The sequence below is a fragment of the Adiantum capillus-veneris genome, chromosome 14 (genome assembly GCF_014529385.1).
Source record: "Adiantum capillus-veneris isolate H3 chromosome 14, ASM1452938v2, whole genome shotgun sequence".
NCBI classification, from domain to species: domain Eukaryota; kingdom Viridiplantae; phylum Streptophyta; class Polypodiopsida; order Polypodiales; family Pteridaceae; genus Adiantum; species Adiantum capillus-veneris.
In genome coordinates this window covers 29,841,370-29,913,458 of record NC_140944.1, presented here as the reverse complement: position 1 = coordinate 29,913,458, position 72,089 = coordinate 29,841,370, and the positions used below count along the sequence as shown (strand labels likewise).

The window sequence follows — 72,089 nt, the reverse complement described above, 5'->3', positions numbered from 1 at the left end:
AGAAACTTTAGCAAGACCCGATCATTTTTCTTAAAGGCTAAGGCTCTTCTCTGCTTATTAGCAGCAACCATTTTTGCCTTTGCTGTGAGATGGATATAACATTTTTAATCTTTGGAAAAGATTCTTGTAAGTCTCGGCTATATTTATTAGCAGCAAAGATCTTCCTATATACTTTAAGTAGTAAGGGACTTTTGGATCTTTCCTCTTTAGCCTCGAAAGGTACTTTCCCCATAGAAGTAGTACAATGTCATTGTACGTATACTCTATAAGAGGTAGGTACTTCTCTCATTATTGAGAACGTTGATCTACTTTTATGACATAGACTTTTAGTAGATCAAGAATTATTAGATTAGTTATTTCACTTTGGCCATCCGTTTGTGGATAGGCCAAAAGAGAAATTTAATCTATGTTGGAATTAGGGTTGCAGAGAAACACACACAGCTTGGAGAAGACGAAGGAAGCTCAAGGCACACAATAGAGAGTGTGTTACTTAGTGTGCAATGGAAAAATTGATAGCCCTAGAGTGATGGGCGTATATACAATGCACGGGGGAAAAAACCTCCTACAGAGGGAAAAAATGCCCCGGCGGTCCTAGTGTGTTCACACACATCACTACCACATGTATATGGTAACAAATCCCCCCTGGAGTGATGCGGTGAACGAGAGCTGGCACATGAGTAAAGGGAAGTGCCATGCCCTGAGGACAGGATCAGTCCACAAAGGGGAGTAAGCCCAAAGCTTTGCGGAAAGCTTCAAGCTTCTCACGAGACAATGCCTTTGTGAAAAGATCTGCAAGGTTGTCCTGTGTTGGCACATAAGCCAAGCTGATCTCTCCTGCCGAGAGCCTCTCCCTGACATAGTGGTAATGCACCTCAATGTGCTTTGTGCGAGCATGAAAAACTGGGTTCCTTGCAACTGCCAATGCGCTCTGACTGTCAGCGTAGATAGTGTTGGCAGTGTCCTGTCCAACACCCAAATCAGCCATAAGGCGTTTGAGCGATACACACTCAACCGTAGCTGTGAAGACTGCCCTGTACTCAGCCTCACAACTCGAAGTGGCCATAGTAGGTTGCTTCTTGCTCAACCATGATATACATGAACTGCCAAGCATGAAACAAAAACCACTTGTGGACACTCGTGTGTCAAAACAAACAGCCAAATCTGAGTCTGAAAAAGCATGTAAGTCTGGCGGCAATGATCCCCCCTTGGGATAAAACAAGCCAAGATGTAAAGTGCCACTAAGGTAGCGGAAAATCCTCTTGACAGCCTGCCAATGCTTAGACCTTGGGCTATGCATAAATCTACTGACCTGCGAGACTGCAAACTGAATATCTGGCCTCGTGTTGCATACATAAATGAGGCAACCAACAGCAGTTTGGTAAAGAGTGACATCAGCAGGATCGCCAGCATCATGTAGACTCAACTTCAAACCTGTTTCCATGGGAGTGGCAATAGGTTTGCAATCCTCAAGTCCAAACTTACATAGCAATGTCTCTATGTAACTTTTCTGACACAAGGCAATACCACCATCACACTGCTTAAACTGTATACCCAAGTAATGATGCAACAGCCCCAAATCTTTCATCTTGAAAGTAGCATTCAAATCAGCCTTAAATTCAGCAATATGTCTCTCATTTGGTCCAGTGATCAGCAAATCATCAACATAAAGAACCACAATGAGAAATACATCATCCTCACGCTTTACATACAATGTGCTTTCTGTTGGACTATTACGAAAGCCTTGTTTAACCAAATGAGTGTCAGCTTTCTCATACCAAGCACGAGGAGATTGCTTCAACCCATACAAAGCCTTCTTACATCTGCACACTTTGTCCTCTTGTCCTTTTATGACAAAACCGCGAGGCTGCGTTACATAAACTTCCTCAAATATGTCACCATTCAAGAAAGCAGTAACAATGTTTGATTGATGTACATCCCAACCAAAATGAGCTGCCAATGCACATAGAAAACGCACAGTAGTCATACGACAAGTGGGAGCAAAAGTCTCTTCATAATCTATGCCTTTTTGTTGTGCATAACCCTTTGCAACAAGTCGAGCCTTATGGCGATCGATCTCACCATCCGGCTTGCGTTTCAACTTGTAAACCCACTTCGTACTAATGGCCTTTTTGCCAGGAGGCAAATCACATAAAGTCCATGTGTCATTCTCTATAAGTGCATCATATTCTGATTGCATGGCAGCCATCCAATTTTCTGAATTTTGTGCTTCATCAAAAGACAGAGGCTCCTCAACATCATGTAAACTAGACACAGCCAAAGCATAACAATCTGATGCATAAGATGCATAGCGAGAGCCTGAACGAGTACAACTAGACAAAGGTGCATCCAATTTACTATCACGCAAAGTGTGCACCAGCCATTTTGGCATACCTCTAGCCTGCTCATTTTCAGCCCTTTCCTCATCAAGTACATCATGTACATCTGCATCAGTAATAGGCTGTTCTAAAACATTTTCAGAAACCCCCATAGGCTGTACATTTGCCTCATTGGAACTTACATTCGTAATTCCACCACTGAAAAGAGGCAACAAAGTGTCATAAATGTCCTGTGAGCTTACATTACTGTCTCTAGTACATGACAGCAAGGGCTGAACAGAATCTTCCACAAACACTACATCCCGTGAAACCAGAATACGTTTTGTTTGCGGATGATACAACCTGTAACCTTTGCTTTCAGCACTATAACCAACAAAAATACATTTGACAGCCTTATCATCCAATTTTCTGCGCTGCACTTGTGGCACCAAAGCATATGCCAAACAGCCAAAAACACGCATGTGCTCAATAGAAGGCTTTCTATCATGCCATACTTCATATGGAGTAATAGACTGCAAAGCTTTCGTAGGACACCTGTTAAGTACATAAGTGGCACACATGATGGCCTCAAGCCAAAAAGAATGCGGCAAAGCTTGACTTTTGACCATACATTGTGCCATTTCCGTTAGTGACCTGTTTTTCCTCTCAGCAACACCATTTTGATGAGGTGTATAAGGCACTGTACATTGGTGTTTTATCCCACGACTAGCCAGAAATGCATTAAATTCATGAGACATATACTCCCCCCCTCGATCGGAACGGAGGGTGCCCATAGTACATTTTGAGACATTTTCAGCCATAGCCAAAAATTGTTTGAAGCACATAAAAACTTCGGACTTCGCTTTAAGCGGAAATACCCATGCATGCCTGGAGTAATCATCAATGAAAGTCACGAAGTACAGGTAATTGCCCAAGGACGGAGTTTGCATGGGCCCACAAACATTACTATGCACAAGCTGCAACCTGCATGTGGCCCTAACTGAACCATCCTTTGGAAACTTAGAATGCTGCATTTTACCCAGAATACAGCCTTCACAAACATGTTTGACAGGTGCTTCAAGAGGCGGCAAAGAAGCAACCATATCAGATTTCTGCAAACGCAGCAAACTGGCAAAATTCAGATGACCAAAACGTGCATGCCAAAGTTTTGCATCTAAAATAGCCCTTGAATCTGCAACAGCATTTGCAAAATTTTGTCCACACTTGTCATACAAAGTGAGCTTATACAGCCCACGGCACAAAAGGCCAGATGCAACAATTTCATCACCAAAACTGAGATCATGAACTGTACATCTGTCATCCACAAATTTGACTACAAGTCCCAAGTCTAGCAAGTGCGGATACAGACAAGAGATTCTTCTTGATCCCAGGTACATAAAGTGCATCAACAAGTGTGAAGGAACTGCCATTAGCAGCAGTGAGCACAATCTTTCCAACTCCCTGAACTGGATAAGAGGCGTTGTTGGCACAAGTGACTGAATTCCCATGAGGGACACACTCGAGAGAGGTAAACAATTCACGATGTGAGGTAATGTGCTTTGTAGCACCACTGTCGAAATACCACACATGTGAATCTGCAGCAACTGACAAGCATGCATCATGGACAGCACGATTGTAAGTGCACTCTGCGCTAAAAGCCCATTCTGCATCAACATCAGTATCACAATCTCCTTTTACAGAAGACTCAACAATGGCTGCATTTGTAGTGGAACCAGCATTTGCAGTGGAACCACCCTCTTTCTTCTTAGCCTCTTTGGCCTTCAACTTAGGACACGACTTGATCAAGTGATCATTGGCTTTACAATAATGGCAACGCATCTTCTTTTTGCCCTTATCACCAAAATTGCCAGACGAAGTGCTGCCACCAGAAGCATTAGGAACATAATTTTTGCCACTCGCAGCAGAACCATAAGAAGTGGCTGCATTACTGTTACCACCCTTTCTTTGAGAAGCAATAAAAGCCTGTTCAACTGCACGCTGCCTAGTCCTGTTTTTTCTAGAAAGTGACTCTTGCAACAGCAATGTGCATAATGCATCAAACTTGACAACTTCAGGATTTCCTTGGGTCATCAGTCTCCAAGTACTAGCAAAAGTCTGGTAGGAATCTGGTAAGGCATCAAGAACAGTCTGCACAAGGGAACTGTATGAAATGACTTCACCTGCAGAAATAAGTTGCTCATTGATATCCTTGACACTAGCAAGGAAAGTGTCCATATCATCTTCCTCATGCATAATCTTCGACTCCAGCTCTTTACGTAGCAAAGCAATTTTAGCCTCATTGTGGCTTGCATAAAGACCTGCTAGAATATCCCAAGCCTGTTTTGCAGATTTTGCTGAACGGATGTGAGGAATAATGGTGCGCTTCACAGACAACACAATCAATGCATGAGCGTGCGCATCCTTAACATCCCAACGAGCTTGTTCTGCCGTAGGCAAAACAACTCTAACAGCTGCAATCCTTGCAGCAAGACCTGCAACATCCTCAACATCGCCTACATCCTCAGAACCAGGACGTACATCAATGCCCTGCACAATGTTCCAGACACCTTTTGACACAATAACATGTTGCATCATATAAGCCCACATAGGGTAGTTGTCCCCATCCAGCCTGTCCTCAACAGCAAACATCTTGAACACATCTGTGTTGTTGTTGTCAGCCATGGTAAATGCTGCACCTGATGTGAAAACTGCCCGAAAATAGGAGAAATGGAGCGGGAACAATTTGTGCTACATAGAACAAACGGTAGAAGACTATAAGGCACCTGTTATGCAGAAAACGGCACTGATAGAAAATCTGCACAAAATGACGAAATAGCCTGTGCAGTACTACCTGTAGTGGAAACGGAGGCTGAAATGAGCCCAAATCAAAATGAGCCGAAACAGAGGCCTGTGCAGTACTGCCTATAGACTGAAATCGGAGGAAGTGAGCAGGCGTGTGCTGGAGCAGCTGGCGACTAAGCCCGAGAGGACGTGACCTGCTCTGATACCAATTGTTGGAATTAGGGTTGCAGAGAAACACACACAGCTTGGAGAAGACGAATGAAGCTCAAGGCACACAATAGAGAGTGTGTTACTTAGTGTGCAATGGAAAAATTGATAGCCCTAGAGTGATGGGCGTATATACAATGCACGGGGGAAAAAACCTCCTAAAGAGGGAAAAAATGCCCCGACGGTCCTAGTGTGTTCACACACATCACTACCACATGTATATGGTAACAATCTAATTCCTAGATTGTCAAAGAGACCCTTCCAGAAATTATTGGTCATTCTAGGATCTTTGTCCGACACTATGGATGTTGGAAGCTATGATACTTGAAAATTTGAGATATGAAGAGGGTTGCCGTTTGATATGCCTTAATAGTCTTTTTGACAAACCTAGAGTGTGTTTTCTTGCTGAGCCTGTCGATTGAAACAATCCAAGTTTCTTTTCTCGGTTAAATTTTGATTTTTGGCATACCATGCATTTTGAAACATACTCTTCATGGTATGTTTACTTTTCATGGTAGGCATATCCTCCAAGGTGAATGGTTCTTTTTTTGCTTCCCTAATGCAAAGGCTTAGTTACATACTTAAGTCTCAGACAGTAGCACACTCATCTATAATAAAAGATAGATCATTGTGAGTTGCTATAGACACCACATTTACCCTTGGTCGTCTCGTGAAAGTTCATCGATCACTTGATTGTGCTTGCCAGCAATGTAAGCAATATGAAATTTAAATTGCGAAAGAAAATTTGCCCACCTCATTTGTTTGTCGGAGAGCATGGTTTGCATCATAAAGTTCTTGAGGCTTTTGATCCATTCTTCATAGGATGAATGGAGCCCCCAAGAGATAGTGTTTCCATGTGTCTAGGGCATGTAGAACAGCTAAAAGCTCTTTTTTGTATATGCCCAAGACCCATTCATCGGCATTAAGCCTCGGCTCTCATATGCTATGGCATGCCCTTCTTGAAGCAAAACTGCTCCAAGGCAAGCGCCATTCACAAGCATCACATTGGACCTCAAATGGCTTTGAGAGATCTGGAAGCGTAGGGACTGTTTGAGGGATAAGCTTCTTTTTGAGCTTGTCAAAAACATTTTGTTCTTTAGTAGTCCATGAGTACTTAATGTTCTTCTTTGTTAAGTCATGCAATGGTCCTACTATTTGAGAGGATTTTGCTATGAAGCACCTATAGTATGCACACATACCAATAAAGCTTCTTAGCTCATGTAGCTTCCTTGGATTAGGCCATGCTTTTATTACCTCCAACTTTGATGGATCCATATGAGATACCATCTTGAGAGATAATGTGACCTAAATATTGAATCTCTTGTAGAAAAAAAACACTTTTCTTTTGATTAATGCAAAGCTTTTATTCTCTCACAATTTGAAAGATTACTTGGAGATGTCACTTGTACTCCTTAATAGAATTTGAGTGGCCTGAAAATTTTTGTCCATCGTGAGTTCAAATGCGGCTAGAGCATTTGTCATGCCAAAACTTGTAACTTATCAAATAGATCTTCTACCCGCGGCATGGGAAATCATTTTTTTAATAGTGATCCTATTTAGTGCTCTATAGTCAACACACATGTGATATGTGTCATCTTTCTTTTTCACTAAAAGTAACGGCGAATAGAATGGAGAGGAGCTCGGCCTCACCATCCCTTTTTCCACCAATTCATGCACTTGCCTCATGATCTCCTCTTGTTGAACTTGTGAAACTCAATAAGGAGGTTTATTAGGCGGTGAGCTTCCTAGTAGAAGCTCTATTGCATGGTCATCATCCCCTCATTTTGGAGGTAGCTCACTAGGGATGTCATCAATGAAAACATCTTGGAATCCATTTAGAAAATTAGACAACTCTAATTTCTCTTGATTCCTTTTATTGCTACTTGTGAAAACATTAGAATCATTTACAGATTCTCTAACAAAAATTATAAACGCAAAAATAGAGCTTTCATTGACTTATCAAAAGCAAACCTATTTACTAGGGATATGGTGCTACAAACGGATGCGCGATGGCCCTGCAAAATACTCATGATAACACAATACAGACCATAAAAACGATAAATCAACATACCTGAATCGTCACATACGCACATGATCGATCTCAACACGAACATAGAGAGATAGAGAATAGAATTGAGCGAGGGAGAACGTGCAAGCGCACCTCCGAGAGCGGAGTGCTACGCTGACACGGCGAGAGAGAAGAGAGAAGAAGGGAGAAGAACGACACAAACACTAGGTGCAATCTCCCTCCGTGCAAGAGTGACCATTTCCCTCTTGCACGTATTTGTTATATAGATTTCTTGAATGGTCAAATTGGTTACAAACTGGCCGGCCGGTCATAAATGGCCAAAGCTCATAAAAGAGCACTTGAATAATAAAATGTACATGATATACATATCCATTCGCATAGGCCAAGCTGGGTCTAGTCTTTTCCACCTGTCAGCTGCAATAAATAATGAAATATCAATTCTATAACATACCTCTCCGTTGGAAAGCAATTGTCCTCAGTTGCGAAGATAAAAATCTGCAAACAATACTTGTAAAAAACAATGATTAGTATGTTGTGTCAAAAACATCACATAATAAAAGAAAATTTTATGAAACTAAGCAACATTAGCTTATGCCTGTCGTCATCCACATACTACCTATTCTAGTGTCCCATACCATTAGAATAAGCAGTATATGTCATACCTTGATGAATCAGGATATCATTGGTCACACTCATCATTGTATAAATCAATTCTCATCAATCTCAAGTTCACTTCCATAAATATTGTGGCGACAGAAAATCATTATATGCCAATTCCAAATCCAGTTTCAAATCCAAATCCAAAATATCTTTCATTTGCTATACCCGGGTAAAAAAATCATACCAGTTACAGTGGTGGCCAGCCACTGCAGCATGATTTTGTGATTGGTGTTGCCTAAATCGGCGAATCTACACCAATATGACGTGCTGCCTAGATCGGCGAATCTGCATTTACCATTGTGACTTTGCAAATTGTCAGTGTGCTACCTAAATCGGTGAATCTGCACAGATAACTGGTGTTGCCTAAATTGGCGAATCTACACCAAGACGAGCATTTATACACTACCTAAATCGGCGGATCTGTGTGTATGTGACCAACAGACTAGGCAGGGCATAAAAACATTAAAAAAATGTGCTACCTGTTTCACATAAGATTGAGTAACAAAATACTGACAAATTTGTATTTAACTGAAAGCACCGCAACTCACGTGAGTAGCTGCATATCTCAATGTGAAATGATCGCAATAGCAATTTCGTTTAATACAAGTATTGGCACAATGTTAGAGAATGCAGGTAATGAAAAGAGCCATGCCTTCTTTCAAGAAATAAATTGTAATCAAGCTGATAAGTAAGCCAGATGTGTTGAATTTATGTAACGTTGTTGTTCTCTGTGGAATGGTATTAAGAACTATGTGTAGCACTATGAGAATCTGAGAGAGTGTTATCAGTGTATAATTACTTGTGTTTCTGAGAAGATTTTTCAAAACCCAAAAAGAAATTGCGGAGAGAACTTACCTGGTTGCTCTCTATAAATCATTAGACTCTAGATGATGTACTGCGTCTGAAATATGTACTAGTTTGTGCATGGGGAGAGAGGTACAAGTAGGAGACAACTGCAACCAGCAAACTTAGACCAAAGTATAGGTAACATATCCAAAATGTGATAGGGTGGGGTTAATGATTAGTCACGAACTTGACAACTACAAAGGGGATTAGTATACAACGGAGACAAATGTGAGACAACTGGGGGGGAAAGCAATTTTCTACCGTGTTAACTTAATAGCATAGATAAAGTAGTCACAATCGAAAAAATGTATGAACGACATTTGATTTGAGTTTAGAGATTAATGTAAGAGATAAGATTTCAGTACACGAATTACTTACAGACATCTACTAAATGAAGCAGCCCTCATGATATTGCAAATTGTTGTGTCTAAAATGCGTAAGAAAAATTTATTATTATTTTTAATTATTTAAAATACATTGACTTAATGTGTCATCATCATGTACAGACCATACTATAAATAGTAAGGAAAACTGTGCAAAATTAATTCTGTTGTAGTGGTTCTTTCCTAGAAGTCCCCTTTTACAACATGCAATTCTAGTTAGACACTCGCGATAGGTGTGTGTGTGTGTGTGTGTGTGTGTGTGTGTGTGTGTGTGTGTGTGTGTGTGTATGCGTATAGCACTCAAAGTCACAAATGAGTGTGTGTGTGGGTGCCAAGAAGTCATCGACTTGGGAGGGTGTGGATAATCAAATATAAAGATTGGGGCCGTAGTTTGGTTTGAGCATTGGATATGGACCATCATCCAAAAGAGAAGGGGGAGAGGGAGGGGAAAGAGAGAGAGAAATGAAATGAAATGTTATATTAACAGTCTCCAAAATGTAATTTAATTAAGTGTGAGAATAACTGATACAATCCTTGTGTATCTATTTCGATGGTTGAGTACAAATAAAAACAAAACGAAGTACAATTGAAAGCATAAAACGTAGAGGCTAATATCGTGATAAAAATTAGTATCATCATCGTCAATGCGTGAGAATGGTCGGCAACGGGCGTATGTCGGATAAAATATTGCAGCAAGCACGGAAGAGCGTCGTTAATGTCCACCTCTATAGGTAAGCATATTGGGAAAAGAGAGCAAAATGAAATGGGATGTTAAATTACTTGTCTTCAAAAAAAGCCTAAGAGACCATATTGATACAATCTTTAATGATCTAATTCTACACCTAGGTATGCCCTCTACACATGGAGCAAAGCGCAACCAGGCTTTATTTTGAATGACGAGGTCTTCGTTTGTAGCCGTTCGAAACTACATCAGTGCTCAAAAATGGCAAGCGACGGAGGAGTTGTACGATGAGGTTGTGTAACATGGTATAACTCTTCAGAGTGCTACCTTTGTCAAGGTCATGAAAGAGCTTACCAAGGGTCACAGGTGTGATCTTGTGGAGAGATGGTTCAACAGAATGGCCAAGGGTACCGATGATGAGGATTCTACTACTAGGGTCAATGGTCTAATGCTAGCCTACTACAAAGAGAAACTTTATGATGAGGGCATGAACATATACAGCAAGATGAAAGCAGACCTTGTAATATTTTATGCTGCATTTGAGTATTGGGCCAAAAGACCTGAAATTATCGGAGTTGCAAAAACCTTGGTGAAGCTGCCTGCACTCAAGTGAGTCAACATGACCCGCGCATGTCACATTAAAGAAGCCCTAAGGAAGCTCGTAGCGAACTGCATGTGTACCTCTTCAGACAGTCGGTCAAGGATGAAATGCTGCAACAGAGACATACCAAGGCCTTTGAATTTGCTGCCACCGTGGAGGAAGACTCTCCTGCTTTAAACTTGAGTTGTAGCTCTCCCACCATCGACTTTAAACAGCAAGAAGAGGTGAGCATCCTTGAAAGCTTCACCAAATGCTCGTCGACAAAGCTTGTGGGAAAAGGTGTCCGAGAGAAGTGCCCTACCCGCATTATGGTTTCGTTACTCGAGTTTCAGCCAACAGATCATATACGATATTGTGGGGGTTATGCATCCTTGCCCGCTCAGTAGAAGCAGAGAGCGCCATGTCTAGTTGTGTGTGTGTGTGTGTGTGTGTGTGTGTGTGTGTGTGTGCTGTGTTTGCCAGTGGACTGCTACATGTGATGCTTGTCCTGAAGGATAAGTGGAGGGACCTTGTCGAAGATAGCAGAACTGGCAACTTGAATGAGACACAACGTCGTCAAAGTCCGCTTCAGTAATAGTCGGCTTGGGGGGGGGGGGAGGGCGCCATAGTTGTGGGGGCGGCAGAGGTAGTAGACGAGGGGAGAGAGAGAGAGACAAGAGTGGGTAGCCGCTATACAAACTGGAGTCGAGAGAGAAAGAGACTGAAACTCTTATGGTTGGCAGCTACGAAGCAGCTGCAGCCGCAAAACTGGGAGGCCGGCCTCATGCGAGTGAGACTTGATCAATGGCTAGCTGCCGTGGGCATGCGAGAGTGGAGAGAGAGAGATGTCAGGCAGTGGAATTGGCGGCTGCAAAGAGTGTTTGCATGGCGGCTTTTTAATGTTCAATAAAGAGAGTGTGAGAGAGAGAGAAGAATTCTGTGGTTGGTGGCTTCTGCTTGAGCCACTGGTACTGGTCGAAGGCTGAGGGCAGTCTATAGGAAGGGGAGCAAACTGTAGATTAAAAAAAAAAGGGACCCGCCGCCATGTAAAGAGGAACTGTTGTGCACTACCATGCATACATGGGTTGATGAGTGGGGGCAAAAGTGCCGTGGATGGCAGTTGCATGCCGAAGGCCAGACAACTGGGGGCTGGTGGTTGAAAGGAAGAGCTGGGCAGCAGCTGGAGTAAGGGCGAATGAGAACGACAGTTGTGAAGAGAGAGAGAGAGAGAGAGAGAGAGAGAGAGAGAGAGAGAGAGAGAGAGAGAGAGAGAGAGAGAGAGAGAGAGAGAGAGAGAGAGAGAGAGAGACGGCTGCATGGGGAAAGTCGCGAGGGAGGGAGGGAGAGGAGAGAGAGAGAGAGAGAGAGAGAGAGAGAGAGAGAGAGAGAGAGAGAGAGAGAGAGAGAGAGAGAGAGAGAGAGAGAGAGAAACGGCTGCATGGGGAAAGTCGCGAGGGAGGGAGAGAGAGAGAGAGAGAGAGAGAGAGAGAGAGGAGAGAGAGAGAGAGAGAGAGAGAGAGGAGAGAAACGGCTGCATGGGGAAAGTCGCGAGGGAGGGAGAGAGAGAGAGAGAGAGAGAGAGAGAGAGAGAGAGAGAGAGAGAGAGAGAGAGAGAGAGAGAGAGAGAGAGAGAGAGAGAGAGAAATGGCTGCAGAGAGAGAGAGAGAGGAGGAGGAGAGAGAGAGAGAGAGAGAGAGAGAGAGATGATGAGAGAGAGAGAGAGAGAGAGAGAGAGAAAGAGATGAGGATTGGGAGGAAAGAAAGAGCGGCCTCCACACGTCGATTGTGTGCTTTTGTGTAGTGAACTACCGTTTCAGCTTCAACGCTATGGCAGCCAGAGAGAGAGAGAGTTGGGTGGCTACGGACTGGAGAGAGAGAGAGAAAGGTTTCAGTGGGTGGGCGCATGCACAGATCATCACCGCAGGAGAGAGAGAGAGAGAGAGAGAGAGAGAGAGAGAGAGAGAAAGTGAGATTGAGAGAGAGAGAGAGAAGGAGTTGAAACTGCCTGGCTCTATCCGCCATGCTGCACGCGAGCTCGGTCTACCCTGCTGCTCGCGATGTCATGCATCTGCTGGTCACAATCGTTCTCCTACGCTTTTCTTTTCTTTCTTTTTTCTAAATGTCCTTGTTAATTATAAATTTCGGGCTTAACTTGGGACAGGTTTCCATGAGAAATTGTGAATATGATGTTACTTTTAATTCCCTCTGACAGAACACCTCCAATCCTTCTCTTACTACTCTACTTCTATCAGATCTCTCCTTGATCTTATAGCTTTAGCACCGTACCAAACTTCCTGTGTACCCAATACTCACAAGATTATTCATGCGGATGATATTGTAAATGAAATGTACTGCTAATTAATTATGTATGAATTCTAGTATAGCTAGCTTCGGCTATCATAAACAATTAATTTGTTCGTGATGCAATTCAAGCAATGATGCATTAATGTAATCATTAAAACGAAAACATTCATTTTGAAAACATCATGATCAAACTTATCTTCGATATTTGGAAGTGAAGACGATAGCCATAAGTTGGTTGCTATGACTTCATTTGTTGTTCTCCACAACATATAGGAGCGTTTCCTTGTGCTCTGATACCACTGCTACAAACGGATGCGCGATGGCCCTGCAAAATACTCATGATAACACAATACAGACCATACAAATGATAAATCAACATACCTGAATCGTCGCATACGCACATGATCAATCTCAACACGAACATAGAGAGATAGAGAACAGAATAGAGCGAGGGAGAACGTGCAAGCGCACCTCTGAGAGCGGAGTGCTACGTTGACACGGCGAGAGAAAAGAGAGGAGAAGGGAGAAGAAAGACACAAACATTGGGTGCAATCTCCCCCCGTGCAAGAGTGACCATTTCCCTCTTGCACGTATTTGTTATATAGATTTCTTGAATGGTCAAATTGGTTACAAACTGGCCGGCCGGTCATAAATGGCCAAAGCTCATAAAAGAGCACTTGAATAATAAAATGTACATGATATACATATCCATTCGCATAGGCCAAGCTGGGTCTAGTCTTTTCCACCCGTCAGCTGCAATAAATAATTAAATATCAATTCTATAACATATGGTGTTTCCCAACTCATTAGCATCTATGTTGGCAGCCATGCGGTTGAACCATGGTGCCCCTAGGATAACATCCTCATGTTGGAGAGGAGAGATAAAAAAGTCTTCTTTGTCGACATAGATTTGGACATGAAGCCTCAACTTCCCAATCAAGGGAGTAACGGAGGCTTGCTATCCCTTGAAAGCTCCATCAGTAGTTACGGTATTTCCGATCTCGAAAGCTTGAATGCACAACTTAGTGGCCAAATCCATTGATATAAAGTTATGAGTAGAGCCAGGGTCAAGCAAGATGAAGGCATCATGCTCCCTTACTTTTTCCCAAGCAGAGGAGAGGGATGAGCCTTTGCAATGAATATCCTCTTTTGGAGCTTCAATCATGGAAGCTCTAGGAGTGTCATTGAGTACATTTCTTTTAGGGCAAGAATGATAACCATGTCCTTGCTCCCCACACTTAAAGCATTTATGGTCTTTACAAAAGGCCTCTAATTCTTTGGGAGAGAGCTTATTTTTACCTTTGTAAGATCCTTTCTCCTTGGCCTTGTTGTTGTTGGCGCTGCCTTGGAAAGAGTTTTGAGCATTGCTCTTCCCTTTAGCTTCATTTCGATCCTTGTTTTCCACGGGCTTGAAATTTCTTCTCGCCACTTGTTGGAAATTGATCCTTGAAGCAACCATAGTGTGGTGGATGACTTCAGTGATAGTGCTAGGCCGTTGTGAGTTGACATACTTGGCCATTTCCTCAGGTAATCTTGTACAAAATTGTTGCTTTTGTTTGGCAAAGTCTATCCTTTGAAAGAATGTAGCTTTGAGATGTAAATCCCAAAACTTGTCTACATTTTTGTGGATAGACTCATTGAAGAGCAGCTTCAAGCTTCGCCATCTGCATCGTTGCAAGGAATTGCTTCATTATGGAAACTCGTAGAGTTTTCCATGTCTTTGCGGCTTCGTCATTTCCACGAAGGCTAGCCCACCATTGACGAGCAGATTTTTGAAAGTGCCTAACTACATGGCATAGATTGGAGGACTCCGTGAAGCCCTCGTCTCCAAAGGCAGCATCAGATTGCTAGATGAAGGCCAATACTTTGTTGGTGGCACCAAAGGTGCCATCATAGGTGAGAAAAGAGATACTCTTTCCTCCCTCTTTGAATTTCTTGAGCTTTTGGGACCTTCGCCATGCAGGGTATGTTTTGTGATGTCCTCCCCTCTTGTATTCTCTAGGAGAATAGCCATAGCTTTCGTTGGAAGAGGAGGAAGGTGAAGAAGAAGGAGAAGAGGGTGACGTCTTTCTTGACATTTTCTTGCTTTGTTTCCTCTCTTCCCTTTCGGAGTGACGAGGAGAAGGACTATGTGTTGACCGTTTCCTTTTGAGAGGAGTTGGCAATCTTTAGATCGTCGTCTTCATGGAGCCACACCTTCAGAGGAACTTAGGGATTCATTACTTTCTTGTTCTTTGGATTCCTCCTCTCGTATGGGAGAGAGTCTTCTTTTGGGGGTCTCATCTAGAGGCCTCTTAAGCTCTCTCTCCTCTTTGAGAGGAAGGGAAATCCCATAAGAACGAAGTTATTAACTTTGGCTTGCAAAGCAGGGTTGCCCATAGCTTGATGCAACCTAGTAACAAGATAATTGATAAAAATGGGGGCATCATCATTAACAACTTCATGTGCAAAATCAAAGTTATCAATGTTCATTCTACTCTCTTGGTTATTGTCACCCATGCTAATTATACTTATGTGTTCACTTAGTGTATTCTTTGGCAATTCAAAACCTTAGTTTCTACTCCTCTTAGCCTTTGAAAATCAACACTTAATTATCTACACCCACGGCTCAAATTGGTTAGAGTAGTGGAGTGGGTCTAACATAGCAGAATTATCAAGGGATAGCTCCTTTCAGACTTCTTATGGCTCAATAATGGTAAAGCTGTAGGCAAATCTAAAATGACCCCATTATTAAGACCAAAGCTTCCGAGGTGTGCACCATATCCCACATAGTGGGCTCAACAAAACCGATAATAGATCCCAATCCCACTTACTCTAATATAATTAACAAAATCAACCATTGATATGCTACTTTAAGGACCTCTCTTCTTAAGCAAGAAAAGAGAAACCAAACGCTCTGATACGAATGTAATGGAAATGGCCTATGAACTTTGAGAATAGCGGAATTAAAGGAATTAGAGTGAGCATTTTTGTGAGATCACTTTGAGAACATAGAGGGTGAACTTAATTGATGGTAGCAATAGTACTTAAGTACTTGGCATGAACAATACTTTTGCAAGATAGAGAGTATTAGAGAACGTGACAACAGTTGAGGACCGGATTTACTTGGAGCCGGTCCCCCCTCCAAAGGGCGTTTGTATTATAGATTCTCCCATCAAGAGAGACTTGATACAATTCAATCTTTGTGTTCCTTGTGACCTAAGTGATGCAATGAAGATGAAAATCTTCATGCATCACAAGAATATCATAAAATTTGCAAAAAGCATTAACTATCCCAAGCCTCAATCCCAAGGCCTCAAACACCTTCAAAGGTGGAGAGAGCTAGCGGGGAATGAGGGTAGGGAAGAGGAAGAAGAATCATTCGTAGGAGAAAGAAGTAGTTCCTCATTTATCATCACTCTTCTTGCTTAGCATAGCATAATAATAGCATAGTAATGAAGATGAAGAGGATGGTAAGCTCAAGCATTGAAGCGTGGCTCTTGGTTGGATTTGCATTCCATAGCCAAGAGTGTTGGTGTAGGCTCTCAGCTTCTCAACAAGCTTGGAGAAGATGGAGCTCTTGCACTTTGCACTTCACACAATGAGAGAGAGAGAGAGTGCATGTGTGTGGGATAGGATGCCCCCCACCCCCCCCCCCCCCCCCCCCCCCCCCCCCCCCCCCCCCCCCCCCCCCCCCCTCTCTCTCTCTCTTTCTCTCTCTTTTGTATTATTTAATTATATCATTTGGACACGTGTCCTCTTTTTCCTTTTTGAGAGAAAGAACTTAATTATTTATTTTTATGCATCTAAATTCTCATTGGACCAATTTAAAGCCTATCCAATAGGATTCAAGCACATCATGAGGGCCAAATGGGGAGGATCTTGACATGTTCCTTTTATGCTTCTTAAGATATCATGTTTGAATTGAACACTTCAAGCACCTTAGTCATTTATGCATGAAAATCGTTTATGCCTTGAGAGCTCATGTTTGAATTGAACACTTCAAGAACCTTAGTCATTTAAGCATGCGAAGAGAGAGAGAGAGAGAGAGAGAGAGAGAGAGAGAGAGAGAGTACAATCATTTTTTGATGATAAGAATCTTGCCACATCGGAGAGAGTGTAGGTCACAAGACCCTCTGTGAACTAGAGCCCTACATTTCATTGCTCAGTTTCTTAGAACAACGAATGTCACACATGGTTGCAAATTTGTGATGTCCTCTCTCTCTCTCTCTCTCTCATTTTGTGTGCGCTCTTGCATTTAGGCGACACCTTTAGGCTTCAAATGACATCTACTAGATGCTAGAAGTTGGTGATTCGCACTTGAATTTTAGGTACCACAAAACATACGATGTGATGTCAATTGTTCTCTATACATGTAGGACCTATGTAGATAGTGTTGACATGCCGAAGCACCACCGCATGCCTTACCGTTGTACCATTGGTAAGAGCGAGCGAGACCCGTGATAGGTAAGTCGCACAATATTATAAAAAGGGGAGGGATTTCGACCCCCCCAACATGTAGCATGATTTCCTTGCTCATGCCAGTGTCAGCAGCAATGCATGCAATGGGGAGAGAGAGAGAGAGAGAGAGAGAGAGAGAGAGAGAGAGAGATTGTGCGAAGTTGCATTCACACACACACACACAAAGCAAATCAATCTGCTATTTAGACTCAAGCATGCGAACATCGAGAAAGAGAGAAAATTTGCCGTTGGCCACTGTCCAGGCCTGCAAGAGGGCGGCAAAGTCGAGATGGCTAGGCGCATGGGGTCGGGACAATTGCTCGGCTGCTGGGGGCAACCGTGGGTAGTGCTCATTAAGAGAGAGACCGACGCTCACACAGAAGCGGTGCTCGAAAAAAATCTATTTCAGAAACATAGAAAATTCCCTCTAAGATTCAAAGAGAAAATTCTCCAAAATACTTGGCATCTTTTACAATTTAACTCTATTTTGGTAAATTTTCCAATCGGATTTTTTCCTTCTCACCCTCTATTCAATTTGCTAATTTGATTTTCTAACCAGCTCAAGGCTACGCTAAGGCGCACTTTTCTCGAGCACTGCACATAAGTGAAGAGGATGATACAAATAACTCGGGGGGGGGGGGGGGGGGGGGGGGGAGAGAGAGAGAGAGAGAGAGGAGAGAGAGAGAGAGAGAGAGAGAGAGAGAGAAAGAGAGTTAGAGGGCCCTCACGCCAAGGGCTCAACACGTGTGTGTGTGTGTGTGTGACACACACACACATAGAGAGAGAGAGAGAGAGAGAGAGAGAGAGAGAGAGAGAGAGAGAGATTAAGTATGACAAGTACGTGGATACACAAGGGTTCGATCATGCAGCGAAATGTATAGGGGTTCAACGTCTCAATCATGGAGTAATACAAAGAGGCACAAGGCTGGGCATTGGCAAATAGAAAGAAGAGGAGGCAAAAGCACAAAACTAACAGAGTTGGGCATTGAGCAACGTAGAAAGAAGAGGAGGCAAAGCACAAACATGTATAGGACTGGCCACCGGGTAGCATAGAAAGGGGAGATGAAGGGAGGAGGCAAAAGACAAGGTGTTGACGAGTGAGCAACAGAGTTAGAAGAAATCATTTTCACAACCAAACATGAGTCCTTTTTATGGAATTTCCATATGGCTCAAGGCTACGCTGAGGCACACTTTTCTCGAACACTACATAGAAGTGAAGAGGACGATACAAAGAACAAGAAAAGAAAGAAAGAAAGAGAGAGAGAGAGAGAGAGAGAGAGAGAGAGAGAGAGATGGATGCTAAATAAGAGCAAGAGGTTTGAGGGTAAGAGAGACCATGCCGCCGCCAGAGGCCACACCGTTTTACTAGTTAAGGTAAAGGGGCCAATAGGTGGACGGCCCCCAAAGGGAGGCTCTGTCCACCCCGAATATAAAGATAAACTTTGCCCAATATAACAAACGACCTCACCCAACACAGAGACAAAAAAGTGGAGGTCTAATAGTTACATCATTTGAAATAAAATGATGCTATTAGTCAGCACTTCGTTTCAATCCTTGTTGGCTCCTTTTTTTCTCATTTGGCCCCCTTTTTTTTGTTACACACGATTGATAAATCATATTATCTTTTAGCACACACATTTGAAATAAAATACAAAATTTATATCCTCTTAAAGCCCTCGACATTGCGGATCTGATGAGCTTTCCATCGCTGAAAATTGAGCTTGGAGGAGAAAGCTACAGGTGACTCTTACTACTGGCCCCTTTACCCTGCCTACAACTTTGAAATTACCACACACACCCAACCCCCTCGGTGGAGGCAGCACGACGTCTTCCCGAGCCGACCGCTATAATGCAGGGTTTTTTTTAACCCTTGTGGACTTCACTCACTTGGCAGTCGGTCAAGGGGAGTTCCACTAGCTGTGAGCAGCCATTGGATCTCTAGCCATGGCGCGTCTGCAGCAGCCGCATCGCAACGGCCAGCAACACGTGCAGAAAAAAAGTAAGAACTTCCACAAGAAGACTCTCAAGAAAGAGGCGAGTTCAAAGAGAAGAGGACCTCGCCTGCCCTTCAGCTTGCGCAAAGAGCTTCACGTGGAAAATCGACGTCGCCCTCATGGAGATGGTGAAGGCAACGAGGAAGAGGAAGAAGAAGTCTCTCAATTACCCACCTCTGCCTTGCCCTCAGATGTTTATGAGTATGAAGAGAACCAGGCTCCTGAAGACTCGCACAAGAACCGTCGCTTTGATGATGTTGATCGCTTTGAATATGAGCTGCCTTCCGACTTTGAGGTTTTCCTCTACCTCTCTGATATATGCACATACACATTTGCTGCACGTCCCTAATACACATACAAATACATCACATGGTTCATATGTGCATTGGACCACATAACAACTATTAATGCTAGTGCATGTGCAGAATCATCCCTAAGCACTAATTATGCTAGTGCATGGGCAGTCTCACCGTTAGGGAAGCAAGGGTGCCAATTTTGTTGTCACTTTTGCTTGACCAAATGTCCAATTTTCCGTTTCGCAGACAACCTTACTATGGGTTAAAATGCATGTGTACAAGGGGTAGCTGCAGACTACTACCAGTTATTGTTGTGCTCTGTTCACATAAAACCTGCTGGGTTTTGGTTTTTACTAGTGAAATCAAAACTTGTACTTTGGAAAATTGTAAATTATTTCATAGTGTAGTTATCTTTTTCCAAGAAAACCTGTCAAGTCTTGGAATAACCTGCTGGTACTGCACTGCTTTTCTTCAAGTTGTTGAGTTAATTAAAGATTTTCTGGTATAATATTCTGGGCACAAAGGTTTTTATTCTCATGGTGCAGGATGAGGAGATAGATGAAGGTGCTGCAGATGGAGAAGACCCTGGAAGTCGGGGCAAGGGACCCAAGGGGAGAGCATTGCAAATTGACGAAGATGATAGCGATGGGGACATTAGTAGTGTTAGTGATGACCTAGACATGCTTGAGCATGGAGATCGTGATGAGGGGAATGAGGAAGTTAGTAGTGAGATTGATGGTTTGGACACCTTCAAGCATGGACTCCCTGACAAGACTACTAATGATGAAAATGATGAGGATTCTAGTGACAATGAAAGGGAGCAGCTACAAGATGAAGATGGTACCGAGGCAGAGGATGCTAGTGATACTGATGCAAATGATGGGGAGGGGGGAGATGAGAGGCATCAGAAAATGATTGAGGCTGTTTGCATGCCTCGAAAAAGAGAGCCAAAAGGTATATCTTCATTTTTCATTCAAGATATCTCACTAGGACACCTCCTTGGATACAAGTACCTTTAGGCCAGCATGTCCATGTAGCCAAGATTACAGCGATGTATGCTGCACGCCAATGCTCACAATATTGTGTTTTGTGCATGCTGATGCAACAGTAACATTCATGCTAAAATTAATTCAGCCTCTTTTTATGCAGAAAGAAGACCAAAACGTATTGAATTATTGTCAGAAGCATATCCTGAGTCAGAGTTTAACATAAACCCTGCAGCTGATGCTTATAACTTGCAACAGATTACTGTTGAGGATTTGATGGCTCCATTACAAAGCACAACTGGTTTTGGATCGCTTCGCAAGCGGATGCAGCAGTTGGAGAAGAAGGGGGTTCCTGTGGATGCGCCTTTGCCCAAGCCGGTGCAGCAGAGGCTGAGCCGAAAGGCAGGCTATGAGAAAACCAGTGAAGAAATCTCCAAGTGGCAGGATATTGTGAAGAAAAACAGGGAGGCAGCTTCTCTTGTTTTCACTCAGAGACCTGATCTGACAGCCACATCAACTGCTGAGCTTGTATCCAAGTTCGAACCTGTCACTAATCTGGAAAAAGAAGTTGCCTCGCTTCTTCAAGAAAATGGACTTGTAGAAGACACCTCTGAGACAGCCACTACCCTTGGCTTCAACAAGGTTTGGACCATCTTATAATCCTTTGGCTAGATATTTCTGTTTAGCAGTCAATGGGGATTGTAATACTGTGTGTTTTTTTAGCTCACTATGGATGAAGTCAAAGAGCGCCAAGAGAGGTTAGCTAAGATGCGCACTATGCTTTCTTACCATGAAGCAAAATCTAAGAGAATGAAGAAGATAAAGTCAAAGACGTACCATCGCTTGCTTCAAAAGGATCGCAAAGGCAAGGCTGTCCAGGAGGACGAACTTGATCCAGAATCTTTGAAGGAAGCTGCTGTGAAGGCCGAGTTCAAAAGAGTGCAGGTATTTAGTGACAAATAATTTTGAGATAGGTACAGGAACGCCAATTTACAATCCCTAGTTTGTTTTTCCACATGAGAGATTGTTTTGATTATTATTCAATTTTTTTTCATAAGCATATTTATCGAGCAGTGTCCTTGTTTAAATGTTAAATGGTTTCTTTGGGTGTTTGAAATGAACTTTATGCATTGAAGGCTTAGAGGTCCATGCTGTAATTTAATGGGCCCTTGCTGACAGGGATGGCTCATAGGCATTTTTTTTTGGCCTGCCCAAAGGGCAAAGGCTATAGAGATGCCTTCTCTTTTTGTTGACTAAAATAGAAAAAAGTTGAGTTGTATTTTTAAGCATTTTTTGATAGGTTGAAATAAGATAGTGGCACTCATTAAAATGAAGAGTGTGTAATTCTAATGTAGGACATGTCTTGAGTTTTGAAATATGAAATGAATGCTCACTTACCAAGGAAAAGATTTTAGGCTGCCCTTGAAATCATGAAACATTTAAAGCTTTGGAGGTTAAATGATAAAGACTTAGCTATTGGTTGACTCCAAAAAATCCCAAGAGTCACCTTTTCATTTTGAGATGTTCTTTCACCCACCTTTTCATTTTAATTTTAAGAAGTTCTTTCACCCCTTGAAACTTGAGGTGAAAGACTAAAGTTGTCATTTTTGCTAGTTCAAACTTTAAGGAAGGGATCTATCCTTTGAGCCTTAATCTCTAGAGATGTTTTATTTTTATTTTTAGAGATTTTAAAGTTAAGTTTAGAACTCAAGATGTAGAACTTTCAACAGGGCCCACATCAGCTGGAGAATTCGAAGCCAAACCTGCTGCGCCATGGGGCAGTCCCATAGACAATGCCTCTGTGACTCCAGTGGGTGGTCACACACAACAGAGCCCGCCGGATTGTGATTGTAGACCACTGCGGTAGCTCGATGAGCGACAGGCCATTGAAACATGGTGACTCTCCTTGGTTGTTTGCTGTCCCACAAGCGCTCCCAAAATTCTGCCAGGAATTCACCTGTGAGACCTCCTCTTGCCAGTGACCTGTTGCTGCAGGGTGGATGTTACAGAGTGATGGTGGCATCAGTGGGTGACTCCAGTGGGTGGTCACACGCAGCAGAGCCCGCCGGATTGTGATTGTAGACCACTGCGGTAGCTCGATGAGCGACAAGCCACTGAAACATGGCTGTTTGCTGTCCCACAAGCGCTCCCAAAATTCTGCCAGGAATTCACCTGTGAGACCTCCTCTTGCCAGTGACCTGTTGCTGCAGGGTGGATGTTACAGAGTGATGGTGGCATCATGCATGACCAACTGGTAGAGAAATGGCGAAGTGGACAAGAGAAACTGAATGGACTAACTTGAAGAACCTATGAAGCACCGGCCGTGGGGCCCGAAATCCTAAAAGACAGAAGCTTGAACCCTGAAAGGGATTTCTGTAAAATGCGTTGACATGCTGACGTGGTAGATCGTACATATGCTGACGTGGTAGGGCCGTACGGAATTTTCGTGATTTGCGTTGCAGGTGCCACGTGGTAGGTTGTACGGATTTCCGCAAATTTTGCAAATTACGCTGACTGCTTTTGGGAATCTGAAACCGGCCCGTAGGACGGTAGACTTTAGCTCTCACTCGATTCTTTACTTGAAAACTTTACTTGAACTTTATGACACAAAGTAACTTCACGAATAAATTTGTGACTGGAATTAACACTTCAAACAAACCACGGCTTGGCAGCTAGAGTGCTACCAAGCAGACAGTGACACCTTGTAGGCCCCAAAGACTGGCGCCCTTTCAATATTTCTTTATTCTTATAACACTTGGGAGAAAACCTGTAAGTTCCTACGAGCTCTCTCGCTTTTATCGGGCTGAAAATGGTCTACTCTAGCCCGATTTCGGCTGCATAACCGCAGTAGGAGGCTTCATAGACAATCCCCATGCAAAAGGTGACTTCCTCAACGCATACGAGCACTTTCCTAAACCTGACGAGAATCTGCAGCCTGCTGAATTGTCTGTTTTTCGCCCCGAAAATGCACCAGATCACCCGTACAGCGATCCCATCGCTTCCTTGAAGCTCTTGGGGGTAGTAGGGATCAATTAGGGTCAAAACCCTAAACCTGCAAAAATACACAGCAGGCTGTATTTTACTGTTTGGGCTCCGTTTCACGTGCCGGTTGCATCCATAGCAAGCCCTCGTACCCCCGCATTTGTAGGGCTACTTGCCCTTTGAATTGGACGAGATTTCTCGCGTGAAATCTCTCCGAATTCACATGTACTTGCGAGGGATTAGCAATTAGCTAATCCAATACCTAGACAAGAGGCTCTTGCCTCGGTATACGCGCATGAACCCGCACAGCTGTACATACAGATGGAAAGCCCTTGAGCTGGGCATTACGATTCTGTTTTGAAAGGGGGGAGAGGTGTGCGAGAGCGGAATCATCGTGCTACATAGAGCAAGCGAGAAGGCAATCTTTCCATTAAAGCTTTGATCACCTGCATCCACTACTCACACCCATAGTGGTTAAAATCAGCCCCTTCTCTCAATTTGGGCGTCCCCCAATTTGGGTGTCCCCTCTTACTGATGATTCTGGCGAATGGATCTGGAGTCGCCAAGTGTCCACTTAGCCTCTTTTGAGTTATTTCCTAGCACCCACCAACTTATTATGTGTAGCGAGGGCCTAAATGACTTTGAATAGAGCCTAGACACCCTTTTACCGGACGAATTCCAGTGCTAACTGGCCCGACCATCTCGTGGCGACCTGCCCTTCCCGACTGAGGGTGAAACTGTCGGCCGTTTCACACTGGCCACACAATGTCAGGCCATTTGTGACTCCAAAAAGAGGGTCCCAAAAATTAAAGAAAAATCAAGGGAAAGAAACCAGCAACTAAGGTTAGTGGTTGCCATAGCCTCGTGACATACCCTCCTCTTGAAATCGCAAACGTCTTCGATTGCATGTCAAATATACATGCCATAGATGATTTAGTGTGATTAGCACCCTTTTATCATCACATGTGCTTGTTGAACCTGCAAATAATAGTCCATATACCATCATTCCGTGTGGGTGCTCTTGGAAGATCAAAGATACAATCCATAGCAATGCTTTCCCATGGCTTATCTGGAATAGGCAGTGGCTGTAACAACCTTGGTCCCTTTTGCCTGTCAAATTTGACCTTTTGGCAAATCACGCATGCTCGCACAAAGGCATCCACATCTCTCCTCAAAGTAGGCCAATAAAAGAACGTCTCAACCGCTTTCACTGTCGCATCTATACCACGATGCCTTGCATACGGTGGGACATGGCTTTCTACCATATCTTTATGTCGCAATGGCCTAGTGACACATAGTCTACCATGCATGATCATAAAACCGTCCTTGAGGAGGTAGTGCTCATGGCGTTGCCCATCTTGCAACTGTTCAAAGATCCTTGCAAATTCTTCATCAATAGCATACTGTTCCTTCATGTCATCAAGCTCATGATGATAAGGAATTGACACAGCTGAAATTTGTGGCTTTCTTGATAACGCATCAGCCACAACATTCTTCTTGCCTTCCACATGCAGAATCTGAAAGTGGAACATAGAGAGAATGTGTGCCCATCGCATGTGCTTTTCATATAACTTTGAGTGCGTTAAGAAGTATCGCAAGGTCTGATGGCCTGTTTGGACAACAAAATCAGCACCTAATAGGTAGTGCTTCCAACTAGAAAGCTCATGAATCACGGCCAGTAGCTCTTTCTCATAGATTTGCATAGTCTTTTCTTGCCCTTGCAAGATTCTGCTCTCATAAGTTACTACTCGACCATCTTGCATTAACACTACCCCAATACTATTGCCACATGCATCACACTGGACCACAAATGACTTCCTGAGGTCTGGTAAGACAATTATTGGATTCGAAGTCATCTTTTCCTTTAAGAGATTAAAAGCTGAAATCTCTTTTTGTGTTCACTTGAACGTGACCTCTTTCTTTTGCAAAGCATGAAGGGGTGAAGCAATCTCGACAAAGTTCCAGATAAACCTTCAGTAGTAAGAGCATAAACGCAAGAAGCTACAGACATCATGCTTAGTCTTCAAATCTGGCCATGTCGTAATTGCTTCAACCTTGGCAAGATTCATTCAGCCACCATTCTTTGACACTATGTGGCCAAGAAAGTGAATCTCTTCACTTTTCTTAGGATTAACAAGCACCCTATGACTGCGGAGTTGTTCGAAGACATTAGTCAAGTGACGCCTATTGAAACCGGCCTGTAGGGCGGTAGACGTTAGCTTTCACCCGATTCTTTAACACTTGACTTTACAACACAAAGCAATGACTTAAAAGGAACTTGTAACTGAGACTGGAATTACACTTCAAAACAAAAGCACGGCCAGGAAGCTAGAATGCTCCCAAGCAGACAGTGACACCTGTAGGCCCCAAAGGTTGACGACCCTTTTGGTATTTCTTTATTACTCTTCAAGAATGAGGAATAAGCTACAAAACCCAAGTCCTTGAGACGTTCATGTGCATCCAGCTAGATGGCACCTGTGCAGGCAAAATTTTGGTAGCATAACGGCCCCAAAACTTGCCCTGGACAGTTTCCCAAGCTCCGACTTGTTTCCAATAGCATAGACCCCCTGTTTCCTACGCAAAAACAGTAATTACAGCATGGTTTTTCCTCTGTTTTCAGCCCTAAACAGCCTCCGAACTGTCATCTAACAATGGGGCACTGTTCCCAATGCTCCCGGCATCATGACGGCTGCAAAACAGTCCAATTTCAGCGAATCGGCAGCGCTGAAAATGCACGTGTGGTGTGGTGCCTGCTTTGGTGTACCAGTTAGCTACATCCGTTCGTGTTTAGAGAGGCTCTTGCCTCGGCACAGAAGCATAAAACCACACACTTGTACATCAGTCAAATGAAGAGCCCTCTTGTGGGGCATCACATAACTGCACGTAGGGGAGAGAGAGAGCAGTGTGTAGCGTGCAGGGCATCACTCCTAGCACCACACTGTACATGAGGGAAAGAAAGCACTCCATAGCTCTTAACCTGTGAGACAGGTTTTCAATGAAGCATCCCCCCATTATAAATCGAGCGCCCCCTCTTCTGCCCTTGACCTGTAATGCATATGTGAACAAATAGATGCAAAAGAGGAAGATTTCCATGGCTGCCAAAATTTGCCTATCGCTGAAAACGCAACAAAACAGCCCTGTAAACAGCCATTTTCAGCCTTCCAATGCTGAAAATGAGCTCCTTGGTCCTAGGTACAGTCATGGGAAGCTCAAAAATGGAGAGAAATGGCTGAAAATCAGAGTTATCAGCCTCCAAAACTGCTCAAAAAAGTCAGTTACGAGTTTTGCTCTCCCAAACTTGGTAAATTGGCCAAAAAGTGCCACTTGGCACTCATGCATGCAATTTCCCCGCATTGGGCTTCCCGCTTAAAAATCTCTTAACTGGTGCATCAGTTGACTTTACAGCAAAGTAATAAAATGTTCTCCTTGTCATTCTGAAGCTAATGACGTGAACAGATTTCATGGCCCAAAATAGCAGTTCCCTAAATTTTAGGAGATGCTTCCGTTGGGCTCCCACTGGTCTTCTGACCATCTATCCTCATTGGGATCGCATCCAAAAGTGCAATGTGGCCCAACTGTCCAATACTTTCTGTTGGTGATTTCTCCTTGACTTTATGCCTTTATTGAGTTCACTTCCTAGTATCCACCAACTTGCTAAGTGCGATGGGGGACCTACATGATCTTGAACTGAACCTAGACATCCTTTTGCTTTACGAGTTCCAGTGCTGACCAACTTCCCGTCTACGGGTGAAACTACCGTTCATATTGGCCATACAATGTCCGACCATTTGCAACTTCAAAAAGAGGGTCTCAAAAATTAAACAAAAATCATTGGAAAGAAACCAACAACTAAGGTTAGCAGTCGCCAGGTCCTCGTGACATATCCCCCTCTTGAAATCGCAAACGTCCTCGATTGCATATCATAAATACATGCCATTGATGATCTTGTGTTGTTAGCACTCTTTTATCATCGCATGCATCCGCAAGAAAGGTCGTAACACATGGATACAAATGACTTAATGAGACCTTCATACTTTTGTCATTTCCATCTATTGCACTCAATTCATATGTACATATGATGTGCTAGCTCTATCATTATCCCTCCTTTGCACACGTTGGGTTGGGGCATAAGTAGGCTGTAACCCAAAGACCTCAAGGTAAAGCTGCAATACATTTGGTGACTCTGACAGTTCATGCTCTTCCATTCACTTTCCATCCATAGGTGGATAGTTCTTGAACTTCACCACATAGCATCTTGCAACCTGTCCCTTAACTTTTTACCTGTGTAAGAGGCTCTTGCCTCTGCAAATGAGCATAATTCCACAATACTGTGACATACCACCCACGACCAAGTAAGCTCAAATTTCAAGATGATTTACCAATGCGTCAAAGAATCCAAGCAATCGCCTCAGAGAATCGGCGAGCAACGTGCCACCTGGCAGACCCACATCACTCTCACAGGAGATCTAGTGGCCAATCTACCACCATGAGACCTCTCCCTATCTCATCTTGGTTCATACTTGCAAACCCTAAAAACGCAGCAGAAAATCAGCCGTACTTTGACCACTTTTTGGCAGGGTGAACATGCGAAATTTCCTGTCAGTCCTATGAAGAGGAGCCCTCTTCCATAATGCCCTTCCCTTTGTCGGCCATAGTGTAATCCCGCGTTCCGGTACTCTGTGTCTTTACCCAAAACAATCGAGGCTCACTCTTTGAGGAAAAAGTGATCGATGTCCCGGCAACAGAACCTTGAAACTGGCCCGTAGGGCGGTAGACGTTAGCTTTCACCGATTCTTTAACACTCGACTTTACGACACAAAGCAATGACTTAAAAGGAACCTGTAACTGAGACTGGAATTACACTTCAAAACAAAAGCACGGCCAGGAAGCTAGAATGCTCCCAAGCAGACAGTGACACCTGAAGGCCCCAAAGGTTGACGCCCCTTTCGGTATTTCTTTATTACTCTTCAGGAATGAGGAATAAGCTACAAAACCAAGTCCTTGAGATGTTCATGTGCATCCAGCTAGATGGCACCTGTGCAGGCAAAATTTTGGCAGCATAACGGCCCCAAAACTTGCCTTGGAGAGTTTCCCAAGCTCCGACTCGTTTCCAATAGCATGAACCCCATGTTTCCTGCACAAAAACAGTAATTACTGCACGCTGTAATTACTGGTTTTTCCTCTGTTTTCAGCCCTAAACAGCACTCGAACTGTCGTCTAACAGTGGGGCATTGTTCCCAATGCTCCCGACATCATGACGGTTGCAAAACAGTCCAATTTCAACGAATACGCAACATTGAAAATGCACCTGTGTAGTGAGGTTATCACCCTCACCAGTGCCTGCTTTGGTGTAGCAGTTAGCTACACCCATTCTTGTTCAGAGAGGCTCTCGTCTCGGCACAGAAGCATAAAACCACACAACTATACATCAGTCAAATGAAGAGCCCTCTTGTGGGGCTTCACATAATTGCACGGAGAGAGCAGTGTGTAGCGTGCAGGGCATCACTCCTAGCACCACACTGTACATGAGGGAAAGAAAGCACTCCATAGCTCTTAACCTGTGATGACAGGTTCTCAATGAAGCATCCCCCCAGCATAAATTGAGCGCCCCCTCTTTTGCCCTTGACCTGGAATGCATCTGTGAACAAATAGATGCAAAAGGGGAAGATTTCCATGGTTGCCAAAACTTGCGTATCGCTGAAAACGCAACAAAACACCCCTGTAAACACGCATCTGATGCCTTCCAATGCTGAAAATGAGCTCCTTGGTCCTAGGTAAAGTCATCTGAAGCTCAAAAATGGAGAGAAATGGCTGAAAATCAGAGTTATCAGCCTCCAAAACTGCTCAAAAAAGTCAGTTACGAGTTTTGTTCTCCCAGACTTGGTAAATTGGCCAAAAAGTGCCACTTGGCACTCATGCATGCAATTTCCCCGCATTGGGGCTTCCCGCTTAAAAATCTCTTAACTGGTGCATTAGTTGACTTTGCAGCAGCGTAATAAAATGTTTCCCTTGTCGTTCTGAAGCTAATGACGCGAACAGATTTCATGGCCCAAAATAGCAGTTCCTTAAATTTTAGGAGATGCTTCCGTTGGGCTCCCGCTGGTCTTCTGACCATCTCTCGTCATTGGGACCGCATCCAAAAGTGCAATGTGGCCCAACTCTCGAATACTTTTTGTTGGTGATTTCTCCTTGACTTTATGCCTTTATTGAGTTCACTTCCTAGTATCCACCAACTTGCTAAGTGCGACGGGGGGCCCTACATGATCTTGAACTGAGCCTAGACATCCTTTTGCTTTACGAGTTCCAGTGCCGACCAATTTCTCGTCTATGGGTGAAACTACCGTTCATATTGGCCATACAATGTCCGACCATTTGCAACTTCAAAAAAAAGGTCTCAAAAATTAAACAAAAATCATTGGAAAGAAACCAACAACTAAGGTTAGCGCGCCAAGAGCCATCCTTCTTCTGCACTAGAAGCATTGGGAAGCAAAGGGGTGAAGAACTAGGTTGAATCAGCCCTTTCTCTAACAGCTCCTCTACCTCGCCCATAATCTCTTTCTGTTGAGCGGCATTAACCCTGTAGGGAGGCCTATTTGGTGGGATACAACGTGGCATCAAATCCATTACATGATCTTCAGGCCTCTCCGGCGGCAACCGGGACAGTAATGAATAAGAAAAACAGTCACTAAACTCTCGCAAAAATGCTGACCTTTCTTTATCTAACACATATAAATTTGACTGACAATTATCTGAAACATCACGTGTCACGTGACACATCCCAACCCTATGTGCCCGTGGACAAGCTACACCACAGTAGGGTTTAGTCAAGTCAAGTCAAGTTTAGAATAGCAGTGATCTGGCACTTTTGTGAGTCTATTCGTAGACCGTGCATGCCCAGTCACTTAGCATAGATGCATATCCTCCGATTGCACACAGCATGACCATTAGAATTCCCATCAGAATCCATTAGCATCAGTTAGGGGATTTTTCAAGTGACTTTATCCCATTTTTCCTATTTTTGACATTTTTCACTTATTTATTAAGTGACTTTTGTTGGGTAGTCAGTAGGGCAAATTGGGTAAGTTAATATACAAGCAAAACCCAGTTAGCACTCCACAGCAGAAGAGGTAGCAGGAGCACATGCTCAACAGGCACCTTCTTAGCAAGAACCCTCTCCATTCCCTTGGCGAGGCCACTCCCGCAGCACCATCGCCGGCAATTCACTTCTCTCTCCCTAGCGTTCCTCCCATGCCAGAGATCGCCAGCAAGAAGAGAAAGGCCAGCGTTTCTGACTTCAGAAGCTTCAACGTTTTTCAGAAACCCTAAAAACGCAGAAACCCTAAAAAACGCAGAAACCCTAAAAACAGATCAGCGTTTTTGTCCTTAGCATGAACCTCAACGGAAGCAGTCATTTTCAGCCATGAAACCCGCATGAAAACAGTTATTTCCAGCCACCAAGAAGACCACCGAATTCAGCCTTAGAAGATCACAGATTTCAGCCTTAGCCGTCGTCATTGTCGTCGTCGTCATCATCGTCGTCGTCATCGGCATAGTCCCATTGCATCAGTCCATTGCATTCGCATTGTACACCTTTGTGCAATCAAAGTAGACCACTCTCGTCGATGAGAGTGGGGCCTTCGGAGGAGGGTTTTACAACCTCTCGGGTGTCGTATCTCTTCTCTCTCCTTCTCTCAGTCTCATTCACTTGCACGCACAATATCCACTCACTTTGTTCGTGATCATAGCACTCTCCATAAGACGGAAGGCTCTCCCCTTCCCTAAGAACTAAAAGGAACCTTGAGCAATAAAGATCACTAATCTTGAGAAAAAACAACATTCATTCCGCTGTACCTAACATCACGTGTAAAAATCGAGTACGCATAAAGACGATCATAGCCGAAGCATATACAATAGGGATAGACTCCCCTTTAAGCTTTACATCCAGGATGTGAGTTTTGCCCCTATGCTAAAGGGTGATCTTCTTGTTGAAGCTATCCAATACGAAACATCCACGAGATTTCCAACAGCGTATCGCACCCTTCTAGTGGCATGATGTACAATTCCTAAGTGTCCACATATGACTGGATATGCAGATGCAACTTTCCAATGATAGGCGTAACACACTCTGAGTAGCCAGGACATGCCAACCTTGCCTCTGCTGTATACATCATCCCTTCAACTTTGATGCCCAGCTTGATGGCCAACTCTGGTGAGATAAAGTTTGCTTTAGCACCTGGATCAAAGAAGATAAGTGCTATCTTGTCTCTGACTTTACCCCACGCTCTGCATAGCTCACTGGCATTTGAACTTGGCGTATCACCCACCATATGTGGCACTAGACCTGCGGTGGGTTTAGGCTTCTTGCCTTTCTGGTCCTCTTTATCATCCGAATCAACTGGTCTTCTTCTTTGTGGACAATGTGTACCAAAGTGACGAGGCTGCTCACATATGAAACATTTGTTCTTAGCCATTAGAACTTCTTTTCCTCGAACGACTTGCGCACAAAAGGCTTCCTTTTTTGTTTCTTAGCGTGCGCTCCAGACGTTTCGGCTGAGTCCTTGCCTTTATTTGTCTTTTCCGACCCTTGGGACGCTTTAGGAGTCACTTTCACAACGGGCTTCTTTGCTGAATTTTTCTTTTGCTGACCCCCTTTCATGTTGTCTTGAAAGCCACTGTCCTCTCCCTTCAACAAGGCAAGACCAGTGTTGGCAACTTCCAAAAGCTAAGTGTAACTATGTCAGACTCTATAAATAATTAATTTATTTACGAGAAAAGAATTATCTAATTAGTTGTGTGCACATCAGAATAGTTCTAGCAGTTCTGGGGCCTTAAGTGCGCCCAAGTTTGGGCCAGTGCACCTCAAGGAGACTCTAGCAGAAAAATACCCTGAAGACCTAGTGATTGGAAAATTAGTTCTTCAATGAAGGGGTAAGCACTAGCCTCAGGTTTCAGGCTCAAAAAAATATGCACGCTAGTGCAAGCACAGGAATGAGACGGGGTCCTTAGAATAATAACCCTAAGGCCTGAATTATTTTACGGCCTTAGGATAAGTCAATTAAAGTATTTTTAAATTGTTTATGCCGGACCAAATGATCGGACAAGTGCGAACAGGTAATGCCAGAGCAGTGCTCGTACGGCATTGCGCTGGGGAGCAAGCAACATTTTCATTGGTTGCATCTATGTGTGCAGTTGTGGTTCAATTTGCACATTTCATTAATAGTTTGTGAACTTTTAAAAGTGAAAGTTGAAGGGTTTTTAAGTTATTAAGTAAGTGTGCCAACTATCCTCTCACTCTCATTCTCACCCTCTCTCTCTTCATAGCGCCCCCTCTTCTTGCTGGCTTGATAAGAGGCCCCCCGTCCCCACTTCTCAGGTTGGCAGTGCTCCTACCTCTCCTATTGTGAGTATGCTCTACGCATTGGAGCTCTCTATGGAAGCTTGAGAGCAGCCCTTGCGACATATGTGGTGGCCTTGTGCTCCCATTGTCTAGAACAAGGGTTCTCATAGCCATAGCCAGCTTTTGGTGAAGTTTCATCGCGAGAAGTTGCAGCGGGAACTCTCTTCGTAGAGTGTGATGGCTGTAAAATTCTCTGTTTTCAGCTTATAATCATCTCTTTTAGGGTGAATTTCAGCAAAATACACATAGAATCTAGTTCTTCTCTACCTACATTACGCATACACAAAGTTTGGTGCGATTCCATCGTGAAAAAGGTCTCTATTTCGGCTTTGGAAGGTGCTCAGGTAACATTTTCAGGTTATGTGCAGAAATTTACAGCAAGCATGTGTGCGTGCGTTTTGCGTGTTTCTCCCTTGTTTTTGTTGCAGGAATGATTATGCAAATAGGGACATAGTTAGCGGAAGGTAGACTCTCATTTTCGAGAGCTTCCGTTGAGTTTTGGTGGAAGATAGACTCTCGTTTTGGAGAGCTTCCCAAAATCTCATAGTAGAGGGAAAATCCTCGCAGTATTCAGAGAGTAGCTTTCGCACTCTCTCAGTTAGAAGCAGAAAAGAAAGAATAGAGGACGGGCTATTACTCCGCTCTTGTGTTTGTAAAGATTCTCCCTTAGTAATAAAGATAACTTCTTTATGGGGGGGGACCAGCCCATCTTCTGGTCCCCAATGAAGTGTCAAGCTTTCTCTCTCTCTCTCTCTCTCTCTCTAATTCTCTTGAGTATTTGAAGTACAATTAAAAGTCAGTTTACGCTTCCGTATTTTTGTAACAATGGTATCAGAGCAAGGTCATCTCTCTCTTCCTTAAGGAATTGACGACTCTTGGCAGACTGCAGAAAAGGGAGGACGCGAGATAGAGTTCTCTCTCCTTCAACAACAGGTGGTAGAGTTGCAAAAAGCTCTCTCCCATCCAGAAGTCCAAAAGATTCTCCATACTCTTGAGAAAGGGAAGAAGAAAGTGCCGATGGGGTTGGGAGAAATCCCGCAGAACCCAAAGGCGTCAGAACCAAGGAAAGATCCTTTAATTGGAACCTCCCGCGGCAGAGGAAACCTCCAGAACGTCATGTGCGGTTTAATCCAAAGGTTCAAGAGCAAGATTCCCCTGATTCTCCTCAGTTTTCTTTCATGAAGGATTTGGATGACGTCGCTCCAGAGGACATGTTTCTGGACGATCCGTTGCAGCAAGAAGTGCATTTAAGGGAAAGGACTCCTGTACTCAAGGAGTCTAAGCATAGAAAGAAAGAGCACCATAAGAAGAAGCACCACAGGCAAAAAACATTCAAGTCCGGAGACAAAGATGTGAAATTCGACACCTACAATGGACGGCGTGATAATGACAAAGCTTTGGCTTTCATCCGCCAATTTGAAGTTGCATTTGCAGAAGGGAATTTTAAAGAAAGATCCAAGCTTCGCCATGTCAGTATGTACTTGAAAGGCACCGCTAGCAGTTGGTGGTTAACCCTTATCTTGGAAGATCGCAAAACCCAAGATTGGACTACTTTCAAGGAGGAGTTCTACGCACAATTCCTTCCTCCAGACTTTGAGGAAGAGGTAAAGAAAGAATGGGATCGACTTTCACAGTCAGAGAACGAAACTGTTCCACGCTATGTGGATAGGTTTTGGGACGTTCTCTTGAAAGTCACTCCATTCAAGAAGATTGACGATTCGGAGAAGATGCGCAAGTTTGAAGCAGGATTGCATGAAGCCTTGCAAAAGGCCATGAAGCTTTACCCTCGGGGTAACTTGCAGATACTTATGGAATCAGCTCGCATAGCTGATGGAATACATGACAAGGGTACTCCCAGGAAGATGGAGCAAAGCACTTACCATGCCAAGCAGAAGGTTCTCCATGAGCAGCCTACCTCTACTTTTTCTTCTCAAAAGAAGAAAAGAACCGCCACCGAAGCAGAAGGAAAGCCAAATCAGCCTAAGAAAGGGAGATATCTCTCTCCTGCTGAATTGGGAACCTACATTAGTGAAGGAAGATGCTTCAAGTGTGGACAAGTTGGTCATATGAAGGGCGATTGTCCTACCAAAACTCCGCAACCATCCTCTTCCAATGCAGTCCCAGATGTACAGGGAAATACAACCAAGGATGGAAAAGAAAGAGCTCTTCTTAAAGCATGGGTTAGCATCAAGAACCAACGCGCTCTTATTCTGTTTGACCCTGGCAGTACAGACAACTTCATCTCTACTAAGTTAGCCGATGATCTGAATTTACAGCCCAACCGTTTTGGAGTTTCTATTCAAGCACAATCTGCTTTCAAAGGGCAGAACTCTAACTCTACTCCAATCATAGGGAAGCTGAATTTAAAGGTCGACAACTACAAAGATCAAGAGTCTTTCTTACTAGCCTCACTTGAAGGGTGTGATGTTATCTTGGGAATGCCTTGGCACTACAAGATGCATCCCATTCCTGACTATGTGTAGAAAACTTTATCCTTTGATCATAAAGGAAAGGAATATCTTGTACTTGCAGATGCAGGTGATTGGCGTATCCTTATCGCCAATCACATTGCCATCAAGAAAGTAATGAAAAAGTGTGTTTCAGCGTACTTGATTTTTGCAAAAGAGAGAGATGTGTCTGCTTCACAACTTTCTTCCTCTTTAGAGCAAAAAAAGACTTAAGTTATTAGAAAGTTTTAAAGACTGTTTTGCAGATGAACTACTAAATGAACTTCCATCTCCTCGACCTGAGGATCATACCATTGATTTGATCCCAGGAAGTTCTCCTCCAAATCAGTCCCCTTATCGAGTTAGTCTAATGCAGCAAGAGGAAATTCTCAAGTAGGTTAACGAACTTTTGGAGAAGGGCTTAATAAGGCCTAGTACTTTTCCATATTGTTCACCTGTCTTGCTAGTACAGAAAAAGGATGGCACATTCCGCATGTGCATAGACTATAGATCTCTAAATAAGATCACCATCAAGAATCGATTTCCAATCCCTCGGATTGATGACATTCTTGATAAGTTACAAGGAGCAAGTGTCTTTAGTCGTATAGACTTGAAGAGCGGTTATCATCAAATCCGCATAGCTCCTCAAGATGTGCATAAGACTTCATTTAGAACAACCTTCGGGTTCTATGAATTCTTAGTGATGCCTTTTGGACTCACTAATGCACCAGCCACATTCAACAGAATGATGGATAGAATCTTTGTCTCATATAGAAGCTTTACAGGCGTTTTTTTGATGACGTCTTAATCTTCTCAGAGACGGAAGACGAACACTATAAGCATCTCCCATTAGTGTTTAAAGAACGCAAATACAAATTATTTGTGAATGCTAAGAAGAGTGAGTTCTTTCTAAAAGAAATCCACTGTTTGGGCCATATAGTATCTCACAACGAGGTGAGAATGGACCTTGATAAGATTCAAGCAGTTGTAGAATGGCTTACGCAAACTATAGTACATGATGTACGAAGTTTCCTCGGCCTCTGTTCCTATTATCGGCGTTTCATTCGAGCCTTTGCCGCTATAGCAGGTCCCCTCCATGACCTGACAAAGAAGCGGATTCCATTCCATTGGGGGTCTAGACAACAATAAGCTTTTGAAAAGCTTAAGTATCTACTCAGTCACGGACCTGTTCTCACCGTCCCTGATCTTCGCAAACCTTTCGAGGTATACTGCGATGCATTTGGAGATTCTGTTGGAGCAGTTTTGAACCAAGAGGGTCACGCCATAGCCTACGAAAGTCGGCGCCTTAAAGATGCAGAGTTGCATGTATCCATATACGAGAAAGAGCTAATGGCAGTAATTCATGCTCTTTCCATTTGGAAACACTATCTGTTAGGAGTTGATTTTATTATCACGACAGATCATCAAAGTCTGTGTGAGAAAGTTATCAGAAAAGCAGATGAGATGGGCCAACTTTCTTTCAATGTTCCATTTTCAGATTTTTTACACACTTCTGGACCAAAGAATGCAGTTGCAGATGCTTTCTCCAGGCGTCCAAAGATCAATGCACTAACAACAATTTATCATGAGGAACTAGAATATCTCAATGAGATGTATCTTCAAGATCCAAACTTAGCTACAATTTGGGTAGATCTTCAAGCTGGTCACTCAAGGCCACCTTATTCCATTAGGGATAATACGCTCTATCGTCAACAAGCAATATGCATAGCTCAGCCCTTACAACAGAAGGTGATGGATGAAGCACATAATTCTCCTTATGCCAGGCATCGGGGAATTGCTGCCACCACTAGTGCCCTCGAAAGGTATTTCTTTTGGCCAACACTCCGTGCGGACATTGAAAAACATGTATGTGAGTGTTTAGTCTGCCAAAAAGTAAAATATGACAGACATAAAGTTTATGGCAAGCTTCAGCCACTCCCTGTGCCTAACACGCCATGGGAAAGTATTGCCATGGATTTTATTATGGATCTTCCTAGATCCAAGAATGAAAATGATGCAATCTGGACTATAGTAGACAGATTCAGTAAGTAAGCACATTTCCTTCCAGTAAAGAAGACGATCAAAGCTGATCACATGGCTAGAATATTTCTAGCTCAGATTTTTAAACACCATGGATTGCCAAAGACTATTGTCAGCGATAGAGATCCCCACATAACTAGTCTATTATGGCAGGTATTGTTCGAAAACTTGGGAACTAAGCTTGATTTTTCATCAGCTTATCATCCTCAAACAGATGGTCAAAGCGAAATCGCTAATGCCACTGTTTTAGACCTCAAGTGCTATGTTTCGGAACGACAATCCGATTGGGAACAATACTTATCGATAGTTGAGTTTGCGTATAATAATACCATCCATTCCTCAACTGGTAAAGCTCCCTTCGAAATTATTTATGGGAAGCCACTCTTACTTTCTATTGTGGTTATTAAAGAAAACATCTTCGCCGCAGATGAGTTCGTGCGTAATATTGATATTGTTTATCAACAAGTAAAGCAAGCGATTCTTCGTACTCAAGAGCAACAGAAGAGAAAAGCTGACAAGCACAGAAGGAATCTCAATCTTGAAAAAGGACATATCTGCTTCGATTTGAGAAAGCTAGATTGAAAAAGCGGGTCAGAAAAAGGGAAAGTTGTAAAACTTTCCCATAGATTTTACGGCCCTTTCAAAATTACAGATAAAGTCAATGATGTGACTTTTAGATAGGATTTGCCTACTCATTGGCGCATCCATAGTGCTTTTCATGTCAGTCTCCTCCGGCCATATGTTGGACCTCCTCCAGTGGCGCCAGTACAAGAAGATCCTCCAGAAGTCGAAGAGACTGAGGAAATCCTTCAACCTGAACAGATAATACACCACTTTGAGAGACAACTAAAGTCGGGGAGCCTACATCGAAAGTATTTAGTCAAGTTTAAGAATTATACCCCTTTAGAAGCAAAATGGATGACTGAGTCCACTCTCAAGGACTACCCAGACATCTTGCACAGTTATGTTGACGCTCTACAATTGAGGTCAACTGTTTAGAACCAAGAGGGATGTAACTATGTTAGACTTTGTAAATAATTAAAAAAGAATTATCTAATTAGTTGTATGCACATCAGAATAGTTCTAGCAGTTCTGGGGCCTCAGGTGCGCCCAAGTTTGGGCCAGTGCACCTCAGGGAGACTCTAGCAGAAAAATACCCTGAAGACCTAGTGATTGGGAAATCGGTTCTTCAATGAAGGGGTAAGCGGTAGCCTCAGATTTCAGGCTCAAAAAAAATACGCGCGCTAGTGCAAGTACAGGGTTGAGATGGGGTCCTTAGAATAATAACTCTTAAGGCCTGAATTATTTTACGGCCTTAGGATAAGTCAATTAAAGTATTTTTAAATTGTTTATGCCGGACCAAATGACCGGACAAGTGCGAACATGTAATGCCAGAGCAGTGCTCATACAGCATTGCGTTGGGGAGCAGGTAACATTTTCATTGGTTGCATCTATGTGTGCAGTTGTGGTTCAATTTGCACATTTCATTAATAGTTTGTGAACTTTTAAAAGTGAAAGTTCAAGGGTTTTTAAGTTATTAAGTAAGTGTGCCAAGTACCAATGCAAACTATCCTCTCACTCTCATTCTCACCCTCACTCTCTTCCTAGCGCCCCCTCTTCTTGCTGGCTTTGATAAGAGGCCCCCCGCCCCCACTTCTCAGGTTGGCAGTGCTCCTACCTCTCCTATTGTGAGTATGCTCTACGCATTGGAGCTCTCCATGGAAGCTTGAGAGTAGCCCTTGTGACATATGTGGTGGCCTTGTGCTCCCATTGTTTAGAACAAGGGTTCTCATAGCCATAGCCAGCTTTTGGTGAAGTTTCATCGCGAGAAGTTGCAGCGGGCACTCTCTTTATAGAGTGTGGTGGCTGTAAATTCTCTGTTTTCAGCCCCTAATCATCTCTTTTAGGGTGAATTTCAGCAAAATACACATAGAATCTAGTTCTTCTCTACCTACACTACGCATACACAAAGTTTGGTGTGATTCCATCGCGGAAAAGGTCTCTATTTTGGCTTTGGAAGGTGCTTAGGTAACATTTTCAGGTTATGTGCAGAAAATTACAGCAAGCATGTGCTCGTGCATTTTGCGTGTTTCTCCCTTGTTTTTGTTGTAGGAATGATTATGTAAATAGGGACACAGTTAGCGGAAGATAGACTCGTTTTCGAGAGCTTCCCAAAATCTCATAGTAGAGGGAAAATCCTCGCGGTATTCAGAGAGTAGCTTTCGCACTCTCTCAGTCAGAAGCAGAAAAGAAAGAATAGAGGACGGGCTATTGCCCCGTTCTTGTGCTTGTAAAGATTCTCCCTTAGTAATAAAGATAATCTCTTTATGGGGGGGGGACCAACCCATCTTCTGGTCCCCAATGAAGTGTCAAGCTTTCTCTCCCTCTCTCTCTCTCTCTCTCTCTCTCTCTCTCTCTCTCTCTCTCTCTAATTCTCTTGAGTATTTGAAGTACAATTAAAAGTCAGTTTACGCTTTCTGTGACACTAAGTGAGGGTAAGCCACTTTGTTCTTTGTACAGTAATCTCGAAGCCCTTTGGGTAGCCCACAACAATACTTCTCAATCTGTTGTGTCAGTGGCACAAACCTATAGGAGGTTTTTGAGAGCAACGCTTTACAAAACCTCCGATTGTATTCTGGACACCTGTAGGCTCTTCTTGCAAGTAGCCGCAGTGAGTTGGTGCCAATTTGTCATGCCATCGGCTTCAAATTCATTTGACAGCTACGCAGATGCAAACAGTTGCTTGGAGTATACCCATGGGGCGGGTGCCTGTCCTTGCATCAACAATGTCGTCCACCATGTAAGCGCATTGCCTTTCATGAAAGTGGTAGCTTTCCTAACCTTGGAGGCCTCTGTAAAATCCCCCCCTGCATAAGCTGTATCAAACTGCTGGAGGAAAGTAAGAGCATTTGCCTTATCCTCAAAGCCGCTGAAAGTTTCAAACTTGCACCACCTTCTTTGTAGGCTTTTGGCTTTTCGAGTGCTCCCAAATTGTCATAGGGAATTGTCTGCAACATGATCACTGTAATAGGGATCATTGACGTCCCTTGGCCATTGACATTTTGCATCCTTGGTGCCATATGTGTCTGCTGGTCGGAAAAACCAGCCATACCAAAATTTCCTTGTGGTACCCTGAATTGGCCCTGGTTGCACTAAAACCCTTGCTACATGCCAATATTACTATACATGGGGTTTGGTAATACCCCGAAACACTGTTCCTGGCTGGTTTCCAAGCGCATAACCAGCCATGCTATGAAACACAGATCCACCCCTGAAATACCCACGATGTACCGTAGGTGGTGAAAAAACCTATTGCATAGCTTGGGAACTAGTTTCCTGTCCATCGAATGTTACGTGCAGCGGAATGAATGTTTGCGCTTTGCTCAAGATGAGTGCTCCGAACTGTGCTCAAGGTTCCTTTTGTTCTTATGGAAGGTAGAGCCTTCCGTTCTTAATGAGAGAATGCTATGATCACAAACAAAGTGAATGGACACTGTGCGTGCAAGTGTATGAGACTGAGAGAGAGAGAGAGAAGAGAGATATGACACCAGAGACGTCGTAAAACCCTCCTCCGAAGGCCCCACTCTCGTCGGCGAGAGTGGTCTACTTATGATTGCACAATCTGGTACAAATGATATGCATGAAACTGATGCAAATCTAGGCTATGTCGACGATGACGACGGGGATGACGAAGTCGACCTAAGGGCTGAAATTTGCAATCTTTCTACTGCTGTCCAAAAACGCTATGGGCTGAAATCTGCGACTAGTCCAAAACGCTGTTTGGGGGGGGCTGTTTCGGTGGTTCCTTAACGCTGAAAATCTGCAGTTTAATGGCTGAAAATTGAGGTCTTTCAGGGGTTGAATCTGCTACTTTTAGGGGCTGGTCTTGATGTTCCTTTAGGGTTGCAATCACTACATGTACAGGGTTTGCAAAGCTGAGGCTGAAATCCAAAAACGCTGATTTGTTATGCTCCAAAAACGCTAGATCTGTTGGTTTCCAAAACGCTAGGGAGCTTGTAAAAAAAAACGCCAGATCTGATACTTGCTAGGGCGATGATCTTCTTGCTGGAAAATGCTAGGCTGAGCTGTTGGTGGTGATGGGAATCTGATGCAGAAACGCTAAGGAAGGGGGTGCTTGAGGGGTTCTTGCTGCTTGGAGGGGAAAGTCCACCAAGGTTCTTGTGAGACGTTGCCTGTTGAGCTTGGCTCTTGTTGCCTCTTCTGCCATTTAGTGCTAACTTTGGTTTGCTTATATATTTTCTTACCCAAATTGCCCTACCTACTTCTCTGGAAAGTCACTTAAAAATAATAAGTGAAAAATGTCAAAAATAGGGAAAATAGGCTAAATGCAATGGAAAATTCCCCTGATGGATTCTGATGGGAATACTGATGATCATGCTGTGTGCAACAGAGGATATGCATCTACACTAAGTGACTGGGCATGCACGGTCTATGAATAGACTCACAAAAGTGCCAGATCACTTCTAAATCTAGACTGATTGGACTGATTGAACCCTGATCATGCTGTAGCTTGTCCACGGACACATAGGGTTGGATGTGTCACATGACATCCTCTCCTTTTCAAAGTGAGGTACTGGTACCTAACTGTATGGCGTCGAGGGAGATCTCCAGTAGCATCCAGAATTTTAGAAGGGACTCTTCGTCGGCCCACTCTGATGTGTGGATCGTGCGGTACTTGAACTTCATAAAGGTCTGCAACGCTTGCTTCTTTGGGCCGCGCCGAAAGTGACACAAAGTCTTCTGTGGCTCCTTCAATGCTTCAACTTCGTCGAGTATCATACTTCTTTCTTCTTCAAGAATCTCCATGGCTGAAAATTCCTGAAACCATTTCCAACACAAAATCATGAACATACCTATTCCATGTAAAGTGAGTGGAAAAAATCTTGTCTTCCTCAAAGACTGTGCATGCAACGTAGATGAACAAAGAGACGGAGTGCTAAACCGTTCACCACACACACGCAAACAATGAGATCGAATCTTTCTCTTTTGATCCAGAGCAATCAACTGTGGCAATTCACAACGGAAATGCCCATGCTTGGTGCTGGTGCTCATACTTCCATGTGCTCTTTCTACAACTGTGTCATGCCAAGGAAGAGACAAAGAATGTGACTTCCTTGAATGCATACTTTTCAGCTTTTCATGAAAAATCCGCATATATTTGTGCTCATTCATGAGTGAAACGTGCTCAACGTACAATATGTCATGCCTAGGAAAAGGGATCACATAAAGACGCTAATTAAAATAAAGGAAACGATCACGAATGAAACACTCAAACAATGCGTGCGTATCAATCAAGCGAACACATAATACTTCCTGTGAGGGTTCTTTGGACCTAGGCTCGTGAGCCAAGATCGCTTCTTCTTGAATGATCGAATCGTCCTGTGGGGGCTCTTTGGACCTTGACTCGAAAGCCAAGATCGGTTCTTCGTGATTGATCGAATCTACAACGAGGTTAGCTTCGCTAGAAAAAGCATCCACTAACACATCATCTTTGTGAACAATCACATCATCTTCATGCAACTCATCATGCTTGTGAGAAATCACACCTTGATCATGCAAATCATCATGCTTGTGAGAAATCACATCTTGATCATGCAAATCATCATGCTCATCATTATCATCCAAATCATCATGCTTATCATTATCATTCAAATCATCATGCTTATCATCATCATTCAAATCATCATGCTTCTTAGAATCATGCAAATCTTGTGTGTCATGCTTTGGAGAAGAAGAGACTGATAGAGTCTCCTTCCCCCAAATCTCTTGCATCTGTGCTTGAACTTGAGAATAGAGTCGCCAGACCTCTTTGTTTTGTCGGTCGCTCTGTTCTTGTATTGCTTTGGCTTCCTTTCTTGCTGCTTCTCTTTCTGCTCTTCTTTCTGCGTGTCTGCGTTCCATTTCTGCCATTCTTTCTGTATTTCTGTAATCCATTTCTGCTTTTCTTTCTGCATTTCTTGCTTCGCCTTCTAACTTCCTTTCCATAAACTTCTACTCCAAAGCCTCCATAGGAGTTAGTGCAATCCTTGACGTAGATGGGGAAGGGGGAGGGTCGGAAAAACCTCCTCGTGGGGAAAATTCTTCTTCGCCTCTCTCATGCTCATCACCTCCAAGCGAAGGATCCATTCCGCTTCGAGTGATGACCATTCTGAAGTCGTGGGTTCTTGTGGTCTTGGGTTCTTAAGTTCACGAGGAACTTGGGTTCTTGGGGATCTTGGGTTCTTGAGGGTCTTGAGGTTCTTGAGGTTTTCTTTCGCTTGCAAACCGCGTTTGAGAAGGATCTTCTCTTCACCCGAGTTCTACTCCTTTCCGCGGGCGCACCCCTTGGCGGCCTTGCGCTCACACCAAGGTTGCTTTTTCCCACCTCACGTCGATTGGCCGGCCGCTAAGTGCACGGTCCGCTCTCAATGAGTGAAAAGAGACACAAGGGGAGGCTGGACAAGCCCTTCTTTCCTGGGATTCCTGTCACTCTTCAAAAACACGATTAGGAATCGACACGCCCAAGCGAACTTGGGTTCGTGCGACTGCAACAAGCAAAAAAAATTCTTGTGGTTCTTTCCTTGAGTGATACAGAACACTGCCAAAGCTCTGATACCAATGTTAGGTGCAGCGGAATGAATGTTTATGCTTTGCTCAAGATGATTGCTCCGAACTGTGCTCAAGGTTCCTTTTGTTCTTATGGAAGGTAGAGCCTTCCGTTCTTAATGAGAGAATGCTATGATCACAAACAAAGTGAATGGACATTGTGCGTGCAAGTGTATGAGACTGAGAGATAGAGAGAGAAGAGAGATACGACACCAAAGACGTTGTAAAACCCTCCTCCGAAGGCCCCACTCTTGTCGGCGAGAGTGGTCTACTTATGATTGCACAATCTGGTACAAATGATATGCATGAAACTGACGCAAGTCTAGGCTATGTCGACGATGACGAAGTCGACCTAAGGGCTGAAATCTGCAATCTTTCTATTGCTGTCCATAAACGCTATGGGCTGAAATCTGCAACTAGTCCAAAACGCTGATTTGGGGGGGGCTGTTTCGGTGGTTCCTTAATGCTGAAAATCTGCAGCTTAATGGCTGAAAACTGAGGTCTTTCGAGGGCTGAATCTGCTACTTTTAGGGGCTGGTCTTGATGTTCCTTTAGGGCTGCAATCACTGCATGTACAGGGTTTGCAAAGCTGAGGCTGAAATCCAAAAACGCTGATTTGTTATGCTCCAAAAACTCTAGATTTGCTGGTTTCCAAAACGCTAGGGAGCTTGTAAAAAAAAACGCCAGATTTGATGCTTGCTAGGGCGATGACCTTCTTGCTGGAAAACGCTAGGCTGAGCTGTTGTTGGCGATGGGAATCTGATGCAGAAACGCTAAGGAAGGGGGTGCTTGAGGGATTCTCGCTGCTTGGAGGGGAAAGTCCACCAAGGTTCTTGTGAGAAGTTGCCTGTTGAGCTTGGCTCCTGTTGCCTCTTTTGCCATTTAGTGCTAACTTTGGTTTGCTTATATATTTTCTTACCTAAATTGCTCTACCTACTTTTGTTGGAAAGTCACTTAAAAATAATAAGTGAAAAATGTCAAAAATAGGAAATAGGCTAAATGCACTGGAAAATTCCCTTGATGGAATTTGATGGGAATGCTGATAATCATGTTGTGTGCAACCAGAGGATATGCATCTACACTAAGTGATTGGGCATGCACGGTCTACGAATAGACTCACAAAAGTACCAGATCACTTCTAAATCTAGACTGATTGGATTGAATGAACCCTGATTATGTTGTAGCTTGTCCACGAACACATAGGGTTGGATGTGTCACGTGACATTGAATGCAACATTTGGACTTTGAAAGGTGACTGGCTAAACTGGCAAAGCCTGTGGAATAGGCGTCCTAACCACTTGTTCGTGGTGTCACAAAGTGCTGATGTGTCAAGCCACTGAAGAACGGAGCCAACCTTCAGATCCTGGTCAGGGGCCATAACCCTAAGAAGAAGAAGCAGAAGAAGAAGAAAAAGTTTTACAGACTTACAAAGTCTTGAGGAGTGGCGTATTTTTAAAGAAGAGTTCCCACCAAGTTATGGTGAAACCGGCCGGTTCAATCCAAAAAGGGCGGTAGACTTTACTTTAAACCTTGATTTAGCTTTCACCCATTATTAGTCGTCTATTTTACCTGTACTTTCAAGACACAACAAAGGGGAGAGGGATACAGGCTGCTAGATTGCACCTGTATGAGTAGACGGACACCAGATTGGCCCCTAACTTAGGCGCCCCTTTCGGTATTTCTTTATTGTTCAAAAGAGGGAATAAACGCTGTGGTTCCCTACAAGCTGCCCCGCACAAACTCGGCTGAATTTCCACTGTTCCAGCCCGATTTCGGCAGCATAACTGTACTAGAACCCTTCACAGTCAGTATTCCCACGCATTGGCCGACTTTCCCGACGCATACGAGCACTTTGCAAAACCTGGCGAGAATCTGCAGCACGCTGAATTCTCTGTTTTCAGCCCTGAAAATGCGCCAGATCACCTGTACAGCGGTCCTCTTGCGTCCCCGAACCTCCTGGGGGTATTAGGGTCCGTTTAGGGCCAAAACCCTAAACCTGCAAAAATACACAGCAGGCTGTAATTTGCTGTTTCGGGCTCCGTTTCGCGTGCCGGTCGCATCCGTAGCAAGTCCTCGAGCTCCCGCACCTGTAGGGCTACTTGCCCTTTGAATCGGACGAGATTTCTGGCGTGAAACCTCTCCGAATTCACCTGTACCTGCGGGGGGATTAGCCGCTAGCTAATCCAGTACCTGTGCAAGAGGCTCTTGCCTCGGCAATCGCGCATGAACCCACACAACTATACATTGGTCAAATGAAGAGCCCACTAGAGGGGCATAACATACTGCCAAAGGGGAGAGAGAGGGCAGTGCGTAGCGTGCAGGGCATCACTCCTGGCACCGCACTGTACATAGGAGGGAAAGCAAGCACTCCATAGCTCTTAACCTGTGACAGAGACTTGCAAAATGAGCCTCCCAGCTATAAATCACGTTTTTGCCTTCTCTATAAGTAGTAAACTGGCCTCAGAGTGCCAAGTGTCACTCATTTGCCGCTTTAGACCCTCGGGTCTAAAAATATCTCACCTGCAGCCTCTGTTGACTTGGCCACAGAGTAACAAAATGATCCCCATGTCAAACTGCACGTAATGACGCGAAGACATTTTCAGGTCCCAAAATAGCAGTTCCCTAAATTTTAGGAGATGCTGCCATTGTATCTTTCTAGGTCATCCGACCCTCTTTGTACACTGCGGCCACATCCAGAACTGAAATGTAGCCTCTGTAGCAAAGGATTCCACTTTGGCTAGTCAATGACCCCACTTGGCTAACCATAGTCCTTGTCCAACCTTAGTGCTCTCTTGCCCTCAGGCCTGGACTCCCTCTGGACAGTTCCACACTAGCTGTGCAATGCAGGGCAGTTAGATTTCCCGAGGGGTGTTTCCAAAAAGTGAAAGTAAATAGATAATAAGAAAGAAATCAACAAAAAGGATAGATAGTAGTCACACGCTGGTGACATACCCCCCTCTTGAAATTTCAAACGTCCTCGTTTGCATCTATGTCGTACATGCTTACTGTCAACACTGATGTATTCAACACCTGTCGACACATATACGACACATACATGCTCATTGTCAACCCTGGTGTATTCAACACCTCGTCGACTCATGTATTGCCTACGTGTGAACCCTGTCCCAATGACATAGTGGTAGCTGCGCACTCTGCCATTGCTTTGAGTCACTAACTTGCCAATGACAAAATGGTAGCTGCACATTTTGCCACTGTCTTATAGTACACGTTGGATCCCGTAACACTTTCGAGCATACCCAAACCGACAGTTTAAGAATGCAGTTACACATGTACTCTTCAATAGAAGCAATCACTGTATCCTTGACAAACTGACAAGAAATACTCACTTCTATAGCACTAACCAAACTTTTGGACATTCCATAAGAGCAATTGCCAAACTGACAATCTGTACAACTCTAACATTCATGTAACAGGTATTTGATTTGAGCTCACTTTAAATACCATGTACATCATTTGTTTCATAAGCCATTGTCACACTGACAATCCATTTAGCTTTGAAACTCAAGGGGTCAAGGTAGGTTGCAAATCGAAGGCTTCCAGTTAAAGTGATAACACAGTTGGTGACTCTATAAGTTCACCTTCTTCCATCCACTTAGCATCCATTGGTGGATAGTTTCTGAACTTTACCAAGTAACGCCTAGCAACCTTGCCTTTCACTTTCCTTTCTTTGTGTGCCAAAATCTGTTCCGGGACCAAGATCTCGTCAAGTTCCTCGACTTCCGGTTGATCTTCAGCTGGCATATCTTCTGGCACATCACCCACATAGGGTCTGAGAAGACTCACATGAAACGCATTGTGAATCTTCCAACTGTCAGGCAATTTCAGCCTATATGCAACATCACTGATTATGTCGCATACTTGAAAAGGCCCATAGTAACGCATGCTGAGCTTTGGAAACAGTCTTTCCTTGCCCTTCATCTTCTTTAACCTTGCCTTTTCAAAGCGTAAAAGCACCCAATCACCAAGTGAATATACCACTTCACGACGGTGACGATCAGCTGCTTTCTTTTGCTTTGCCTGAGTCCTTTCTAAGGCCACTTTGACCTTCTTGTACATTTCATCCATGTCCTGAACATACTTATCTGCTTCAAATATCTTGTCCTTTGTATGCAGTATGGGAGGAACTTTCTTGCCACCTTCAACTATCTCAAAGGGTGCCTTGCCAGTTGATGAATGCACTGTATTATTGTATGCATACTCCACCAATGGCAAATACTGCTCCCACTTTCCTTTATGCTCTGACACATAACACTTCAACAAATCTAGGACATTAGAATTTGCCTCTTCTGACTGCCCATCTGTTTGAGGATGAAATGACGAAGAGAATTTGAGCGTTGTGCCCATATTCTCAAACAAGCCTCTCCAGAACAAACTTGTCATGCGTGGATCACGGTCGCTAACAATCGACTGTGGCATGCCATGATACTTGAAAATATTGCTCATAAACAAGCGTGCCATCTGATCTGGCTTTATCTTCTTCCTGACAGGAATAAAATGAGCCTGTTTTCTAAATCTGCAAATAATGGTCCAAATACCATCGTTTCCTGTCTGCGTTCTCGGAAGATCAAAGATAAAATCCATAGCAACACTTTCCCATGGTTTATCTGGAATAGGTAGTGGTTGCAATAACCCTGGTGCCTTTTGCCTGTCAAACTTGACCTTTTGGCATATTAGGCATTCTCGCACAAAGGCATCCACATCTCTTCTCAATGTAGGCCAGTAGAAGAATGTCTCAACCGCTTTAACTGTAGCATCGATACCACGATGCCCTGCATACGGTGGAACATGACTCTCTTCCATGACTTTGCGTCGCAATGGCTTTGTGACACACAATCTGCCATGCATCATCATGAACCCGTCTTTAAGAAGATAGTGTTCATGACGTTGTCCTTGCATTAGCTGCTCGAAGACCCTTGCAAAATCTTCATCATTTGCATACTGTTCTCTCATATCATCAAGTTCATGATGATAAGGAATCGACACAGTTGAAATTTGTGGCTTCCTTGACAAGGCATCAGCCACAACGTTCTTCTTGCCTTCCACATGCACAATCTGAAAATGGAACATGGACAAGATATTTGCCCATGGCATATGCTTCTCAGATAACTTTGTTTGTGTCAAGAAGTATCGCAAGGTCTGATGGTCCGTTTGGACAACAAAGTCTGCACCTAGCAGGTAGTGTTTCCAACTTAAGAGCGCATGAATCACAGCCAGTAACTCTTTCTCATAGACCTGCATGGTCATCTCTGGCCCTTGCAAAATTCTGCTCTCATAGGCTACTACCCTGCCATCTTGCATTAGCACTGCACCAATGCTACTACCGCAGGCATCACACTGGACCACAAATGACTTCCTAAGATCTGGCAACACAATGACTGGATCTGAAGTCATCTTTTCCTTTAAGAGATTAAAAGCTGAAATCTCTTTTTGTGTCCATCTAAAGGTGACTGCCTTCTTTTGAAGAGCATGTAAAGGTGAAGCAATCTCAGCGAAATTTTGGATAAACCTTCTGTAATAGGAGCATAGTCCCAAAAAGCTTTGAACATCATGCACCGTCTTCAAATTTGGCCATGACTTGATCGCTTCAACTTTTGCAGGATCCATTCTGACACCATCCTTTGAGACAATGTGTCCCAGAAAGTGAATCTCTTCCAGAAAAAACTCACTTTTCTTTGCATTGATGAGCAACCTATGACTGCGTAGCTCTTTGAACACAATGGCCAAGTGATGCCTATGCTCCTCTTCATTCTTTGAGTAGACTATCATGTCATCAAAGAATGTACCAACAAACTGTTGGTGTGGACGGAAAATTCTGTCCATCATCCTATTGAACGTAGCAGGAGCATTTGTGAGACCAAAGGGCATCACTAAAAATTCGTAAAGGCCAAACGTCGTTCTAAAAGCAGTCTTGTGCACATCCTCTAATCTAATGCGGATCTGATGGTACCCACTCTTTAGATCTATCCTGCTAAACATAGCTGCTCCTTCTAATTTGTCCATAATATCATCAATTCTAGGTATAGGGAACCTATTCTTGATGGTATTCTTGTTCAGTGCACGGTAGTCGATGCACATACGCCATGAGCCATCTTTTTTCTGCACCAACAACACTGGAGAACAGAATGGAGATGAACTGGGCTGAATCAGCCCCTTTTCTAACAACTCCTGTACTTGGCCCATTATCTCTTTCTGCTGAGCCGCACTAACCTTGTACGGAGGCTTATTTGGTGGGCTACTGCCTGGCACCAAATCTATCGCATGGTCCTCGGGTCTCTCTGGCGGTAATTGAGACGGTAATGAATCGGAAAAACAGTCACTGTACTGTTGTAAAAACATTGACCTTTCTTTATCTAACACAGATAAATTTGATTCATCACAATCTGACACTTCACGTGCAAACACTTCACGTGCAAAAACCAAGTACGCAGAAAGATGCTTTTTCATTACAGAAGTAATAGCAGAAGCTGATACAGTAGGAATAGACTCCCCTTTAAGCTTTACATCCAGAATATGAGTCTTTCCCTTGCTCTGTACAGTGATCTTTTTGTTGTAGGCATCCATGATTCCCTGTACACGAAACAACCAAGGAATACCTAACAACACATCACATCCGTCCAGTGGCATGATGTAAAATTCTTCAGCATCTACATAGGACTGAATATGTAGACGCAACTTTCCGATGATGGGCGTCACAGCCTCTGTATGGCCAAGACATGCCAAACCTGCCTCTGCTGTATACCCCATCTCTTCAGGTCTGATTCCTAACTTTGAAGCCAATTCTGGGGAAATAAAGTTGGCTTTGGCACCTGGATCAAAGAAGATAAGCACTGTTTGATCCCTGACCTTTCCCTATGCTCTGCAAAGCTCACTTGCATCTGAATTTGGCTTGTCGCCCACCATATCTGGCACTAGACCAGCCATGGGCTTCTTTCCTTTCTTGTCTCTTTTGTCATCAGAATCAGCTGGCCTTTTCTTTGTAGGACAATTGTAAGCAATGTGGCCAGGCTGCTCACATATAAAGCATTTGTTCTCTGTCCTCAGGACCTTCTTTTGCTCTTCTGACTTGCGAGGAAAACGTCTTTTCCATTTCTTCGCTGGTCCTTTTTCTGATTCAGCCGTAGCTTTATCTTTCCCTGCGTTGGCTGACTCCTGAGTCCCTTTAGGAGCCTCATTGGGAACGTGCTTCTTGGCTGAATTTTTCTTGCCTGATCCTGCCTTGACGCCAGTGTTAAATTCACAATCTTCTCCCTTGAGCAAACCATTGCCAGTGTTTGCTACCTCGATGAGCTGCGTCAAAGTAGTGACTTTTGTCTTCGTGCAGTACTTTCTCAATCCTTTGGGTAGGCCACAACAGTATTTTTCAATCTGTTCTGTCAATGGCACAAACCTATAGGAAGTTACTGGAAGTAGAGCTTTCCAAAACTTCCGATTGTAATCATCCAGATTTTTGCAAGTGGCAGCATTTAGCTGGTGCCATTCTTTCATGACATCTGCTTCAAAGTCATCAGATAACCATGCTGCTGCAAAAATCTGCTTGAAGTAAATCCATGTGGACGGAGCTTGCCCTTGAAGCAATAAAGTTGTCCACCATTGTCCCGCATTCCCTGTCAAGAAAGTGGCTGCCTTGCGGACCTTTGAAGCCTCTGTAAAGTTCCCCCCTGCATAGGCCTTGTCAAACTGTTGGAGGAATGAGAGAGCCTTCTTCTTGTCATCAAACCCTGTAAAGGTTGTGAATGACACACCTTTGCCACCTTCTTTGTACGGAGTTGGCCTCTCCAGCGGCGTTAAAGTGTCATATGGAAGTGACTGAAACATGGGAACACTATTAGGGTTCATCTGTGTTCCTTGGCCGCTATTAACTTGACCTGGAAATGCCATATTTGGCTGCTGATTTGTAATTCCAGCCATACCAAATTTTGCCTGTGGCATCCCAAATTGGCCTTGAGTGCTCTGAAACCCTGGTTGCATACCCATGACACTGTACATGGGGTTAGGCATCATCGTTTGAGCACCCCCAAACACTGTTCCTGGCGTGTAAAACTGATTTCCAGGTGCATGACCGGCCATGCTCTGGAATACCGATCCACCTCCAAAATAGCCAGGGTGTACTGAAGGTGGTGGGAAGACCTGTTGCATAGCCTGTAAGTTGCTTCCCTGCCCATTAGAACCAGCTATAGGCTGCTTAAAGGTGGCGGGCTGAACTGGTACAGCTTGAAAGACTGGCATCTCAGCCACCTGTTCTTGCACCTTAGGCATAGGTTGTGGAGACTGCATGTTCTCCGTCAAGTGTACAGGTGTTTCTATTGACTGTGCGGTATGAATCACCTGTGCTCGAGCCTTAACAGGCTTTTGAATATGATCCAGTGACCCAACTTGCTGAGACGGAACAGGAGGTTGCAGAAAGGCTAAAAACCTTGGGTTCTGCATTACTTGTGTGAACATAGCCACAGCAGTAGCCAACTGGGTCTTGAATATATCGTCATCTGTCTGTGGTGGTCTTGACGACTCACCCACTTCATGTGTCTGTTGACCCTGTGAAGAGGAAACCTCTTCAGTCACATCATCTGGTCTGTCAGCCATAATTGCAATTCCCAGTGTCTGGTCTATGATCCTCTGTGTCTTCAAGCCCAAAACTGACCAAGGCTCACTTCTATGGGAAAAAGTGATTTAATCCCGTCGATGGAACCATGAAACCGGCCTGTTCAATCCAAAAAGGGCGGTAGACTTTACTTTAAACCTTGATTTAGCTTTCACCCATTATTAGTCGTCTATTTTACCTGTACTTTCAAGACACAACAAAGGGGAGAGGGATACAGGCTGCTAGATTGCACCTGTATGAGTAGACGGACACCAGATTGGCCCCTAACTTAGGCGCCCCTTTCGGTATTTCTTTATTGTTCAAAAGAGGGAATAAACGCTGTGGTTCCCTACAAGCTGCCCCGCACAAACTCGGCTGAATTTCCACTGTTCCAGCCCGATTTCGGCAGCATAAATGTACTAGAACCCTTCACAGTCAGTATTCCCACGCATTGGCTGACTTTCCCGACGCATACGAGCACTTTGCAAAACCTGGCGAGAATCTGCAGCACGCTGAATTCTCTGTTTTCAGCCCTGAAAATGCGCCAGATCACCTGTACAGCGGTCCCCTTGCGTCCCCGAACCTCCTGGGGATATTAGGGTCCGTTTAGGGCCAAAACCCTAAACCTGCAAAAATACACAGCAGGCTGTAATTTGCTGTTTCGGGCTCTGTTTCGCGTGCCGGTCGCATCCGTAGCAAGTCCTCGAGGTCCCGCACCTGTAGGGCTACTTGCCCTTTGAATCGGACGAGATTTCTGGCGTGAAACCTCTCCGAATTCACCTGTACCTGCGGGGGGATTAGCCGCTAGCTAATCCAGTACCTGTGCAAGAGGCTCTTGCCTCGGCAATCACGCATGAACCCACACAACTATACATTGGTCAAATGAAGAGCCCACTAGAGGGGCATAACATACTGCCAAAGGGGAGAGAGAGGGCAGTGCGTAGCGTGCAGGGCATCACTCCTGGCACCGCACTGTACATAGGAGGGAAAGCAAGCACTCCATAGCTCTTAACTTGTGACAGAGACTTGCAAAATGAGCCTCCCAGCTATAAATCACGTTTTTGCCTTTTCTATAAGTAGTAAACTGGCCTCAGAGTGCCAAGTGTCACTCATTTGTGCATTTTCCCGCTTTAGACCCTCGGGTCTAAAAATATCTCACCTGCAGCCTCTGTTGACTTGGCCACAGAGTAACAAAATGATCCCCATGTCAAACTGCACGTAATGACGCGAAGACATTTTCAGGTCCCAAAATAGCAGTTCCCTAAATTTTAGGAGATGCTGCCATTGTATCTTTCTAGGTCATCCGACCCTCTTTGTACACTGCGGCCACATCCAGAACTGAAATGTAGCCTCTGTAGCAAAGGATTCCACTTTGGCTAGTCAATGACCCCACTTGGCTAACCATAGTCCTTGTCCAACCTTAGTGCTCTCTTGCCCTCAGGCCTGGACTCCCTCTGGACAGTTCCACACTAGCTGTGCAATGCAGGGCAGTTAGATTTCCCGAGGGGTGTTTCCAAAAAGTGAAAGTAAATAGATAATAAGAAAGAAATCAACAAAAAGGATAGATAGTAGTCACACGCTGGTGACACATGGGACCCCGTCCGATGGAGCCCAAGTGACATAAAGGCATTAAAAATAAAGCAGAACACACTCAGAAGACTTTACACAACGAAATATGATTACATGGCACCTGTACGGATGTTCCGTAATTTGCGGCAGATTTTTAGGAAAATCTCGAAATTTTAGGAAAGTGTTTTTTTTTGGGTTCAGCTTATTATGTTTGATGCTTTTAGGCTTTGGGCCTTTAAATATGAGCCTTGGGGGCCCTCTCTAACACTCTTTAGTTCGCAGATTGCGGAGGAGGTGCTCCTCGGCTGTTGTACTCCGCGAATTAGCAATATTAAAGAAATACCGAAAGGGGCGCCAGTGTTTGGGGCCAGTGCTCTCTTGGGGTGGAACTTCGCCACTCTCTCTCTCTCTCTCTCTCTCTCTCTCTCTCTCTCTCAGTTCGGTTGTTATTGAAGTGTTAAAAGTCTGTTTAGTCTGTTCTTTTCTACTGGCACGTGGTGCCCGTCTTGTGACAGTGGTATCAGAGCATCAGGTGTGTACTTTTCTGAAAGCATACCGGTCCTACAAAAGAGCAGACAGAGTAAATTGGCGCTTCCAAAGTCTATTGGAACCAGGGTTTTGCCACTGTTTTTTAGGATTTTGTCATTGTTTTTTGTTGTTTTTAGGGTTTTGCCAATGTTTTCTGTCGTTTTTTAGGGTTTCGTCAATGTTTCTGCTGTTTTTTAAAGCTTCGGACCTGATTTTCTTTGTTTTTAAGTGTTACACAAGCGTTTCTTGCCTTTTTTTTATAGAGTTTCTTGTATTTTTATGGTTGTTTTAGTCTCTCTCTCTCTCTCTCTCTCTCTCTCTTGGTCTCCCTCCATTGGGCTACCTATTGACCCCCTTTCACATGGCCTCTCCAGTGGCTATAGCCCGCCTCCCTCTCAACATGAAGTTCTTGATTACCAACAAGAGGATATCAATACTTGAAGTTGAAGTGAAGGAGTGGATTCTAAAGATGGAGGAATGGAAAAGGGAGAAGAAGAACCTATGCGAAAGGATTTCTCGCGTTGAAGAGCAAGCGGCTTCACAAGAAGCCATAATCCGAACTCTCCAAGGTAAACTTCTTGCAGCAAAAAGTGGGCGGCTCGAAGAAGGGGAAATTCAGCCATCCATGATGGAAGAATTGAATACCATGACAAAAGAAATACGTGTCATTGCACAGTGTACTATGAGATTCGGGGCCGTTTCCACTGCTTATTCAGAGAGGGTTTCGGTCCTTTCTCTAGGGTCATGAGTTATGAGGATCAGAGATGTCTTGGGCTATATCTACTTGAGTTACACAGATATAGAGGCACTTTACTGGGGAGAGCTAGAGAGAGACAGTCCCAGAGACAGATTACAGATTTCTTTTCACTAGATATGGGATAGCCAGAGGAGCAGCCATCACTGAAGAGCTCGGCCCACACTCATTCGACCACTACCGGCACTCTCATCAACCGAGCACTGGAGCTACGGAGATCCAGACGGCCACGATTGAGGAGAGGGGCTACACAGCATTGACGGAGACTACAACAGAGGATTCGAGCCATACTCTCTCGACATCCAGAGTGCAGATGAGGATGGATTCTAGTAGTTGTAGTATTTTTGTTCTAGTCTTTTTGTACCCAGACATAGTACCAGATTCACAATTTTGTAACAGTTTCGTCTCATAGGTCATTTGGCCTTTTGAAGACGTTAATATAACATTTCATCTCTCTCTCTCTCTCTCTCTCTCTCTCTCTCTCTCTCTCTCTCTCTCTCTCTCTCTCTCGCACATGCGCACTCTCACAAAAGGGTGCAAGGTTGTGAAATGAGGGGAGTATTGCAGGTTGTTGATTGAGCCGGGTAGCTTTATGATTGGAGATGCTCATTTGCATCAGTTATGCTTTTGTCTCGACGTAATTTGGACTTCTTACTTGGTTTTCTGAAAGGAGCCCTTGCTTTGTTTGGGTGTACAGGAACGAATGACATTAAAGCACAAAAACACATCGAAGTGGGCAAAGAGGATCATCAAAAGGGGCTTGAAAGCCACAGAGGATGGGAGCAGGGAGGCCCTGGCAGAGCAACTTCGCACTCACTCAGCACTCACGAGAAAAATTCAATCAACTGATAATACTGGCTTAAGTGATGATAGCTCAGATGAAATGGACACAGATTCATGCTCAGATGATGAAAAGAGTGGACCTTCTTTGCCAACAAAGGCAAAATCAAAATTGCTGGCAAAAGCTAAGGTGGAGACTTTGAAAGTGCTGGAAGGTGATGCTGAGGCTGAGATTCCAACGACTGGATTATTCTCCTTGCCTTTTATGGTATGTCTAGCTGCTTATTGTCTACCAGCATGGTCAATTTGTCTGGAGGATAATGTTTCAATGAATAATGTGAACAGGCACGTGCAATAGAAAAGAAACGCAAGCAAGCGCAGAGTGAAGCCATTGCCGTGTTAGAGCAGCTGGAGCAGCTCGAGTATAATAATAGTACAGAAGATCTTGGTTTTGAAGTGGAGAGGGAAGCTGTGACAAAGGGATCCGCAGGAAGACTTGCTTTTGGTGATATGGCCAGGTCAATCTCCAATGAAGAGCCTGACATGCTTGTGGAGGATGGAAGTAGCAGTGATGAAGACCTATATGAAGAAGATCGAGGCATCCCGGCAGCTGGGAAAACCCCTGTTAATCCAATGAAAAGAAAGGCTGAGAGCAGCGAAAACCTTAAGGTACGTAAACGTTTAGAAAAACGAGGAGACAAGCTTCGGGTGACTGAGGAAGCTTGGACTGATGGTGATCTCCATAAAGCAGCTGCTTTAACAGTCTCAACTGAACAAGGACATGATCTTCATTACAAAGTGGACGTGCCCCTTGAAATCTCTGAAGCAAGGGGCACTAATGTTATGGCTCATAATCCTTGGCTTTACGGAGCATCGAGTGAAAATGGAACATTGGGTGAAAATGGAAGCATCACCAAAAAGGGGGCAGGTGTGGGAAGGACTGGTATGAAGCAAGACAATCCCGGACCTCTCATAACTACTGCATCTCTTGAGGTAGTAAACATAGCTGGTGGCAAGAAAAAAGTGGACAAGGAAATGAAGATGCCTCAGATTTGTGTGATATCTGATACTATTATCGAAGAGAATGGGGAACAAGTGACTTTGAGCAGCAGCACTAGTGAAGAGGAGGATGATGAGGGGCTGAAGGAACCAGGTTTTCGCCTTTCATCAGAAAATGCGTCACAGGCGGAGCTGATTCAGAGGGCTTTTGCAGGAGATGATGTCGAAGCTGATTTCGAGCATATGAAAAGTGAGGCTTTGAATGAAGAGGTTCCATTGGGTGAAGCTGCTCTCAACTTACCAGGATGGGGTCAGTGGACTGATGTACAAAAGAAAAGGGGACCGCCTCTATGGATGGTGAAGCAACAGGAGGAGCTAGAACGGAAGCGAGAGCAAGCCTTGAACAAGCGAAAGGATTCCAAGTTGAAGCATGTGATCATAAGTGAGAGGATGGACAAGAAGGTAATTTTTTTAAAAAAATGCATTTGTGAGCAGTCTCTTCATTCATGTCACATTTGCACACACATGTTTTTGTTCTGTAGCACTATGTTCCCCCCAAACCTGCACTTGTATCTCTACATGCTTTGGCAACACGATCGGCTGGTCGTCTTTTGTGCATGTGATTTGTTTGTCATGTTTGCGCTTGTGAGCTCGCATGTATTTCAAAAGTCTTTTGCATGCGGCACATACACACAAACCTGAGAGAATGTGAAGGCCTTGGGTATATTGGTTTAAAGGTGAACAGGTTTTTGATATGATGCCTTATTTATGATGTGCTTTGGACAGGCTGAAAAGTTTGTGGCTCCCACACTGCCCTTTCCTTTCAAGTCAAGGGATGTTTTTGAGAGGAGTAATAGGATGCCCCTAGGGCGTGAGTTCAATTCAGATCAAGCTTTTCGAGACATGATCCGCCCTGCAGTAAGTGTGAGAGTTTGTTGGCTTATATGTTTGAGGAATGGGTTGTGAGTATTCATGATTTATTTGGTTGATCTATCACAGGTTGTTAAAGATGCCGGTGTAATTATTGCTCCCATTGAGTACAAGATGTCAGAGGCCAAAGCCGGTGACTCAAATTCACCTCTTGAAGACAAAAAGGGAAGTCAGAAGAGGGCAAAGGTTTCCATGGCAGGGGCCAAAAGAAAGAGCGACAAGAGGTCAAATGGTTTTGTTTCTGAAGATAAGAAGGACAACAAGAGGGCAAATGGTTTTAAAGCAAAAAGAAAACACTAAACAAACCCAAATGCTGCAACCCCCCTCCCCCCCCCCCCCCCCCCCCCCCCCCCCGCGGGCGGTGGCCCCCCAAAACCCCAATTTTGCACAAGCAGGTGTGGGTAAAGAGCATTCACATGAGCTACTTGTACAGCGGAATCTTCCTTTTTTTGCCTTTGCTTGTAAACTGAAGTTATCAAGGTCTATCCTACTTTGTGCTGGTGTATTACCTTGTTTTTTTGCCATGTCACTTGTCAATGCACTAACGGAATTGTCAATCCACACTTACGCAAGTCTGGAAAAATGAAATCCCTTGGGACACAGCGGTACACAGCGTCTGCATATTGACCGTGTTTACAGAGTGTCTGCTCGATAATATACCTGATCGATTGGAACCAAAGAGATTTGAGGGGATTTAACGTAGGAAGAGTGTAGGCAAAAAACATTGAGACATTCAAGATCTGTAGGTGAAGTGATGTTTAGCAACACAAATTTGGAAAGTGGCAATTGATATATAAATGCAATCAATCAAGTCTGAAGGAATGCAATTAGCAAGTAGTTGTTAATTGGTGTAATACATGCTCAAGAAATGACTAATTGAACCATTAATGTACGGTAATTAAGTATTGCTAGTTGGTTCCATTTGCATCTTTCTTAGATGTATAGTTCAATTTTCTAAGGCATACTCTGAAGCTTGCTTCAATGGAAATGCATAGGTTTGGGTAGAGTTTCGCCATTGGCTTTGACATGGTGGGTGGAATGTGGGGAGTCTTTCCTTGGTTGAATGTTCTAGCATTGAGTGCTTTGATCACGACATCCTTCCAAATGAGTTGACCCTTGTGCAAATCATTGGTAAGACCAGGCTTGGATATCCTAGGCAACATTGCTAGCACCCCTTTTCTCACTTTCTTAAAACAAGGTGATATTTTGTGGTGTTTGTAGGGTGGCATTCCTCTGTTGAGCCATGTGGTGTCATAAATTTGAATAGTTTTGACCTATATTTTCATTGTAGAGGGGTATCATGGAGGCAATTTTGTCCGTTTGTGCAAGACTTTGGTTACACTCATTTTTGCGAAACATGCACTTTGTAATCTTTGTGGATTGTGCTATACATCACTCTTTAGTGTTGCGTAACTCTTGCATCAAGTGAAGTCATTGGCTGTATCTGACAATGATGATGTTTTTCGCATGTTGTTTACTGAGATCAAATTGGATAAAGACAAACCACCCACTATGAGCTTACATGATTCCAAGATGTGTTGGTTAAAAAGGGCTTTTGGAACATTGTGTAGGGTCTTTATATATGTCCACCTTTTGTGGATACAAGATCAGTTGAAGATCTGTGGAGGATGTTGAAGGTTTTAGTAGTCTTGTGTTAAGAGTTGTTTTGACCATTGCTAAGCAAGCTCATTAGGATGATAGAGATGTGTAGCCTCATGTCTCAAATGCCTTCATTACACTCTATTAAATGTTCTATTTGCTCCCAATATATGCTTAGAGAAAACAACATATTACCTTGGGGTAATGAAATTGGTTGGTAAAAGATTGCAACAACACCGCAACTAAATTGAAAACATTAAAGTAAACTTGAAAAGGCATTCAAGTTAAGACACACTGAGGAGTAGAGCTTTCGTCACAGAGATATTGACCCCTCAATAGATGCCTCTTGTGGTGGTACTTTTTATCTTGATCAACAACTATGGTTACAACTGATTTGTGAGCTCGTGCGTATGGTATGACCATAGCTTGCACCTTAGACTTCATGTTTATAAGACCTTGGAACAATGTACAAATGGAAGCAACTTTTGCAAGTATTCTCTCGAAGGTGAGAAACTGCAAATAAAAGCTTTCATAGAACTAGTCTTGCTTAGTGGGCGTTGCTATAGAACATCTATAGAACATAACAGGACATACGCAGATTGACATTAGGCATCTACCACGAATTGATCAGCAACAACAGTAGCTTAGCTTGGGACTTGCTGAGCATTGGGAAGAAGCAAGTTGTGTCCTGTAGCACTCACTATACAACAAAGGGCTACTAAAGGGGGTGATTGAATCGAGCAAAGGGTTGCAGCTTGATCATTCTACTTAAACCCTACTCCTTAATCAACTTTGGTAGTTGTTTGCAGATTTCCATTCAACCTGGTCATATCGACCATTTAGTCTCTAGACTGGGAATCTTTGAGACACCCATCTTACTCTAAATCAAGCATATTCAATTTTAGATTTTTTCTTGTAGAACATGAGAGAGAGAGAGAGAGAGAGAGAGAGAGAGAGAGAGAGAGAGAGAGAGTGTTACACGTTGTCATAGTTTGAGGGAGCAAGGAGTCTTGGTTGTCGATCACAGAACTTGGTGCAAAGCAAGGAGTCTTGGTTGTCGATCACAGAATGTGGTTGCAAAACATCTCTGAGGAGGAGAACGCTAGGATAAAGAGTCGTCCTCGTGCTACATAACGGTTATGGAGAGGAGATTGTTGGGCTGAAATATATAAGATGCATTGCCAAACAAGGCCATATATAGATTGACATCAACCACATAGAAATAAAGTGAGAAAAGAAGTGCGTGTCTGATTGATATATAGATACAATGAGCGAGATCGAGTATGTACTAGTGAGGAAAACATGTAGCTAAACTAAACTTTCAACAAACTATAAAAATTAAATTGCACTATTGACCTAATAATCATGTATGGGTGTCCTCCAATTGTGCAAGCCGGAGGACAATGCTTGTGTCAAGCTACATAAAAGAAATGTGAATAGTTAAACATTTCGTCTTGCAATGAAGCGTAAATGCTAAATATATAGTGCACGTCATACATAAGTACCATACAAAAGTATCATGGAGAGTTCGTATTGTGATCTCTCAAGAAGTTATAAGAAACAAAAGCCATGTCCTACCCTACATGTAGGCTTTATGTATTGACCAAGCACATGCATAAGCATGGGGAAGCCATGCCCTACATTGAAGGCTTTATGTGTTGACCAAGCAAATGCATAGGTGGATGTAGATAACGGAACTTGTAGTGTTGTCGAGTTGGAGTCATGGTTGTGTATTCGAAATGTCCACTGTTGTGAATTTATGTGCTTTTTGTTGCACTCCCCTGTAGTATGCTCAAATTTTTTGCCCTTGTCACTATAGATGGCGGTACAAACAAGCAATATCAGCCTAGTCACTGAACTCCACATGTGTTGTCAAGTTTAATGCCCACACTCACATTTGAGAGTGCTACATGAAGTAATTTGTGTATCCTATTGACTTGGTACGAATCCTTGTTTTGAGTGCATGTATTTGTCCAATTAGAAAGAAAACTCTTTGCCTTGACACTGTCGTAGGAGGAGCATGTAGGGAATATGGTTGTCGAGTGATGACATGCGTGGTTGTCGAGTGATGAACATCATGGTGAATGTATTGGTTGCCATAAGAAATATGCAAAAAAGTCTATGCATTTACACATGGCCTTTGAGTTCTCATTGTGGGCTACTGTCTATGGTTGACGTGTAGCTAATAGGAATTGTTCCCTCGACTTGTCATTTCTTTGTGGAGACAAAACTTGTGAGGCTTATATGACATTAATCAGCCATGAATCTTTAGTTTCTGGTGCAATCTGAGAGAGAGACAAAGAGAGCTTTCTCGACGCTGAAGGTAGTAGCCGACACCTCAATCAAAGAGGAGCTTGGAGCGATACTTCTCGTGGCCTTGTGTTGACGTTTTGAGAAGCCTTAGATCAACATCATTATAGACTATTGAAAAGCATGCACGTCTTGCTCGAAAAGTGTATGTTTGTGACCTTTTATTAATGACGTCCTAGATTTGGCCAAGCGGTCGCATCTTAGGGCTAATGACCCACTATGGTAAGAGTGAGATGAGCTGAAGCTGATGGACTTCTAAACTGTTGCTTTCTACCGCTACATGTCATCACGCTTCAAAACACAAGGAAGCTGTGTTGCTCATGAGTCCTAGAAATCTTTACGGTTCTTAGAGCCGAGTCCCTCCCGTATTAGTGGGGTTAGTGGGTGCAAGACTCACCCTTGGGTCGCACCATAGGGGTAGCAAAATCCTTATGTGAAAATAAGGAGGAAGCAAAGAACATACAATGTATTTGATTGGAAGCAAACTCTCTAGAAAGAAGGAGAAGAAAAGCTCCCCGTAACATTAGCTTATGACGTTGCTTTTTCAAAGTACTAGTAGGGGTAATTTTTTATTTTTTTATTTCTATGCCTACCTTTCAGGACTTTCCTAATCTAGAGAAAACATTTCCCCCATTCCCCCCACTCTTCTTGGGTGCGACTTAGCCCTTAGGTACCTTCAATTTCAACTTTGCAAACATGCTTCCCTTATGGGCTCCGATGACTTTTCAACTACCATGAGTTCCAACTCGCTCAAGCATGCTTTCCTTGTGTTCAAAGGCTGAGATAGTTATTGCCTTGTGCTGATCTCATATGGTGATGCACATCCACATACATGGCTCATGTTGGACCTTCACAGTGGGTTCTTGTTGGTTTCTGTATTTAGTACACCAAGCCGACAAAATGCTTAGATGATGACTGCAACTTGAATCAATCAACCTTGAGTATCTCAGCATCAACATAGTAAGGTGTAGGGAATGGTCGTGCAGTGACCATTCCCTGAAATAACGGGCGACCGACGGAGGCCGGGAGCCATGGCGGGAGCACGTTTTTTAGGGAATGGTCACTGCACGACCATTCCCGGCCGTCACAAGTTGGGGGGAGGGGGCAAACTAGTGTGCACTGCTGAGGTGGGCTGCACTGTGTAGCTGCTGACGTTCGTACAATGTTGTGTAATTCCACCTGCATAGTGTAGCTGCTGCAAACACGCATTCCAATTGCTTGCATGGCAGACGCTGATTGGCTCTCACTGTTTCGGATTCCCAGTGCTGACATGTTGCGTGCATGGCTGTCACCCTGTCGCTTTCACCATTCCGCTGCAAACGTGTCAGAAGGGCACACAATTCCCAAGGTTGACATTCCTTCACTTCATTGGATGCTCAAGCAAGAATTCCAGCTGCTGACCTGTCGACGATCCGTCGGCTGCAGACTTGGATTATGGCCACTAATTGCAGAGGGTTGGACGGCCCATATTGCCAGCCCCCCGACCCTTGACTGTGACGGCTATGTCAATGTCGATCATGTGTATATTGCAACTTCTACCATCATGCCAACACATTAGCGTCTGCCATCATGTCTACCGTCAAGGTCGTGGGTCGGAGGGTTGTAAATCTTGACCCTTCATCCACTCATCTTTACTAGCCGGAATGCCATATTGCAACCGCTCGATGTTAAATAGCTCAGTAGGCGGAATATCAGGGATCACAAACAGTTTGCATGCCAATCGGCTGCCTCCAGCTCAGCATGCAAAATCACAAATGCAGGGAATTCTGCCAAGTCAGCCTACAAAACTGATCGCCTGCCTACCAGTGCCTGGGTTTGACCTCCTGAACCGGTGGCCCTCCTCCCCACAACCATTGACGGCCAAGAATGGTCCACAGCATCACCACTACTTGTGTGGTGTTTATCTTTTGTCAACTTAGCCCCATGCTCAAGCTCATTTTGCAGATTTCTGATTCTCCCTCTGTCAGCAGGGACAGAAAGCCCATGGAAGGTGAAAGGTAATGCATACTTTTGAGTTTCTCCTCGTCTGTAATGTTTCTTTTAGGAGGAAGAACCACATAAAGTCTAGTAAGCAAACTTTTGACAAAATACTCAGGGAGTTAGCACCTTAAGATTACTTTGTAATTACTTCAAAGAGTCACGCGCCATATCCCACCATCAGATGTTCAAAAGGTCCCATGGACTTGGTCACCGACTCCATTGTTTACGTGGTCACCCAGGACTGCAAAACCACGAGGCTAACACTCACCATATATAGTCATCTTCTATACACAAGAAGATCTAGAAATTTTCTAATGTAGGCCTTCTTCAGTGTTTTTCATACAATGCATAACATCATGAGCTTCTGCTCGGGAGGCACAACATACCTAGCTAGGTACGATTGGGGGCATAGGACCCCCCCCCCCCCCCCCCCCCCCCCCCCCCCCCCCCCCCCCCCCCCCCCCAAATCGTACCTAGCTAGGTATGTCGTGCCTCCCTCACAAAAGATCATGATGTTGAGGTAAGTCATAATGTGGGAATTGTTGTGAGAATCTGTCCAAAACTTCTTGTGTATTGCTGTCTATGCCATTGCTACAAATCCATCGCTGTTGCCCCTTCCCAGGAATCTTGCACCATTGCCACACCCGTTGTTTTGCCGCTTCCTGCTTCTCTCTCTTCGGGACGAGATTGATGATGATGAGCTTTGCTAATACTTTGTAAGAACATCGCCTTTGTTGATTGATGTGAGGTTGCTGGCAAGAAGGGAGCTATAATTTTCAAGACTGAATTAATACTAAATTATTAGCATTGGCATAACAAAGACTTTGTTTGCTTTTGAGCACTGTTTATTATGGATGTGTGATTGGGGTTCAACTAAATGGTCTAGATGATGCCAGACAGCCAACTCTAGGCTCAAGAATTCAAGGAAGGACATTAGGCTCACCAAGTAAACTAGTCTTGCTTGTGGGCCTTTGACGCACATAATCTGATAGATTTTGGAGCGCATGTGGTTAGTTGGTTAGCTGGTTGTGATTGTTGTCATCTGGATTTTGTTGTGGTGACTCGAGAAAATGAGTAGAACCAATTGATAGGCACCAATAATAGCTCAGCTTGGGACTTAATGAGCATTGGAAAGAAGTAAGTTGTGTCGCATAGTGCTTCATATAGGACATCAGGCTACTAAAGAGGGTAATTGAATAGAGCAAAAGGGTTGCAAGTTAACCTAGTTTGTAGTTGTTTGCAGATTGCACCATTCAATCTAGTAATATCGACCATTTAGTCTCTAAATCATGGAACCATCTTTGAGACACCCATCTTATCTCAATCAATCGTAGTCAATTTTCCTTTATTTCAATCTATAGGTTGAATTGCCAAACTATGCGAAAAGAAATGTATGTCTATTTGGTATATAGATACGACGATCGAAATTGAGCATGCACTCGTGAAGAAAACATATGGCTAAACTGAAGCTTTGACAAACTCAAAAAATAAAAAAACCATAAATAGAGGATAAAAATCATGTAGAATGCCATCCAGTTGTGCAAGCTGGAGGGCAATGTTTGATTCAAGCTACAAAGCAATGTGAATAGTTAAACATATCCTCTTGCAATGAAACATCACAAACTGAAACTGCAAAGTATACAGTGCACGTCATGCAGAGGTGCCATACCGACCTGATAATCATGTATGAATGCCATCCAATTGTGCAAGCCGGAGGACAATGTTTGATTCAAGCTACAAAGCAATGTGAATAGTTAAATATATCCTCTTGCAATGAAACATCACAAACTGAAACTGCAAAGTATACAGTGCACGTCAGAGGTGCCATACAAAACTATGGTGGAGAGTTGGCACTGTGGTCTCTCCAAAAATGATAAGAAACGAAGCCGTGCCCTGCCCCGTAGCATTTATGTGTTGCGCCAAGCAAACGCATAGTCATGTGATGCTGGATACAGATAACAAACCTTGTAGTGTTGTCGAGACGGAGTCGCGCTTGTGCAATTGAAACGTCCAATGTTGTGAATATATGTCCTCCTTGCCAAACAAAAAACACGCATTAAGAGATAAATACGCACCCTCTTTTTTACACTAAAAATCCATTTGAGCCCTGTCCCCCGTCCCCACTCCTCGGGACGCGTCACTTGTGACTATGACCAAAGCACCACCAAGCATGACACCTATCTCCAACAGATCGGCTAGCAATCTCACTGTGAATTCTCTTACCCATGTCAATGCCTCGTGTAAGGCCGTAGTTACATTTGGAGAGAATCCTTTCCTTTGCATTAAGTGTGCTTCCTTGCCAGAGCCATGTCGAGCATTTCATGCAGTCAAGGCGTTCGAAGTAATGACATTTTAGAAAGGAAGTCCATCAAGTACTTCTTGTACTTTCATGAGGGTGCCACATTTGGCATAGGAACTCACCAATGTACTCCTTAAATATGTGAATAGTGGGCTCAATGTGTATCTTGCTAATTTTGTAGGAATCCTTCTTTTTAGCATGGGCGTTTAGTCCAATCAAAAAATTATTATGCTTGTGTTGTGCAGCAAATGTTGCTTCTTTCTATGCACACCAAGATGCAAGCATAGGTGATTATATATGGAGAAATGCCCTCGCATTGCATCTGATAAAAACAGCGCATAGCTTCCTATCCCTACCCCTATTGGGAATACGATGAAATGCCCTCACTTTGCATTTGATGAAAACAACCCATAGCTTCCTGTCCTTGCCCTTGTTGGGAGTCTTCCAAATTGGCACATGCGTTCAAGATGCAAGCGTAGGTGATTACATCTAGACATGACCTTAATCATCGATTAAAATCTGACATCTTCTGTTTTAGTGGCACTAGAATAGACCTCTACCATGGGTTGATCACACAAAATATTTGATATTTGAGAGTGCTCATCACGGCGGCAAGCATCCGAAGTATGCTTGATGATTTACAAAATATAACTAGGATTTGAAAGCTATGCAGTACTCTTTTTTGGTTCTTCCCGGCTTGCTTTTGCACGAATAAACAACGCGGAAAAGAATTGGTGTGAATCTTGAGAATTAGGCATGGCTCATGGGGACTTGCTGCAATATATCATTTCCATAAACATTGAAGGATGAATCTACATGAGCTATACTTGGAGCGACATAATGCTGGCCATAACTAGTTGCGCCTTCAGAAACGAGCTGAGTATGGTAGTTGAAGCTGGACATACTGCCACTGGGTCTTATTCCACACAAAGTTGTTATGATTGCTACGCGGGGAAGGCGTAGGTATTCAGGCTTCACTGCAAAAGAAGGCCGATTCCAATATGCTACATCTCTCTCTCTCTCTCTCTCTCTCTCTCTCTCTCTCTCTCTCTCTCTCTCTCGCAAAGAGTGTATAGAGACAAACCTGCAGTCAAAGCTCCGAGCTGCTTCTCTGCGACCTGCTGATCGAACTGCTTCTGAGGAAAATTGAGCAGCGCAGAGTGCTTTTTTTATTTTACTCACTTGGTAGCTTTTTACGCGGCGTTTGTTTTCATTTAGAGCGTTCACGTTTAAATAAATAAATAAATCTAATGCCACGTGGTGGCTTCTGCATTCAGATACTAGAAAAAGAGCCTTTGGCTCACCAAGTAAAAAGCCACATCATCAACGTATGAAATGGAGCAAATTACGCCACGATCTGTGCGCGTCTCGTGAACCGTACAATGCCTAAGCTTACGAGATTCATATGCTTTTGTACATTGAGAGAGATCTATGAGAAGGAACTCCTACCAGTCAAACATGTTTTGAGTCAATGGAAGCATTATTTGCTCGGCACAAATTTTACACTATACACGTTGTCTCACGTCAACAAGGAGAAAACAAGCCCATAATTTAGGCTCAGTTTAGGAAATCATTTTTTGGCTTTCTAAAAGAAGCCTTAGTGTTGTGTTTGGTTAGGTAGACTTTCATTGTTTTCAGTGCCATGATGGAGATTTACCTTAAATATTAATTTCATTTTAAATATTAAATAAATCTTCCTTTTTCAGCTTTCATTTCACGTCCTTACACAGCTTGACTTCACTTGCATTCCATTATTTTAGAATGCTAAAGTGAAGCTTCACCTTGCATAATTCTAGTAAATTCTATACATATACATACATACGCACATACATATATTTATTTATTTTACACACACACACACACATATTTATATACTAACTAAATGAGCAAATCATGGTAAAGGGAAAAAAAAGGTGAAATAAGTGAGAACTTAATAATCTTGCAAATTTAAAAATTCGACTATTATTTTCGGTTTGCTTCTTTGCAAGGAGGAAATTCAGTCCCTTAATAAAAGAGATATTCTTGAACAATGCTTTACTTTATATAATGCTAGTTAAACTCAACCTAATAATTTTATCATTTTCTTGTTATTTTTGAAAGCCACCGTGATCCTTCACTCGTTTCTTAAAATTTTTACGACACACCGGAGGGCCAAGAAATAAAAAATTAACAAGGTGACAAGTGAAACGTTGGCCTGCTTAGTTATTAGGATAGACTAGAGTGTACATGATTGGTTTTGTGGAAGAAGCTCAAGTCGCATAATTTTGGAAGTTTATGCTTTCTCAAATATTTGCGGGTTTTCTTTTATGTAATGTCAAAATAGATATTGTCTTTACTTGTGGACCCTAATAACGTCTCTTCGCCATTGCCCAAGACGGAATCCCACGTTAATGCTTTGAAAAGCTCTTGCGATGCCTGCTTTTTTTTGGTTGGTGCCATGGGTTCTGATAAGAGGGGTAGACGAACAGCCAACAGGCAGGACATCCACGTTGCCTATCTCAAGCTCGCCTTCAGATGGCACCCTGATAAACAACAGTAGCACAACCACGATGTTGAGGACGCCGCCACGATCTTCCAACAAATAATGCACGCCTATGAAATCCTCTCTGACTCGCTCTAGTGTTTCTCTCACGCATCATGTGCAGCCCCCCCCCCCCCCCCCGCCCCCCCCCCCCGCCAATCCTTCAGCACGCTCAATAGGTGGAGGCTATGCCACCTACGAGGTCTACTTCATTGCATTATCGGTGAGGAAGCCGAGGGTGGGGAGGGATTTCTTCCTCTACTATGGCCACCTTCTACTGAACACTAAAGAATATTCCGACGATGATTTCTTCCATGTTTATGGTAATGTCTTTTCCAAACTGCAGGAACGAGAGCTGGACTTTGCAGCAGGTGCTAATGGCAATGGAATTCTTCCCCAACAGTGGCTCTCTGATCTGGGCTACCGCTCCATCCCACTGTCGCAAGTGCAGCAGTTCTACAACTATAGTAGTAGCTACTGGCTCTCCTTCTACAGCAACATGGACTTGGCGCTACGAGGCCGACGCCTCCACCAAGCCCGAGCCCACGATACGACGTTTCATCGAGCAGCTGGACAACCAGTGGACTCCCTCCGCAGCCCGCAAACGCTACAATCATCTGGACGTTCCTGGCTTTACCCAGTTTGTCGAATTGAATGAGTCATCAGTCAAGCAGTAGGGGACTTGTGGGTGTTGCCTCCTTCCTATGTTATGAAGGTTAGCCTAATGAGCCGCCACTTGTCATAATCTCGAGCATTGCCCACGAACGAATCCCACGGTCAAGAGCCTGTAGATTAACGTGTTAAAAAGCTCTTGCGGTGCTTGCTTTTTAATCACGATTTCTGTATGTGCACCTAATTTTTCGACGAGGGCTGCTCGTTATTACTGACACTACCAGGGCAAAGTCGGCATTCTTAGTGCTGCTAAACAATAGAGGCAGCTTATCGACATCGAATGCCAATTGGCAATTGACGAGCCTTCCTCCGAGGTTGGGATGGGGCTGATGGTATATCATTAATTGGTGCTCCAATAGGCCATTGCTTGTTGATACTATTGACAACACTGCTACAATACGATAAACTAGCCTTTTCCCACCGCCTTCGGCTCGAGTTGGCAATAGACAACATGAGCGCTCCTCGCCTGCTATCTACAGAGCGTCTCGTAGTGCGAGGTAGCATTGCATGTCTGGCGAAAGACAGAGGAGGAAGCAACAAACCTCTGTATTGGCATGGGAGGAAGTACCTGAAGGAGAACCAAAGATTTGCAAAATGAGCTTGAGCATGAGGCTAACAAAGTAAGCATTCATAGTCAATCTTCCTTGGGCTTTCTGAGGGAGAATCAAAGATCTGCAAAATGATCTTGAACATGAGCCTAAGTTGACAAAAGAGGAACACCATAGAAGCATTGGTAATTAGACATGATAGCATAAGTGAATGCAAAAACCGACACTATGAAAAACTAGTGTAGCAAAGATAATGAAGCAATAGTCAAGGGAAATTAGAGTATCATGTTGTGCTTGGCAATTCTTTGTTCGATAACTTTAATGATGCCCTTAAAAAAGCACAAAAGTGTGTACATTGGCACATGCCCCCCCAGATGAGAACTTCATGGATGCATCAGAGAGAACTTTAATGGCGCTGTTAGAATACAAAGTTAATATTAATTGAGCCACTCTAATGTATTGATGTCCGATGTCTGACCGTCCGTCCACCATGTGTACATGCCCTTATTCATTATATGTTTTATTCATTATACATATAATGAATAAGGAGCACCTCACTCACTACTTCCTCATGTTGCTCCACCGACACGGTCTCTTGCTCTTCCCCTTCCCCGCATGCATCGCACCGCGCACGCATGCACGCATCCGTGCACATGTGCACTCACAAGTGGTATCAAAGCTGTGGTCTTTTGTCCTGCTTCCTGACGCGCGTGCGTAGGCTTTTAGGCAAGCTCTCGGCAAAAACGGTGGAGCTCGATCATCGACGGTGGTAGATCCGGCACGGAGGAGTCGGATCGGAAGAGATCCGTGGAGCTCGGAACTTGGTGTACCGTGTGTGCAACCCCTCCAAGCCCGAGGTGGAATCTATGAGCGAAACCATGGCACCTCTATAAAAATAGAGATCTCTGCAAGAATAGAGAATCTTGGTGAGCTCTAGAGTTTGGGAGAAAGCTTGCAGGGGGATTGAAGAATCGGGCGCCCTGCAGACGGAGTGAGACAAGAACGGGAGCTTCTGAGCATGTGCAGAGGCACAATTGAAATTGAAGCTTTGAGGAGATATCTGCAGGTTGACACTCACGAGCAGAGGCAAAGGGGGGGAGTCGGGCTGCCTTCAACTTGCTTGGCATTTGAGTCCTGCTGCTCCCGGGTCTGCACTCGAGCTCTTTGATGCAATTCCCTTGCTTGTTCACTTTGTGAGGTGCTCAACATTTAGCCAATTGAGGCAGCCAGAGAACACACACACACACACACACACACACACACACACACACTTGATTTCCATCAAGACAAAGAGTCTCCGGTAGAGCATTGCCAAGCTTGACATTGAGCACCTTGGCAGAATCGGGCAGCGAGAGAGGGAAGCAGCAGGCAGTGCTGCTCAATCGAGCAGTTGTTAGAGGCAGGTGCAGCAGCAGGGAGTAGACCCAAGCTTGGTGGTGGTGTGTACCCCACACACACACACACACACACACACACACACACTCTTCCTCCCCCTATCGTCAAACTTGCCAGGCAGCGAGCTTTGCAGCTCGTCAGATTTGATAGATAGCCAGGCTCGACAGAGTGAAAGTTTTATTTTATTTTATTTTACTTACATACCCATTGTGTGCAAGCCCTTGCTCCCACGGGGTTCTAGACAACCCCCAAAACCACACCCCCCCCCCCCCCCCCCCCCCCCCCCCCCCCCGACTCTTCGACCACCCCTCTCCTACCAAACCCCCGGATCTCGACTCCCCACTACGGCTTGGCAACATCTTGAGAGAGAGTGAGAGCGAGCGAGTGAGGAGAGACAACTTGAGAGAGATTGAGAGCAAGTGCCAAAGAGATAGCAAGCGTGAGAGAGAGATAGTGAGCGAGTGAGTCAGAAGTGAGATAGAGCCTGCCTCTTTTTTCGTGCGATCACGCACACATGCAGATGTGTGCAGGTACCGACAAGTAAGCCCGGACATTACGCACTCTCGCAGGAGTGGTCGATACATTCCCACTTTGACAGTGATCGAGTGTT

At 43.8% G+C, this 72,089-nt stretch overlaps 1 protein-coding gene across 1 annotated transcript; it reads left to right on the top strand.

Moving 5' to 3' along the window:
• Positions 1 to 18,937: 18,937 nt before the first annotated feature.
• Positions 18,938 to 58,663, top strand: LOC147442152 (U3 ribonucleoprotein (Utp) family protein). The gene is made up of 8 exons (XM_086528438.1): positions 18,938 to 19,537; positions 20,084 to 20,492; positions 20,688 to 21,166; positions 21,248 to 21,469; positions 56,144 to 56,494; positions 56,572 to 57,687; positions 58,012 to 58,143; positions 58,225 to 58,663. Exons 1-8 carry the CDS (start codon positions 19,193 to 19,195, stop codon positions 58,453 to 58,455), a joined length of 3,285 nt encoding a protein of 1,094 aa, XP_086384564.1. The 5' UTR covers positions 18,938 to 19,192; the 3' UTR covers positions 58,456 to 58,663.
• The last annotated feature ends 13,426 nt before the right edge of the window (positions 58,664 to 72,089 follow it).

Coding starts and splice junctions, on each gene's coding strand:
- LOC147442152 (XM_086528438.1), top strand. CDS start 19,193: ATGGCGCGTCTGCAGCAGCCGCATCGCAACGGCCAGCAACACGTGCAG. Junction 20,493..20,687: donor TCGAAAAAGAGAGCCAAAAG/GTATATCTTCAT, acceptor CTTTTTATGCAG/AAAGAAGACCAAAACGTATT. Junction 21,167..21,247: donor CTACCCTTGGCTTCAACAAG/GTTTGGACCATC, acceptor GTGTTTTTTTAG/CTCACTATGGATGAAGTCAA.